Source organism: Myxine glutinosa, chromosome 4 (genome assembly GCF_964187855.1).
Source record: "Myxine glutinosa chromosome 4, kmMyxGlut1.1, whole genome shotgun sequence".
Lineage (NCBI taxonomy): Eukaryota > Metazoa > Chordata > Myxini > Myxiniformes > Myxinidae > Myxine > Myxine glutinosa.
In genome coordinates, this window is record NC_136264.1 from 15,808,539 (window position 1) to 15,880,627 (window position 72,089).

The following is a 72,089-nucleotide window of genomic DNA, read 5'->3' on the forward strand; positions in this document are numbered from 1 at the left end:
CATGTTTCATTTTATTCAATGGAGCGGTTTGGGAGATATAGAGGCGTAACGTTTTTCCAAGATGGCGTCAGTACCACGTGACACATGACGTCATAATTATGAATAATAAAAATTCTCCAGGCGGAGGCGCTTCTATGGTAAAAATTTCGTGTCAATCGGACCAACGGTTGCCAAGAAAATGAATTTTTAAAATGCAGACACGTACGGCACACGGCACACGTACGCAACTGAATGCTTAACCCCGCTTTTCGCTTCGCGAGCGCAGGGTAATTACAAAATTTTGCATGAAGTTGAGGGTCGGGTAACTCGCTATATCAGAGTGTGGTCGCAACGTGTGGGCACCATCTCATACACTATAAACAAATAAATGTGCCCAGGTGACCACATAAAAATATGAATGGCAACCATTATTGTTAACAGTTTTTGTTTCATGATCTGTCAGATACCTAGATGACTTATGGAGCTCAAACACCTTTAATAACATATATTTTACCATTCATATGTAATGACACAAGTGTCGAGGATATCTGTTATTCAAGATATTTTATTATTTTGCTTTACAAATAAAATTGGCGTTTGTGGATTTCAGGGTGTTAACGGACCTCAGACATACATCGCCACACAAGGACCCTTACCTCACACCATCTCCGACTTCTGGCAAATGATTTGGGATTACAACGTTCAGGTGATACAACAGAACTCTGGGATTAGGTGCAACGCTTTTGGTTAGGATAATGAGGGGGGGGGGGGGGGGGGAGCAGTCCATGGAATTTGTCGAGGGATTGGATGGTGAGTTATAATGAATTGTATAAAGCATTGTTGTAAAGCCACTCCGCATCTTCGTTCAATACGTGCTGGTACTTACCTACACATGTAAGAATTATTTGTTTTACCTTGTGTCATGAGTGCTTTATTGTTGCAGATGGTTATCATGGCCTGCAAGAGATTGAGCTTGGAAAGGTATAGCTTTTTCATTTATTCATCACCAACAGCTACCTTCCTTGGCATGTGGTGTTAATGCGTCATGTTGAAGACTTTGGCACTGTGCTTCATATTTGCATTTTTTAATCTTTGCAGAGGAAATGTGAAAAGTATTGGGCAGAAATGGAAGAGACGAAAACTTTTGGAAAGTTTATTATCACATGTGTAAGTATGCTATTCTCTCTTCTTTTCAATTCATGGCAAATCTCCCTTTAAGAGGATGTTACACAAATTGTGAATAATTTAAATTTTGCATTGAAGAACACGCTTTCACAAGAGGGATTCTCAAACCAACTATCATCAGCACAAGCAATGACAAATAAATCATTATTTCATTAAATCCCCCAAATCCAAATGAATCCCCTAAGCCCTCTCCCTCCCACAGATCTCCCGATGTTCCTGCTCTCCATATTGTTCTCCCGCTCCCTTTATCATATGTTTAATGTTTTATGTGTCATTTTGTTTTTTTGTGATAAATGTTAGCTCTTACATGAGCCTCGATCTTGTATACAAAAAACAAACAAACAAAAAAATGTATAATATCCATGATAATTGGAAATGGCACCTCTGTGGTGACTGAATGGATCATCGAATAATATTTTACCATAAGTAGTTATAAAAGTAACAAGCAGAGCTATATCTAAAGTACACCGCCCCTATGCCAAATAAATAAATAACATCCTCCAGCGCGCGGCATTGCCAGGGAGCCTTCGGCGCCTGGCGATGCCACCGTGCGGCACGTAGAGACGGTATTGGGAGGGAGAGGTGTGCAATAATTGATTGATTAATTGTGTAATTTGAAATAAATAAATAATAGCAAGATAATTAATTTCTTAATCAATTGGCTGATAGCATATCTAAATCACCAGTTTTTTTTTTTTTTTTTTTGTTTTTTTTTTTGTATACAAGATCGAGGCTCGTGAAAGAGCGAACATTAATCACACAAAAAGACAAACCGACACATAAAACATATAACATCGGGAGCGGTAGACAAGATGGGGAGAGAGGGGGAAGGACACAAACACAACATTTGAGAGCAGGGACCGAGAGACATGGAGACATCGAGAGATCTGAGAGAGGGTGAGGGCTTTGGGGGGGGGGGGGGGAGGGGTGTTTCATTTAAAGCTGTAACTTTTTGAAGAATAATTATATAATTAATTAATTTAAAAAAATGAAATAATTAATTGATTAATTGATTAATCAATAAATCAAAAATATACTTTATAGGCAAAGCACTTGGTCACTATTGTGTCCAAATATCAGCTTCCTCGCTCAAAAGGTGCCTGAGATATTGCCCAGATGAGAAAGAAAATAAATAAGAACTTAAATAATCGATAATAATTTAATTAATCAAAAGAAAAAATACGATTTTTGCCAAAGCACGTGGTCACTATTGTGCCCAAATTTCAACTTCCTAGCTCAAAGGATGGCTGAGATATTGCCTGGACAAACAAACAAGAAAGAAACCAGAGTGAAAACTGAGTACTCCCTTTCAGCGTGCGTCATGTAGCGCCTGGAGATGGAATAGGAAAGGAGCGGTGTACAAAAATGCCAGGAATAAACATTTAGGAAAACTGAACGAGGACTTTAGAGTAGTTTGAGATGTCAGGAAAACCAACTTACTCACAAATATTTTGAAGATCAGAACATTGTTCAGAAGATCAGAACATTTTGAAGATCGACGGTGGGAGGGATTTTCGAAGCTCCACACGGTCTCCACGTTTTTCGAAGTTAAGTCTGTTCACAATTGTATTTTGTCGAAACTGTATTTATCTTTCGGTGTGTGAAGTTATTGTGTGCAACTTTGGTTGTTTCTCGGTGTTTATCTTTCATAAATTGATCGTCTGTTTGCCGTGTCGTGTCTTGAGGCCTTGTACAGTGTGCACTGTACAACCTTGAGGCTTTGTTTTTCTCTCAGCGGTCCGTCTTTTGTGATCCAATAACTTTCGTTCTCTGTATTCCCAGGCTTTTCACCCATAGCCTACTTCCTTGTGTAAATCTCAACTCGGAAAAAAAAAAAAAAAAAAAAAAAAAAAACATTTCCTTCTCTGTTCTCATTCGTTTATTCATTCTTATTCGTTCGTTCGTTCTTCGACCACGTGTTTCTCCCCCATTTCCCCAGATAGTTTTCACTCATTAACCTTCAATGTTTACACTTTCCCCTCAAGTTATGTATTCCGTCATATTTTATAACACCTTTTTCTTCTTCTTCTTTAAAAGGCTGCTTTCGACTTGCTCACCAAATCAATTCATCCCCAAAAAAATATCCATCTCCTATAGTGCCTTTTTTCTACATTCCCTAAACTCTCCTGCACTCCATCCTCCATCCAGCGTCCTTAAACGTATTTTTAACTCGAAGGTCACAAGAAACTCATTTTGCAATAAATGTTCGTTTCCCATAAATCGTACACTTTCAAAAATCCAATCTCACCCCTCCCCTCCAAATCTTCCCCATAACCCCTCCCCACCAAATCTTCCCCATCACCCCTCCCCTCCAAATCTTCCCCATCACCCATCCCTTTCAAATCTCCCCCCTTGCCCCCTCCCTCCTAAACTACCCCCTCACCCCTCCCCGCCAAGACGCCCCCTCGCCCCTCCCCTCCTAGACTCCTGCCTCACCCCTCCCCTCCAAATCTCCCCCATATCCCATCCCTTTCAAATCCCTCCCCTTGTCCCTTCCCTCCCAAACTCCCCCCTCACCCCTCCCCTTCAAATCTCCCCACCCTCATTGCTTCTCAATTTCCCCCCTCTCACTCCCCCTCCTCAAAGCGTCCTCCCCGCTTCTTCCCCCTTCAAACTCTCACCTCCATCTCCCCCAACCTTCTGCCTCGCTCTTCCCCCTCCTCAAATAACACCTCATTGTGGCTCACCCAATCACCATCAAACCTTTTGTCCACCCCATCCTTCCCTTTCTCCGAGCTATTCTGAAATCTCTGACACACCTTCAACAGCTCTCCCTATCTCTTCCACCTCTTCCACATCTTACCCTACCCCTCCTCCCCCCTGTTCTGTATCTGATGCTCCCCCTTCCTCTTCATTAACGGTATGGACCTCAAACATCCGGGGCCTTCGTTCAAACTTAACTGATCTCTCCATACAGGTTGCTTCTGTCAAACCAGACGTGATCTGCTTAACAGAAACTTTCCTCCTTTATGATGTCTCTGATTCCATAGTATCTCTCCCGGGCTACTCCCTCCTCCGGTATGATAGACCTGAGCCTCGTCCTGGAGGCGGGGTTGCTATCTTTATCAAAAACTCTCTTCCTCACTCGCCCTGCACTGCACTCTCTCCACCTCACCCCCAGGAATACCTCTGGCTACGGCTTCCCCTTCGCTCCCACCTCTTGTTCATATGTGTGTTGTACCGTCCACCAAACAGTGATGACTGCATCTACATCTCGCTGTCTGATGATATGGACCAACTTCTATCTACTCATCCCAACTCTCTCTTCCTCATATGTGGTGATTTCAATTGTCACCATGCCAGTTGGCTGGGTGTGGGTACCTCTCTCACCAGCCATGGCTCTTCAGCAAAGGACTTCTGCGACTCACTGGGACTGACACAATCTGTCAATTTCCCGACCCGGATCTCAGTCAACGGAACATCTTCTCTTCTGGACTTGGTTATGACTAACTTCCCTGAAAATGTCTGCTGCTCTTCTTCTGCTCCGATCGGATCATCTGATCATGTCCTTGTTAAAGTGGACATCTCTCTGACCATCCTCAGGGAGCCTGCTCAGCGTCGACGAGTCTGGCATTTCACTCAGGCCAACTGGCACGGTCTTCAAGCAGCCATCAATCATCTGGACTGGTCTCCCATCTCTACCACCTCTGACATCAACTCATCCTGGGAATTCTTCCAAAGTAAATTGCTCTCTCTCATGCACAGATTTATCCCATCTCGTCTTCAGTTGTCATACCCTTCCTCCCGTCCATGGTACACGGAATCTTGTGGTGAGGCTGTTGCCCAGAAACAACTTGCCTTCGTCTCCTGGAAAGCAAATCCAACGGAAGGAAATCTCATTTCCTTTCACAAAGCCCGAAACAAGTGTGTGTCCACCCTCAGGAGAGCCAGGGAAACAATATCTCTCCGTTCTCAAGACCGAACTCTCTTATCTGTCTCCCTCTTCCAAATCCTGGTGGCGTCTGGTCAAATCCGTTTCTGGTGTTTGTTCCCCCTCCATCCCCTCCCTTACCTCAAACGGCTACACAGCTGACTCCGCACGTGAAAAAGCTGAATGCCTCAACTCTGTGTTTGCCTCTAAATCTTGTGTCCCAAACCCATCCCTCTCTGTACCCACCATACCCAGTCATACCCTGCTGCTCCTGGACTCCGTGTCCTTTCCTTCTGACAAGGTGGAAAAGTTTCTGTCAACCCTCGACTCTGATTCTGCAACTGGACCCGACGGCATCAGCCCACGGGTCCTAAAATCCTGCTCTGCTGCTTTATCTCACCCTCTCTCTGTTCTCTTCACCCTCTCTTTTGCTCAAGGTCAACTGCCATCTGCTTGGAAATCAGCCAACATCACCGCTTTGCACAAAAAAGGTGCAAAAACAGATCCTAGCAACTACAGACCAATCAGCCTTCTCCCAATTATCAGCAAAGTCATGGAATCCATCATTGCTTCGGATATGAAATCTTTCCTCTTCTCCAATGGCTTGATCTCTGATCATCAATTTGGTTTCAGACCAGGTCACTCTACTCTGGACATGCTGCTTCTGCTGTCTCAACAATGCATGGAGGTCCTCAATGCCAAACAGGAAATTAGAGCTGTCTCCCTCGACATATCACGTGCCTTCGACACGGTCTGGCACCCCGCTCTGCTCACCAAACTCTCCTCCTTTGGTATCCATGGAAATCTCCACGCATGGCTGGCGGACTTCCTCTCTAGTCGTCGTCAACGTGTGGCCCTGAATGGGTTTCTCTCATCTCCTCTTCCTGTTCAGGCTGGAGTTCCCCAAGGCAGTGTTCTGGGCCCCGTGCTTTTTCTGGTCTTCATCAATGATCTCTCTGACTCTCTCGAAAATCCTCTCTATCTCTTTGCTGATGACTCCACTCTCTGCCGCTCCATTCCTCTTCCCTCAGATCGGCAGTCTGCTGCCTCCTCACTCTCTGAAGACCTGGACAAAATCACAGACTGGTCAAACAAGTGGAACATGTCTTTCAATCCTGACAAATCTCACACTCTTACTATGTCTCTCCGAAAAGATCGACTGGACAACCCTCCCATCTATTTTCTCAACAATCCTCTCCAAGAAGTTCTGTCGCTCAAGATTTTGGGTCTCACTATCTGCCATGATCTTTCTTGGGAAAACCACATTTCCAAGCTGGCCTCCAAAGCCAGTCGGCGACTGGGCATCCTCCGTCGTGCGAAGTCCTTCCTCGGCACACCTGAGCTCCTCACCACATACAAGGCTTTCATCCGCAGCTCAATGGAATACTGTTCTCCCCTATGGGCCGGTGCTCCTGCCTCACACCTAGCTCGGCTTCACGCTGTTGAAACCAAAGCTTTCAGAATTATTGGAATCTCCCGCGATGAAGCTATCTCTGAGGGCCTTTCACTCACTCACCGCAGGCAGGTAGGTGGTCTTTCTGTCTTCTACCGACTCCTCTCCGGCCTTGCACCCCCAGCTCTCTCTGTGCTCTGTCCCCCAAATATTCCTACAGGTCGCACAAGATCTGCCAGCAACCCTCTGATGGTTAAACTGCCGAAATCTCGGCTCTCTGCTCACCTTCACTCTTTCATTCCTCTTTTCTCCCGCCTCTGGAACAAACTCCCTCACTCCCTTCAATCCCACTCCTCCCTCCAGGTCTTTAAAACAGCTGTTCACCACCATCTCTTATCTTCCCCCATCCAAAACCTTGATCTTTTCTACCCCCGCTAATTCACCCCAGATCCACCTTGTTTGAAATTCCAACTTCTTTCCTGGAAGTCCTGGCAGTGTCCATATGTTTTATACCTCTCCCACCGCCCCCTTCCCATGCCCCCCCCCCCCCCAAAGCCCTCGCCCTCTCTCAGATCTCTCGATGTCTCCATGTCTCTCGGTCCCTGCTCTCAAATGTTGTGTTTGTGTCCTTCCCCCTCTCTCCCCATCTTGTCTACCGCTCCCGATGTTATATGTTTTATGTGTCGGTTTGTCTTTCTGTGTGATTAATGTTCGCTCTTTCACGAGCCTCGATCTTGTATACAAAAAAAAATAATAATAATAAAAAAAAAAAAATTGTAAATTTGGAATAATTTTCTCCCCCAGTAGTCCTTGAGCCAGACCAAAAGTAATGCTCCGGTGGGGGGAGTAATTCTCATTATGATTTTCCATTAGACCAATGTCTCAAGTGTCAGAAAAGGTGTGATGGACATCTGAGAACGGTAGCTTAGTGCCCGGATGGACGCCATCTTTGAAACCACCCAGCTCGAAAATGCCCATTTGGTGGGGTACATTGTTGCACGTGTATCTGGACTTCTATACTAGCTATCGATGTGCGGTTGACGACTAAATATACGTCCGATGTGTACCGTCTAAATAAAAAATAATATGAAGCATTTTGTTTTAGATTAATTATTATAAAAATCAATTATCGAAAAAAAATCATATATTTTTCAATATTTTATTATTAGACTTGTACTTTTTTTAGTGAAACAACACTGGTATGATTTTCCAAATTATGCATTGTGCTACACCGTTTATCTGTCTATAAAAATAACTCAAAAACTAAAACATATCATCCACCACGAGTTTACAACAAATAAATGTAAAGAGGCATAAAATGACTTAGGCCGCCGCTGGCATTATCTATTCTGACGATAACGCAAGTTAGGAATGTCGTACGGAGAGGATTTTAACACCATACGATATCTAATAAGCAGGCGGAAATTGTTACATAGGAAATCTGCACTTTGGTGGCCATCTTGGATTTCAAAATGGCCGCCAATTATATTAATTATTCATTACTAGAGTTTGGAAAGACGTATGGAGCTGATTTTAACACCATACGATGTATATTCCTAATAAGCAAGCGGAGGTATCATTGAACATGTCATGTTTTAGTCAAATAACACCGGTATGATCTTCCAAATTATACATTTTGCTAAACCGTTTATCTGTCTATAAAGATTTTCAGGCAATTTGGCCTGCATTATAATAGAGAACAACATATGCTATACAATATACAGTGCACACAAAGTTAATCATCAGAGTCGCCATCAGAGTCATTGGCATCCTGAGCCACGATAGCATCATCCTGCACCATGTTGGAGCATCCCTGCAGCTTACACACAACAGTGCACTTCAACCCATTCAGTATGCAGGAGCAATCTGACGGTCGACACGTCCTTCTGCATGTGCATGAGATGAGATTCAAGACGACATCTGGAGCTGGTAGACCCGCCATCCATCGGATTGTGAGCGAACCGCCATCATCGAGTTCCCAACCATGTCCTGCTGATGGTGTTGGGACGTCTGGTAGGTTTTCAAGGCTGCGTCGCCAGATAGCCGCCTGATAGTTGGCCCTAAGCGTATGCTGCATCAAGGAGTCTTCACAAGGCGGCAATTGTCCAGATTCGATCTGGCCCTTCTTTGCACAGAACATGTGATAACGGAGCGAATTAACACCGACGATCTTCGTGTTCTTGGCGTACAGCTGACACGTGAAGGCCTGAATGCTATTGAAGACGTCTGTTGGTACATTCCACGAAGATCCCAGATCTGTGAATGCTTGAAGATACAGCTCATTCGCTTGCACAAGCTTCAAAGCCTTTATCTTTCCTTGGCTAGCCAGAGCACTCACAGTGTCACACCCACTCCATGCATGAAGCCCTGGCAATGCACTGCAAACTCCAGACCCCAATACCGCAGCCAACTTTCCAACGTCGATCATTCTGACTCGAACCTTTGTTCCTCGTCTGATGAAGAGCTGACTATCGATGGTTCTGCTGAGATGAAGACTGATGATCAGAACGTCGGTGTCATCTGCCACTAAGATGATCGTCTTGTAGTGGGTAGCGGCGTGCTTTGCGTGGAGAAACATACGCGTGTCTGCTTCCTCGTGGCTACATTCGAGTGCTTGCACCAACTTCCACCTATCGCGGGTCAGTACCAGACATTTTTCACCACAGGTGACATACAGTGTTCTGTTGCCTAGCTTTTCGCGATTTGTTTCATGTTTCCACGACTCCGCCAGAAACACAACCAGTTTCTCCTTTGTCTGGCTGCAAGCAAGGAGACGCCGCCAGTTCATGATTTTGTGTGCGGGTCTGATCTCGCTGAAACTGATGCCTTCATTTGAACCGCGGTTCACACGCTCAGCTGCTTTGATGGATTCTTCTGTGTATGTGTCAAAGACAACATCGATGCGCTCACTGCCTTGACCAGCGTGAAGCGCTGCAGCAAGGATGCGGTCAGATAGTTCTTCGAACGTGTCGTTCTCGCCATGCATCTTTTGTATGAGAGCCATCGCATCAATTATTGTTGCACTTCGCTTGTCAACGTTCTCGGCTGGTTCCACAAGACCTTCCATGTGTTTCGCAAGTGCAGCTTTGTTCGTTTTTTTCATTGACCCATCAACGTTTGCCAAAGACCATGGTAACGGCCCTAGTGGGTGACAAAGGACAAGTTGCATGTCGAGGTTCCTTGTCTTGGCGATGAGTATCATGGTGGCAAACAGTTGTCTGTCAGCTCTCAGGACGATCTCCTTGTTTGTGCCCTTCACAACTTTCTGCTTGATCTTACCAAAGGTCTTCAAGTTTAGCTTGTTCAATGTGTCATGAAAGCCTGTTCCCTCTTCAAGACGTTTCTGGAAGCTTTGATACGCCGCTTCCCCCTTTTGCAGGGTGTTGAGTAGGTCATTAGAAACGTCCTCCCTCGCAGCCGCTCCGGTAGATATACTGAGAAGACATGACGGATCATCGGCGAATGGATTGGTCCAGTCATTTTCCAGTAGATCACAGATAGCTGTGACGCCAGACTCATCACGTTTGATGCGAGAAGTAGACAAGTCAGGGTGCTTGGCGTGAGATGTGTCGCTGCCATTCACAAGGATAGTTTCTCGTAGTTGCCTCAGTGCAGTAGCCCGATTTTCTGCAGTTAGATAGTATCGTGACACAGCCCCTTGTCGAAGACTTAAACCTCGTGTTCCTCCAGCTGTTTGCGTATCTTTGTTTACTGTTTCTTCTGTTGTCTGATCAACAGCGATTCTGGCAAATGGATTCCCTGGTCTAAGCTGTACGGAGAAGTAGCCTTGATTGAAATGCCTGTACAACTCGGGGCATGTTTCGTGGAGTTGCGTCATCTGTGCATAGTACACTGGTAGATATCTAGCATAGTTCACCTTGTTCATTGCGAAACACCAAGGGATCACTCTTCTGACACAAGCCAAGTGAAGCATCCAGTCGCCTTCTCTATCCGCACGAATCAACCCCAGCAGGGTCTCTACCATATCAATATACATCATCCAGAAGCGAGCCAGGTCTCCATGTTTGGTTCGCAGAAAATGTAGGTATTTCGCGAACATGTCAAAGCTCTGTACACATGAATCATCATCGAGAGCAGCAGCGAGAGTCTCGTGGCAAACATCCTCCTTGATGCTGCGAATTTTGAGGTCAGTGCTTCGAATCTGGGGTTCCTTGTCAGGATGATTGCTTTCTATCCACACCTGGAAGCCCTTCCAAATGATGCGCATTAGTGCCTCGTACATCAACTTGTGGAGTCGCACAGCACGGTTGTATTGCTTGCCTTCCAGAACCCTGTTGATGGAACCTTCAGCGATTACTCCTGACTCAACAGCTACATCCCGAAGGCCTGCATCTCCAAACATTTTCCCAATGCTCGACATGAAGTTACAGATGGTATGGAAGTTCCCCATCATGAGCACGATTCTTCCATATCGATCGACATCTTTCCATGCTATTTCGGTCGCCTTAGCAAATAGTGCCTGGTCTAGCACCACCGGTATACGCTCAAGCTGAAGTGATGACATGATGTTCAGAGCTTCTCTGAGGATTTCTTGCACTGTTGCCATATCTGTGGCAGGCGCGTTTATAGTCGGCAGGTAGCCAACTACATCTTCCGTCACCTGAACACGATCTCTAGTCATGATGTTGAAACCAGTCCACGAACTGATTGTCTGGTCGCATGGTTCCAGCATGCGAGTCATAATCCATACGTGATTTCGGCGCTGCGCAAGGGATGTTGCGCCTGCAAGAGTGTCAGAAAGATCTGCAGGCTTGATTGCAGGTGGGCCCTCTCGTTTCCCACCGCTGTATATTGGAACTAAATCGCTGGATGACGGGATAGATCGCTTCTTATTTGCTTTGGATACTGCCGATGGAGGTTGGGGCGGCAAACACGACTGCGACTTCGGTTGGACGATGATACCGTTGACGCGATGCGATGTTCCGCCACCACTCAGCGATTCCTCTAGCCTGTCGATGTTATCGAATGCTAATACAGTCGGGACCGAAGGGTGCACATGTGACGGAAGTGGTACTGTATCTTTCTCCACACTTGCTAATTTGTCTATGCATAGCGCTGTCTCGATTTCTTCCAGAACTGTGTACGAACATCCGTGCCCGAGTCGATTCAATATTCTGATGACCTCTGTATTACCGGTGAGCGTTTTCATGACCCACGGAAGTAGGACATGCTTCGATGTTCTGATGGTACCCCGGTGTACAGCATTGATGATATCTTGAGCCATCGACCATACCAGTGTGTCGGCACGCGCAGAGCTACCCCCACTCCCGCAAATCAAAGTATGCAGAAATACACGAAGAGAATCTGGTATCTTCACGTAATCTGAAGTGAGTTCTGCTGGCTGAGGCGGCCAACGTTCATTGTAATGAGCATCTTTGATCTGGTGTCGCAGTGAAGTAGCTGCACGCACAATGTTACTTTCACCGTCCGTTCGTTCAAATGCTTTCACTTCTGCTTTCAGGTTTACTCACTCTGCAGCAATCTCTCGCTTTGTCAGATTATCGGGCATCAAGTATACACGGTGTTTCACATTGAAGAAGATGAGCGATTCTCCAAACTCTCTTTGTAATGTGCGCTGCAGATTCTTCTTGATGGAGTCACGAACATCAACTGAAAATGTATCTGAAGACAGGATATCTGTTGCAACATCAACTATTGGAACAATCCTCGGGTTCAAGAACAAGTCAGTGCGAATGAAATTGAATATACATCGTATCATTTCTTTTTTCTCGATATTATCTTCAATGTCAGTTTCTACTTGAGGTTTTTGGGGCCGTGTGTAGTTTCTATAGCAGGAGAAGTGGTAGTGAGCCTCAGCTGCAACCATATCTCGTGTAGTCAATGCCAAAACTCTCTCATCATTGCGAGCTGTCGCAGCATCTCTTATTGTCTTATCTGCTCGAAGTTCAACAGCCAAGACAACTGTTTCACGGGTACGACTGCCTTTTATGAATTTTGAAGCACGCTGGCAAAAAATGCATTTATCATCGTAGACCGTTGAAGTTGATCCTGTCTCTTCCCGTGATGATCGCCGTCGCACCGCATCGCCAGTATCAACTGAAGAACTTCTAGCTGCATTGGTCAAAGTAGCTAGGTGGTTTTTGTGAGTGAAGTCTGATCTACAAGCCCTATGGTATAATATTGGAATATTAGGAAGTTCAACTGCGCCTTCTTGGACTAGCTTTAGAATTGGATAAAAGTTTCTAACTGCGGCTGCGTCACACAATGTCTTCCAAGAACTGTTGCCCGCTGCCTTGCTTAGTTCAGAGAGTGGCGACTTCTTGCTGCACAGGATGCACGTTCCGGACTCAGGTTCAATCTTCGCCCGTTTCGCCTCGACACCGGCCATCTCAGCTGAAAGAACAAAAAGACTGACGTTAGATTACTCCGATATCCGAAAAGCTCGCCAGCTTACATAGACATACTCATCCAAGTCAGTGAACATGTTAGATGGCGCCACAATACAACTCTATAATAGAGTTGTATGTGGCGCCATCTAACATGTTCACTTTTAGTTCTTAAGCCACCCACCCCCCCCCCCCCCCTCAGAAATTAATCAGGTCACCGCAACAAATCTCAGACTGAGATATAGAATATAGAATATAGATATAGAATAGACTGACGTCACTTTCGGCACTGGGTTCTGTGGGTTGATTATCGGCGGGAAATTCCAACTGACATAGTTTCGGTTTGTGGAAAGTGCATGCCTTTTCATATATTTTTTGTGTACACTCGTGGTGGATGATATGTTTTAGTTTTTGAGTTATTTTTATAGACAGATAAACGGTGTAGCACAATGCATAATTTGGAAAATCATACCAGTGTTGTTTCACTAAAAAAAGTACAAGTCTAATAATAAAATATTGAAAAATATATGATTTTTTTTCGATAATTGATTTTTATAATAATTAATCTAAAACAAAATGCTTCATATTATTTTTTATTTAGACGGTACACATCGGACGTATATTTAGTCGTCAACCGCACATCGATAGCTAGTTTTGAAGTCCAGATACACGTGCAACAATGTACCCCACCAAATGGGCATTTTCGAGCTGGGTGGTTTCAAAGATGGCGTCCATCCGGGCACTAAGCTACCGTTCTCAGATGTCCATCACACCTTTTCTGACACTTGAGACATTGGTCTAATGGAAAATCATAATGAGAATTACTCCCCCCCCCCCCCCCCCCCGGAGCATTCACTTCAAAAAATGGCCGGTTGGCTCAAGGACTACAGGCCTAGAAAAGAGGATCTACAGGTTGTGAAAATCTACCCCCATTTAATCAGCCACTGGATCCACATTTTTTTGACATATTTACGGATATATTTGTTACAGGAAGCTGTACATGAAGAAACCCCGGAGTACTGTGTTCGAAAGCTCAACCTCACATGGGAAAAGGTATGCTACGCTACATCTTCTGTAGATAATAAGATCATAAGGTACTAATAACAATTAATGGAATAAGCGGGAGATGCATACCTTACATCGCCACTTCAGGTATTACATTTTGCATTTTACCTCCAATATTATCCTTTTTACAGCGTAGTTCGTAGGGCCCATCTAGAACAGCGATGTCTGTCTGTCCATATGTCTCCACAAACGTCCACCAATCAGAGCTGTGGATCTGGTCACATGACAGGGGACAGCATTTAGTAACCATTACAGTTGCATATTTTACTGAAAGGAAATATAATAACTTTCTGGGGAACGTTTTGGGGTCCCAGCGGGTGTGGTAAGGTAGGTAGGAGGTTTCAGAAATTCCTCAATGCAAGTCTGATTTTCAAATGCAATCGACCCGGACCTTGCTCCCGAATCCGGAAGTGAACAGATGATGACGTTTCGCTGGTTTGATAATATCTCAATACAATCATGATTTAACATTATATTTTGATATATTAACACCATAGTATTGATTTGTGATTGGAATGATGAATAATGCTGTTTGGAATGAAAATATAGAGATATTGAGTTTAAAGCAGAATGAGGAAATGAAGTAAGGGTTTTCATCCGTGACATTTGCGGATTCCCATTTGCAGTTTCACCATTGACTTGATATCGCAAAATTCAGACTGGGTACGCTTTTTGTGCAAATCCTTCATGAACCTGCTGTCAAGGCCTGACGTTCGATTGAAGTTGGCACAGGAATGTGGAATTTATTGAATAAAAATTCATACTTACATTATTTGTTAACTGCTAACAGGTAACCCCACTGAGGTCATACTATCCTCCAATTAAAGTATCAAACAAGCTCGGCTATGCCACTGTTAGGCTATCTTAGTTTTTAATAAAACTTATATTGGTCACTGTCATGTCCAAATATCAGTTTCCCAGCTTAAAAGGTGCCTGAGATATTGTCCAGATGAGAAAGAAAATATATATATGATTAATAATGAAAATAAATAAATAATCATAAAATAATTAAATAATTAATCAATTGGCAAATAGAATACGTAAACCACCACCATTTCATCCGAATCTGTAACTTAAAAAAAATTGAGTCATTAATCGAATAATAAAATAATTAATCAATTAATTGATTAATCAATAAATCGAAAAATCCAAATTAGCCTTTACAGCCAAATCACTTGGTCATTGTCATGTCCAAATATCAGCTTCCTAACTCAAAAGGTGCCTGAGATAATGCCCAGAAGAGAAAGGAAATAAATAGGTACTTAATGAATCGATAATAATTAAATAACTAATCAATTAATGAATCAATTCAAAAACAAAAAATACGGTTTTTGCCAAAGCACTTGGTCACTATTGTACCGAAATTTCAGCTTCCTTGCTCAAAGGATGGCCGAGATATCACCCTGACAAACAAACAACCGGAGTGAAAACTGAGTACTCCCTTTCAGTGTGTGTCATTGCCGAGCCCCTTCCGGTGCCCGGCAATGACGTCATGCAGCGCCTGGAGATGGCATAGGAAAGGAGCGGTGTACAACAATTACCAGACATATTGAAATGAAATAAAAACAACACCTGACAAAGAGCAGATGAGCCCCCGTAAGGAGCCAACAGCCATGCAGTAAGGAGATGGTGTCTCCTAAAAAAACAACCATCCGGTTTGGACCAGTTAATGTCATACCAAAGACTTTAAAAATGGGGTACGTGCTGCTTCCTTGTTTGAAAAGGAGAGAGCATGGACAATCCCCATCGGTTGGCATCTATGAGGAGGAGGAAATTCCTCTTGAGGAAATGCCCCGCTGAGTACCGTGAGAAAAGCGGCGCCATTGGTGTGACATCACTGGTACCCAGAGTATCCCAGGAAGTGACGACACTTCTCCCAAGCTCAATGTCTGTGTTAAGTGTTTGTCTCATCAGTATGTGTGTGTGCGTGTGTGTGTGTGTGGGTGTGTGTGTGTGTGTGTGTGTGTGTGTGTGTGTGTGTGTGTGTGTGTGTGAGAGTGTGTGCGTGCGTCAGCTCTACTATGAGCCTAGCCTGAGTATTAAAGAAACAAGTGGTATTAATAACGTGACGACGTATTTGTGAAACGACATTAAAATGGGCGACGTAAACCGAGGTGTTACTGTAGAGATTTAGTTTGTTTTTGCTGTCGATGAACAATTTGTTTAAGCTGTAAATGTTTAGTTTGTTCAAACTGTATATGCGTTTAGTTTTTTTTTTTTATCTTTGACCATTTGCAGGAAATGCGCTGTGTACTACAATATCACTACAATGGTTGGCCCGACCATGGTGTGCCCGAATCTCCTGGACCAATACTAGATCTCATCGATAGCCTCCCTGAGCTGTCCCCAGATAATCCGTTATGCATCCATTGCAGGTAGGTTTACACGAGCTTAAAAAAACATTTACCTGCATTTCGTTTTCCACAGAGAAACTTGTATGTATAATACTTCTATAATATCTATAAGTAGAAACTTGATACAAAATAATGGAGGACATGAGAATGGAACCAGAGTCTGCGTGGACACAATTCATCGATCTGAGATTTTCAGAATCAGTCCATGACTAGAATGGTACTCGGTAGTGCGCATACCTCTGCCAGGCTGTACAGTTTGTTTTGTATCCCACTGATAGACTGGATCTGGATTCGGACCTGAACCAAAATCTAATCTGCTTGTTCTTGTCACTTAACCAACTCATCCACCAAGTTTGGTCATAACTCGTCCACAACTTTTTAAAATATCATGTAATCGCTTTTCGCCCGATCTCACAATGTTGAAGAATCACTTCAAAAATTAAATAATTCTCATATCGGAATCCATATTCAGATCTTCACCAAAATCGAATCGATTCGGTCTTGTCACACATACAACCTCTCCACCAACCTTCGTCCAAATCCATATATAACTTTTTGAGATATCCTTCTATGTATCGTTTTTGACCCGATCTCCCAATGGTGAAGAATCTCTTTAAAATTTCTAGTAGCCGGTTCCGGATCTTCACCAAAATCTAATCATTTCGTCATTGTCACATACGCACCAAATTTCATCCGAATCCGTCGACAACTTTTTGAGATAACGTGTTCACAGACAGACAAATAGACAAACAGACAGGGTGAAAACATAACTTCCATCCACCTTCAATGGTGGAGGTAAAAATGGCAGCCGCAAATAGTTTAAAGAAGGATAGCCTTTCTTCTTTATTTTACGAATAGAATAAAGGTTCCAGTGCCCCTCTGACATTGTTAAAACAGTAAGATCATCATGGTTACTCATACTGCCAACTGTCTTTTGCTGTAAATGGCATCTTTGTTTTCATGAGGGCACGTGACCTTGTGTCCTTATTCGATTCGTACTTTTGGAGCATTATCGATAAACAAATTCCTTATAGTTTCGACATTTTTATTTAGATGTTGTTTCTTTTTTTTAATGCAGATAAATATCAATTATATATAATGATTTATGATTTTAATATGCCCTCCCCTCTTTTGATCACTGTTCCCTGAGTTTCAACATTCGGGGAAACTTCGCTTGAATTTGAGGACACATCAAAATGATATTCAGGTCATTTCAAGAATCATCTGCTGGCCAATGCCGACAGGCTTCAATTCATCTCGTCTTCCAATATCTTACCCTTCTTCTTTTCCATGGTACCCTGGATCCTGTGGTGAGGCAGTTGCTCTGAAACAACTTGCCTTCTATTCGTGGAATGCTAATCTGACCGAAGGCAATCTCAGCCCATTCCAAAAATTCCGCAACAAGTGTGTGTCCTCTCTCAGGAGAACCAGAAAACAATATTTGTCCAGCCTCAAGAATGAACTTTCAAAGTTGTCTCCCTCCTCTAAAACCAGGTGGCACCTTCTTAAGTCTGGAGCATGCTCCTCCTCCATCCCTTCCCTCTCTTCAAATGGCACCACAGCTGACTCTGCTCGTGAGAAGGCCGAATGGCTCAATTCTGTGTTTGCTTCAAGAACTTGTGTCCCCAACACCTCGCTCTCGGTACCCATCCTTCCCTGTCGTTCCCAACTGCTCCTGGACTGTTTATTTTGCACCTGAGGTGGAGAAGGTTTTTTTTCAACCCTAGACTCGGATTAATTCAACTGGACTGGACCATATCAGCTGGTGTGTCCTAGAAAACTGCTCGGCTCTTGCACATCCTCTCTCTGTCCTTCTGACCGTTATTTAGCCCTTTGACCCTTTTTAACCCTTTTGTTTGACCCTTTGACCCTTTTGACATTTGACTCGGATTTGTGCTCGGTCATCTTGCATCTGCTTGGAAATCCGACATCACCGCATTACATAAAAAGGTGCAAAAACGGATCTCCTTAACTACAGACCAATTAGCTTACTTCCAATCATCAGCAAGGTCATGGAATCCATCTTCACAGTTGATATAAAATTCTTCCTTTTCTCCAACAACCTCATCTCAGATCACCAACTTGGTTTCAGACCAGGTCACTCCACCTTGGACATGGAGGCCCTCAATGTCAGACATGAGATCAGTGCCGTCTCTCTGGTCGTACAGTATCTTGTGCTTTCGATACAGTCTGACATCCTGCCTTGCTCTCCAAACTCTCTGCCTATGGCATCCAAAACCAACTCCACATATGGCTTCCTGACTGCCTCTACTCTTGTAGTCGACATGTGGTACCCAATGGAATCCTTCCATCTCCTCTCCCTGTCAAGGCTGGAGTAACCTCAAGGCAGTGCTGTGGGCCCAGTCCTATTCCTGACCTTCATCAAAGACCTCTCTGACTTTCTGGAAAATCCCCATAAACAACTATTTGCTGATGACTCCATCCCCTGCTGTGATATCCTCGACCATTCAGACAAGCAGGCTGCAGACTCTTCCCTCTCTTCATACCTTTACAAAATCACAAGGTGGTCAAACACTTGGAATATGTCCTTCAATCCTAAGAAATCTCACACTCAGAATCTCTATCCGAAAGGACAGTCTGGCAACCTCCACCAAATTAGTACCCCCCACCCCCTCACCCTCCACCGCTATCTCCTTTCTTAATTATCCTCTTGAGGAAGTTCAGTCATTTAAACTCCTGGGTCTCACTATCAGCCATGATCTTTCTTGGGCAAACCACATTTCAAAGATGGCCTCTAAAGCCAGCCATTGACTGAGCATCCTCTGTCGTACAAATTGCGTTCTTGAACTTATATCCACCTGCAAGACCTTCACCTGCAGCTTTATGGAGTACTGCTCTCCCCTCTGAGCCCCCCCCCCCCGCCTCACATCTTGCTCATCTGGATGCCATGGCAACCAAGGCCTTCAAGATTATTGGAATTTCCTGCAATCAAGGTGAGTCTATGGGCTTATCACTCAGCCATTGCAGACAGGTCGGTGGTCCCTCTGTCTTCCACCACCCCCTTTCTGGTCTTGCATCATGTGCTCTTTCTGTTATTTGTCCCACCAGGTTTTTCCCATCAACCCCTTATAGTGAAACGATCTAAATCCAGAATCACTGCTCACATCCACTCATGTGTTCCCTATTTTTTCCTTCCTGTAGAACTAACTTCCCCATTTTCTTCAATCTCATTCTTCCTTCCAATTCTTCAAGACAACCATTCACCATCTCAGATCGTCCTCGATCCCAAATGATGATCTTTTCTACCCTCGTTAACTCCCACGCTTCAACCCCCCACCCAGTCCTTCCTCCTTTCAAATTTCCACTTCTCCCTCCTGAGAGTTTCCTTCTGTATCCATCTTGTCCACACCATGCATCCTCTCCTGTCCCCCATTCCTCCCCACACCTGCATTGTTTGTCCATGTCTGCCTCTATCTTGGCCTTGGACTCTGCTCTTGGTGTCCCCCTCCCCCCCCTCTCGCTACTGTTCCTTTTGTCCTGTTGATCAATCACTCACAGGGCAATGAATATTAGTGTTACCTTTGCAGTACGGATACATGGATACATGGTACGGATTAACATTGCCCGTGAGATTTCCTAGATTGTGGAGCAATTGAACTCCTCAGATGACAATGCTAAGCAGCCAACTCCAAACAGGTGTGTTATTGGACATACCTGCCGATGTGTGCGAAAGGCACAACTTACAATTGAGTTAATTTAGGTGCGTGTAATCAACAGTGCTGGGTGTGGAAGGACCGGAGCAATATGTGCCATCCATCACACCTGGAGTCTTCTTCAGAGACAGGTAAGGACACTTGGCATCTATTCAATTTCCGGTCGCACTTCCTCGAATCTGTGCTGTCCTCACCACAACAAACACTCAATGACTCTTGTGCTGGTGAAATAGAACAGACAGGAAAGTGTGGCATGATGATGATGGCGGGAGACTTCCATATGGACAACCTGACATATCGATGCGCTTTGAGATACATGGAGAGACAAGCAGAAGTACCCGGCGTTGCCGGGCTGGGGAAGGGAGGGAAACGGGGGAGGGGGAGGGGAGGGGAACGGGGGGGGGGGGGGTAAAGAGGGGGAGGGGGGAGGAGAGGAAAGGAGGGGAAGAGGAGGGGAGGGGGGGGGGGAAGGGGAGCAGTCAGAAGTGGAGGCTCTTTTATGGAGAATTTATATCTTAAAGGGGAGGGGAGGGGGGGAATGGGAGGGGTAGGGGAGGGGGGAAGGGGGTGAAGGGTGGGGAGAGGAGGGTGGGGAGCAGTCAGAAGTGGGAGCTCTTTTACAGAGAATTTATATCTTAAAGGGGAGGGGGGGTAAGGGAGGGGAGGAGGGGGAGGGGGTAGGGGAAGGGGAGGGAAGGGAGGAGGGGGAAGGGGAGGGGGAAGGGTGTGGAGAGGGGGGCAGGAGAGGAAGGGGAGTGGCTCACGTTTCTGAGTGAATGTGGCTCACGTTTCTGAGTGAATGTGGCTCACGTTTCTGAGTGAATGTCGCTCACGTTTCTGAGTTAAGTGTGATGCCGATCAGGAAGAAGAAGAAGCCATACTACCAAATTCGTACACTTCTGGAATTGTTTGATTTATTTGTATTCAAATGTCTGGTGATTGTTTTGTATTTATTTATGCGAATGTGTACTTGTATATAACTGTCATTAATTTAAAAAGGCTTCGGCACTATCGAGCGAATGTTTTTATAATTATTTTTTATTATTATTTTTAACTCCAAAAAAACCGAACTATTTTTTTTAATTTTTTTTTTTTGGCCTGAAACACTCCCAGGCACTCACTGATGAACCTCTGAAAGTTTGATGAAGATCCATTCACCCATCTCTGAATAAAATCCGGACACACACACAGACAACTCGCGTTTATTTATATATATATTGTTGCGGATATGGGATTTGCATCCATCCATATCCGCTTGTAAATATTCCCCTATTTCCTCAATACTTCCCAACTATCCCCAATTCCCCATTCCCTAGTCCCATTTTCTGTAAACAACACTCTGTAGACCCGACCTCCCCCTATTTCCCCCATTAAATGTCGCACCCAGGTTCACCGCATCTCATGTAAGACAACTATAGGACATCTTGCTAGTTATTCTTAGTCTATGTCAGTTAAGGACTCGTTTCCATTAATTCTGACTCTTCGTTGCACCAGAATGTGATTGTATGGCACCGTTAGGAAGTTTAGGACCTCCCAATACCTCCCCGCAGCTCTTCCTCACGGTTCAGCAACAACAACAACAACAACAATGGCGGCGGCGCGGGGAGTGCGCGTCCTCACTCCGGCTTGGTTGGTAGGGGGTGTTGGGAGGGCACCAGGCCTTTCCAACGAGCCGCCATCAAACATGTGCTCGACGGGGTTACCAAGTAGGGGCTCGCTGTCAGCTCCTCGTCAAGGGCGGAGCCCGGTAACCCCCGCACCCAATGGAAGCGGCGGACCGGTCCCATCTGGGGCGGAGCCAACCAGCCGAGGGCGTGTGACTCCCCGCTGAGCATGCGCAGGAAGAGGGAGGTGACGTCAGATGCGCGCTGAGCTTGAAGCAAGAGAGACGCCACCTCCGAGCGCTGTGAGGCCTCCCTGCATCTATTGGACCGTGCTTGATCCTGTCCCCGAGCCAAGGTGCACCTTGTGCTATCGAACTACCTGTCCTTCCCTGCCATCAATCCCTGTGTAAGTCAGCCTTGTCCCGTTTGTCTGTGGTCTGTCGGGGATAAAATAAGACTGTAACTAAGTGCCCATCTCTTCTGTGTCTTTTACCTCACTCTACCTTGTAATCTACCCCTTTTCTCCACCACTAATTATATCCTCCTCCAGAGGTCTTGAGAACTGTACCCCTTGCGTCGTTTCATCTATCCCAGTCGTTGTGTCCTTTCCATCATTGATTTAGCGTAGCGCGATTTGGCCAACGTTCGAGTGGAATCGGGTGAGTTGGGGAAGAATCGGGGGAACTGTTAGGTCGCGGTGGACCACCCGCTCGGCCCATCATAACATCTAATCCGCGATCCGTAACAATATATATATATATATATATATATATATATATATATATATATATATATATATATATATATATATATATATATATATATATATATATATAAATCGGGATTTAAATTTAATTCAAAAATTGATCCAGACGTCTATTCTCTTTCAAACATTCAAACCGACAGAGGTAGTTATTTATCACAGCATCTGTAGAATTTTCACCCTTTTACTCAACTCTGTTTCGCTGTTATTTGGTGGAGCAAAAAGTCAACTGAGCTTTGCAGATACTTAGATTATTAGGTGTACGGTACAAGTTGTCCTTCCTTTTCACCACAGTGCATCATGGGAGACTTCAGCATTTCCGGTGTGATCAAAGAAATGCGGAAACAACGGATATACATGGTTCAGACCAAGGTGAGGCTTCAGATAAGTCATGATTTCTAGATTTGTGGGACAATTCAACTGCTCAACAATTCAACTGCGGAAGTAAATCAAGTAAACAAGTGTGTCTGCAGAACCAGTACGAGTTTGTGTACACTACAATTGTGTACATGTTTGAGAAACACCTCGCCTCCCTTCAAGCTGTCGCCGACTCTTCACCGACTACTTCCGAGCACTTCTCGGGTCACCCAACTACCAATGAGGTAATTTCACGGCAGCACTTCCGAAAAGACTGTGTGATGCAGGAAGTGGTTTTGGTGTCCCAAATGTAAGGTCCTGGAGGCAAATTAACTGAACATGGTTTCAGCAGACTCGGCTAACCCACTGACCTTTCGGAGTCTTGTCCGGTTTTGGTTCTTGAAGCGAACTAGGAGTTGAGTTTTTCAGACGAGGATTTGCATCACTAACCGTTCCGTCCCTCCGAAGAATGTTAAGCTGAAGATCTGTGTGCTCGCATAGTTTGTAAGTGGATGTTAAACATCTCGCGAGATCACGGCGAGGTCACGTCTTTTCGAAGCTGTCCCATGCGCTCACGCTTTCGAAGCTAAGTGATTTTTCTCAATTGTGTTTTTGTCGAGACTGTATCTATCTTTCGGTGTATGTACCTATAGCGTATCTTTTGGAAAATTTTCGGTGCTAATTTTTCGTACATGTATACACAATCGTCGGTGAATGCGTATCGAGTATTCTGCGGCCTAGTTCTCGTAGGCTTGGCTACCGTACCGTCTCCGACCTTGTGGTTTTGTTTTTCTCTTAGCGATTCGTCGAATCCGCTGCAATTATTTTCGTTCTCTGTTTCGTCCCAGTCGTTCACCCCGAACCTCCTTGTTTAATATCTCTGCTCACAAAAAAAAAAAAAAAAAACCCCAAAAAAACATTTCCTTCCCAGGTCTTATTCGTTTATTTGTTGTTCTTATATGTTCGTTCGTTCTTCGTACGCGATCACGTGGTTATAAATGTATAATCTCTCCCCTGAACAACTATTTTCTCTCATATATTATAACACCCTTTTCTTCTTTTCCTACAAAAGGATGCTTTCGTCTTGCTCACCAAATCTATTCATTCCAAAAAATATATATAATACCATCTCTTACAGTTCCTCCTTTCTACATTCCCTAAACTATCCAGAACTCCACCCCTCCTTCAGTGTCCTCAAACGTATTTTTGACTCGAAGGTCTCAAACTCATTTTGCAAAAAATGTTCGTTTCCCATGAATCGTACACTTTCTAAAATCCAATCTCACCCCTCCCCTCCAAATCTTCCCCATCACCCCTTCCCTCAAAAACTTCCCCATCATCCCTCCCCTTCAAAACTTGCCCATCACCCCTCCCCTCCAAATCCACCCCCTTGCCCCTCCCCTCCAAATCTTCCCCATCACCCATCTCTTTCAAATATTCCCCCTTGCCCCTCCGCTCCAAATCCTCCCCATCACCCATCTCTTTCAAATCTTCCCCCTTGCCCCTTCCCTCCCCTCCCTCCTAAACTCCCCCCACACCCCTCCCCTCCGAGACTCTCCCTCGCTCCTCCCCTCCTAGACTCCCCTCTCACCCCTCCTCAAAGCATCCTCCCTGCTTCTTCCCCCTTCCAACTTTCACCTTCATCTCCCCCAACCTTCTGCCTCGCTCTTCCCCCTCCTCAAATAACACCTCACTGTGCCTCACCCAATCTCCATCAAACCTTTTGTCCGCCCCATTCTTCCCTTTCTCCAAGCTATTCTGAAATCTCTGAAATCTCTGACACACCTTCAACAGCTCTCCCTACCTCTTCCTCCTCTTCCACATCTTACCCTACCCCTCCCCCCCCCCCCCTGTTCTGGACCCGATGCTCCCCCTTCCTCTTCATTAACGGTATGGACCTCAAACATCCGGGGCCTCCGCTCAAACTTGACTGATCTCTCCATACAGGTTACTTCTGACAAACCAGATGTGATCTGCTTAACAGAAACTTTCCTCCTTCATGATGTCTCTGATGCCTTGGTATCTCTCCCAGGTTACTCCCTCCTCCGGTATGATAGACCTGAGCCTCGTCCTGGAGGTGGGTTTGCTATCTTTATAAAAAACTCTCTTCCTCACTCGCCCTCCACTGCCCTCTCTCCACCTCACCCCCAGGAATACCTTTGGCTACGGCTTCCCCCTTCGCTCCCACCTTTTGTTCATATGTGTGTTGTACCGTCCACCAAACAGCGATGACTCCATCTACATCTCGCTGTCTGATAATATGGACCAACTTCTATCTCCCCATCCCAACTCTCTCTTCCTCATATGTGGTGATTTCAATTGTCACCATGCCAGTTGGCTGTGTGTGGGTACCTCTCTCACCAGCCACGGCTCTTCAGCAAAGGTCTTCTGCGACTCACTGGGACTGACACAATCTGTCAATTTCCCGACCCGGATCTCAGTCAACGGAGCATCTTCTCTTCTGGATTTGGTTATGACAAACTTCCCTGAAAATGTCTGCTGCTCTTCTTCTGCTCCAATCGGCTCATCTGATCATGTGCTTGTCAAAGTGGACATCTCTCTGACCATTCTCAGAGAGCCTCCTCAGCGTCGACGAGTCTGCCATTTCACTCAGGCCAACTGGCACGGTCTTCAAGCAGCCATCAATCATCTGGACTGGTCTCCCATCTCTACCGCCTCTGACATCAACTCATCCTGGGAATTCTTTCAAAGTAAATTGCTCTCTCTCATGCACAGATTTATCCCATCTCGTCTTCAGTTGTCATACCCTTCCTCCCGTCCATGGTACACGGAATCTTGTGGTGAGGCTGTTGCCCTGAAACAACTTGCTTTCGTCTCCTGGAAAGCAAATCCAACGGAAGGAAATCTCATTTCCTTTCACAAAGCCCGAAACAAGTATGTGTCCACCCTCAGGAGAGCCAGGAAACAATATCTCACCGTTCTCAAGACCGAACTCTCTTGTCTGTCTCCCTCTTCCAAATCCTGGTGGCGTCTGGTCAAATCTGTTTCTGGTGTTTGTTCCCCCTCCATCCCCTCCCTCACCTCAAACGGCTTAACGGCTGACTCCGCACGTGAAAAAGCTGAATGCCTCAACTCTGTGTTTGCCTCTAAATCTTGTGTCCCAAACCCATCCCTCTCTGTACCCACCATACCCAGTCGTACCCAGCTGCTCCTGGACTCTGTGTCCTTTCCTCCTGACAAGGTGGAAAAGTTTCTGTCAACCCTCGACTCTGATTCTGCAACTGGTCTTGACGGCATCAGCCCACGGGTCCTAAAATCATGTGCTTCCGCTCTTTCACTCCCTCTTTCTGTTCTCTTCACCCTCTCTTTTGCTCAAGGTCATCTGCCATCTGCTTGGAAATCAGCCAACATCACCGCTTTGCACAAAAAAGGTGCAAAAACAGATCCCAGCAACTACAGACCAATCAGCCTTCTCCCAATTATCAGCAAAGTCATGGAATCCATCATTGCTTCAGATATGAAATCTTTCCTCTTCTCCAATGGCTTGATCTCTGATCATCAATTTGGTTTCAGACCTGGTCACTCTACTCTGGACATGCTGCTTCTGCTTTCTCAACAATGGATGGAGGTCCTCAACGCCAAACAGGAAATTAGAGCTGTCTCCCTTGACATTTCACGTGCCTTCGATACGGTCTGGCACCCTGCTCTGCTCACCAAACTCTCCTCCTTTGGTATCCATGGAAATCTCCACGCATGGCTGGCGGACTTCCTCTCTGGTCGTAGTCAACGTGTGGCCCTGAATGGGTTTCTCTCATCTCCTCTTCCTGTTCAGGCTGGAGTTCCCCAAGGTAGTGTTCTGGGCCCTGTGCTTTTCCTGGTCTTCATCAATGATCTCTCTGACTCTCTTGAAAATCCTCTCTATCTCTTTGCTGACGACTCTACTCTCTGCCGCTCCATTCCTCTTCCCTCAGATCGGCAGTCTGCAGCCTCCTCACTCTCTGAAGACCTGGACAAAATCACAGACTGGTCAAACATGTGGAACATGTCTTTCAATCCTGACAAATCTCACACTCTTACTATGTCTCTCCGAAAAGACCGACTGGAAAACCCTCCCATCCACTTTCTGAATAATCCTCTCCAAGAAGTTCTGTCACTCAGGCTTTTGGGTCTCACTATTTGCCATGATCTTTCCTGGGAAAACCACATTTCTGGTGTTTGTTTTTGTCTGGCCTCCAAATCTGGCCTCCAAAGCCAGTCGCCGACTGGGCATCCTCCGTCGTGCGAAGTCCTTCCTAGGCACACCTGAGCTCCTCACCACATACAAGGCTTTCATCCGCAGCTCAATGGAATACTGTTCTCCCCTATGGGCTGGTGCTCCTGCCTCATACCTGGCTCGGCTTCACGCTGTTGAATCCAAAGCTTTCAGAATCATTGGAATCTCCCGCGATGAAGCTATCTCTGAGGGCCTTTCACTCACTCACCGCAGGCAGGTAGGTGGTCTTTCCATCTTCTACCGACTCCTCTCTGGCCTTGCCCCCCCAGCCCTCTCTGGGCTCTGTCCCCCAAATATTCCTGCAGGTCGCACAAGATCTGCCTGCAACCCTCTTATGGTTAAACTGCCAAAATCTCGGCTCTCTGCTCACCTTCACTCTTTCATTCCTCTTTTCTCCCGCCTCTGGAACAAACTCCCACACTCACTTCAATCACACTCCTCCCTCCAGGTCTTCAAAACAGCTGTTCACCACCATCTCTTATCTTCCCCCATCCAAAACCTTGATCTTTTCTACCCCCACTAATTCACCCCAGATCCACCTTGTTTGAAATTCCAACTTCTTTCCTGGAAGTCTTGGCAGTGTCCATATGTTTTATACCTCTCCCACCCCCCCCCCTTCCCATGCCTCCCCCCCAAAGCCCTCTCCCTCCCACAGTTCTCTCGATGTCTCCATGTCTCCATGTCTCTCGGTCCCTGCTCTCAAATGTTGTGTTTGTGTCCTTCCCCCTCTCTCCCCATCTTGTCTACCGCTCCCGATGTTATTTGTTTTGTGTGTCTGTTTGTCTTTCTGTGTGATTAATGTTCGCTCTTTCACGAGCCTCGATCTTGTATACAAAAAAAAACAAAAAAAACAAACAAACAAACAAACAAAAAAAACTCTAAAGCGACCGAATGCAAAGAGGAAGAAGAAGAAGACGTACAGAGGAATAACAGGTTTTATTAATTATTTTCACAAGCCAAAGCAAAGAGAGCAGTTGGTTATATACAGAAAATGGAAGGAGCAGGCACACAGTGAAATCTTTAGCTTACCTATACAAGCTTAATTAATAAACCCCAGGACAACGTTAAAGACAGACGGACGATCACACTTACACGGGGAAATGCAGGCAGGAATGAATGGCTTGGAGATGGGTGGCTTTTAGAGGCAAGGAAGGTTCAGCGGGTACTGGGCACGGTCGGGCCAGAAGGCACCGCCGTCAATAAGCCAAGCTTTGGTCCCAAACTGCGCGGGCGAAGTTCCTTTCTCTGTACTGCTGCCTCGTACGCTCCTTGCGTTGCCCCGGTCCGCTTTTCCTGCAGCGCGGCACGTCTCACGGCGGAAGGTCACACCTGCTCGTCTCCAGCGCATCTCCTGGACCCATCTCCGTCAAAGCTCATCTCCTTTGGGAGCGTCCCGCGGCGGGTTATATAGGCCCCGCCCTTCACCCTTTGCGAACCTCCCCCAAATGTTCTCTCTCCGCCCTCTCAAGCCAAACCCCTCGTTCTGGGTTGGATGAGCGGGGCCGACTTACTCCTCCCCTCTGTGACGAGGTGGAGACCCGCCTTTCTTCTTCGGCGTTACCTCGTGCGTAATGGAGTCAAATGCAGCAAAGTGGACGGCAGATGGAAATGCAGCAAAGTGCCTAAAGAGGCAATTGCAGCAAAGTGGCGAACCTGGCACTTGGAAGCTGCCATGGGGCGTCGGAGGGCCTACTCTTATTTAATTCGGTGCAATGAAGAGTCAAACTAGTGGGAAACACATCCTTAGCCTACACAGAGAATAAGGGACTAACTATTTAAAAGGATATATCGTGTCCTGTGTGTAGGTTTATGGAATTAACTAAGAGGACGAGCTGCGACCATTCTTTACATTACGAGGGTCAGTTACACACAACAAAACCATACTTTTCACATTCGTTACGCTTTCTCAAAATTGTTACACTTCTCAAATTCGTTACACTTCTCATATCCGTTACACTGCACCCTCCTTCCTTCAGGTCCGTGCTCGGGCCTATAAAACTTTAACTTAGTGTGACACGTAGGTGTAATTCCCTCTACAATTAACCTGACCCTGAGTGTGACAATTTTTAAAACACAAATAAATATGTCCCCCTGCTGCATTGCACCCTGCCTAACAGATTTGCGCCCACAGGATAACCGAATTACGGAATTGTTTTCAAGCTATACATTTATGGTGGGGAGCATTATTTACAGTGATGTTCTTTCTTATTTACAACGCAACCCAGGACCTGTGTTTTTTTTTTCTTTTCTTTTTAGGGAAACAAAGAAAAGGAAATTCCTGTTGGGAGGGAGGAGACAGCACGCATTGCATCGATGCACCAGTACCAATAACACCAAAGCACCCAAAAGCACCCAAAAGCACCAACCAGTGCACAGTCATTACTGTTTGTAATAAATACACAAAAAAAACAACTGGTGGTGGTCTTCTTCTTCTCTGCTGGGCCGATGTTCTTCCCGATGTCTTCTTGCTTCATGCGGCCTACTTGGAAATATAAAAAGCACAAACCGTGTCCATTTTTATTTAGGGCCACAGGGGCCAACTAAGGGTGGTCCACCTGTTTGGCATAGGTGCCACCTTACCGAGGTCCGCAAGCAAGATTCCCTGGCCACTATGGCCGGTCTCAAACAGAGGTGCCCTGCCCCAGAACCTGGGGTCCATCAAGTGGTACTCGGCTGCAGAACAGCGGTCCATAAAGTGGTACATCAATGCAATGCATGCTGGTTGAGAGGGTCCTGGCACACAAGACGACCTCCGCACGCTCCCCTCAACACCCAGTGGCGCACAGTCCTCAGGTGGGAGACAAAAGGGGGGGAAAGACAGATGAGCGAGGGGTAAGGTCACAAGGGTACACATCAAACAAGGCAATGCAAGGCGAAGTGCGTATGGAGAGCGAAGTGAGAAAGCTCGTCCCTACCGAGGGGTAAGGTCACAAGGGTACACATCAAACAAGGCAATGCAAGGCGAAGTGTACTATCCTTTCAACTGTGCACATTGCATGTTGTCCTACAGAGCAAACATTAAGCCAGCTTCACTATCTGCAATCATATGGACATAAAATATTGCCTTTAAAAACGAGAACGGCACTCGGTATGTGGAGCGCATACCTCCGCCAGGCTGAACAGTTTATGTTTTGTATCCCACCGATAGGTCGGATCTGGATTCGGAACTAAACCAAAATCGAATCTGCTTGTTCTTGTCACCTAACCAACTCATCCACCTAGTTTTGGCAAATGTCGTCCACACTTTTTTTGAAATATCATGCTATGTATCGTTTTTGGCCATATGACTCAATGGTGACTTACTTTAAAAATCCATTTCCGTATTCGGATCCGGATCTTCACCAAAATCGAATCGTATCGTCCTTGTCACACACCCAACCCGTCCAATAAGTTTCGTCCAAATCCGTCCGCACCTTTTTGAGATATCGTGCAATATATCATTTTTTGTTCAATCTCTCAATGGTGAAGAATCACTTAAAAAATTCTCGGATCTGGATCCAGATTCGAATCTTCACCAAAATTGAATCAATTTTGATTTTGATCCTGACAATTTCATCCTGACAAATCTCACACTCTTACGATGTCTCTCCGAAAAGACCGACTGGACAACCCTCCCATCCACTTTCTGAATAATCCTCTCCAAGAACTTCTGTCACTCAAGCTTTTGGGTCTCACTATCTGCCATGATCTTTCCTGGGAAAACCACATTTCAAATCTGGCCTCCAAAGCCAGTCGCCGACTGGGCATCCTCCATCGTGCGAAGTCCTTCCTCGGCAAACCTGAGCTCCTCACTACATACAAGGCTTTCGTCCGCAGCTCAATGGAATACTGCTCTCCCCTCTGGGCTGGTGCTCCTGCCTCACACCTAGCTCGTCTTCACGCTGTTGAAACCAAAGCGTTCAGATCATTGGAATCTCCCGCGATGAAGCTAACTCCAAGGGCCTCTCACTCACTCACCGCAGGCAGGTTGGTGGTCTTTCCGTCTTCTACCGACTCCTCTCTGGCCTTACCCCCCCAGCTCTCTCTGGGCTCTGTCCCGCAAATATTCCTACAGGTCGCACAAGATCTGCCAGCAACCCTCTTATGGTGAAACTGCCAAAATCAAGACTCTCTGCTCACCTTCACTCCTTCATTCCTCTTTTCTCCCACCTCTGGAACAAACTCCCTCACTCTCTTCAATCCCCCTCCACCCTCCAGGTCTTTAAAACAGCTGTTCACCACCATCTCTTATCTTCCCCCATCCAAAACCTTGATCTTTTCTACCCCCGCTAATTTCACCCCAATTCCACTTTTTTGAAATATAAATTTCTGTCCTGGAAGTCCTTGGTGTCCTTGTGTTTTTTGTGGTACTCAAGGTACAGAAGAAGATTTGAATGAGCCAACAGTGCCTAAATTGATTGTTGAACCCATTCAAAATGATTTGCCCCCTGTAAGCGATGGGTCAAAGCTTTTCCAGTCCATGGACAGCAAGGGCATCTATAAGATGTGCCTTAAATTATTGTTACATGGGAACCCTTCGTTTAATGGGGTTACCCGATGGAAAGGATTGTTACCCGGAGGACCCCCCTCCGAACCTATCTGGGAAGCCATGTATAGTGAGCCCATATCAAAAAGAACAGGTGATCTCCAGTGGCGTTTGGCCCACTGGATTGTTCCCTCCAACACGTTTATAAGACATTTTTCTCCTGTATCTGTTTGTTGTCCCTTTTGTACAGTCAATGAAGACTTGTTTCATGCATTCATAGACTGTGTACGATTATTTCCTTTGTTTCATTGGTTGAATTATATTGCACACAAAATGCATATGACTTTTTCTTTGAGAAATTTCATCTTTTGTTTTGCTCCTAAACAAGATCCTGCATCTAAACTGTTTAGTTTACTAATAGCAACTGCAAAACTTGCTGTTTATTTAACAAGAAAAGATAAACTATCTGACAAACCGACAGAGCACTGCAATATCATGGTGTCTTTTAATACATTGGTCTCAGCAAGATTGAAACTTGAGTTTACCTTTTCCAACGAGGCCGGAAATCTTCAAAACTTTATTGATACTTGGTGTGTCGGTGGTTTTTGTGAGGTTGAAGAAAACGAATTGAAAATACTGTTATGAGATGCTGATTATGTTTCTTTTATTTGATGATCATTGGGTGGTTCTTCGTTTTGTTGGCATTATTGATTTGATTGTAAAACATGTGTATTTTTACTTTTTGTATTTTTGTAATAAAAGGACGCAAAAGTCAAAAAGTCTCTCTTTTTCTCTTTTTTTTTTTTCTCTCTCTCTCTCTCTCTCTCTCTCTCTCTCTCTCTCTCTCTCTCTGTCTCTGTCTCTGTCTCTGTCTCTGTCTCTCTCTCTCTGTCTCTGTCTCTCTCTCTCTCTCTCTCTCTCTCTCTCTCTCTCTCTCTCTCTCTCTCTCCATGGTGGCTGTGCATGTTGAGCTGTGAGTTCTCTGTCGTGTTGGTTGGTTTTCCTATCCCCCATTTCGCTCCCTTGTGTCCTTGTTTATGCTTGTAAAGTTTCCCCTGTGTGTCCTTTCATTGTTGAGACAAGAGAGAGGGAGAGAGCGCACACGGTAGGTGGTGTTCGGTTGCCTCTTTTCGAACCTCCGGGTTTGAGGCCTGGCCTTCATTTTGCCGTGTTTTTCCTAGTCCAGGCAGCGGTGTTTCGCTGCTCTAAACGGTTCTTGGACCTAGTCCATTAGTTTTTGGTTTTTACCTCCACTTGCCGGTGTTGCTTGTGGTTGGTATCTTTTTTTTTTGATTTCTCACCCTTTATTTATTTAATTTACATTCGCTATGGCAAACGATTGTTTGAGGAATAGCATGTACGAGTCGCTCACTCGCAAGCATGGGCTGGTGTGCGACCCTCCGAGTGAGGTAAAGATGGAGCAAGTGCTTCTAGCAATTGGAAAAAGCGTCGGCTCACATAATATCCGTGCAGCCTCTCGAATGAACAAGAAAGTTGTTGTGTTTGTATCGGAGGTGCACATGGTGAACTCCGTTGTGGAGCAAGGCCTTCTCATAGAACCCGACATATTTCTAGTGGTTTCCCCATTAGATACACCTGCGGTGAGGGTCAATGTGTCTAATGCCCCTCCCTTTGTTAAAGGTGAGGACTTGTGTGCTCAATTGAGCAAGTTCGGTACGATCGTATCAAAAGTGACAATGGTGCCGATACACTCGGCAAGGGGTGAATTTCGACACGTGATGACTTTTAAAAGGGTCGTTTACATGATATTGCCCAAAAATGTGCAAAAGCTCAATGTAGTTTTGCATGCAAAGATTAATGGCCATACTTATAGAATGTATGCCTCCACGGACGTCATGGCGTGCTATGGGTGTGGAGCTTACGGACACGTAAAGAGTTCCTGTCCCGGTTTGGTGAGACCATTAGAAAATCGAGACCAGGTGATTGCAGATTCTCCTCCCTCCCCACCTAATGGGGCGGATGATATGGTAGACTCCTCCCCACGACCTAATTGTGATCGGGAAACAGTTGACTCCTCCCCCTCACCTACTGAGATACGTGGAATGGTAGACCCCTCCCCACAACCAATGGGTGAACAGGAAACAGTAGACCACTCCTCCCTACCTGCTGGTGTGACAAACGTGGTTGATCCCTCTCCTACTGTACAGGACTGTACGGATGACAATATGGAAGGGTTCGTAAAAAAGGACATAAACGTTCATGTCCCGTCGTGAAGGATGCAAGCACAGTGCAAAGTAAGGTACTTGTTGTGTCAAACGTGTCGCCGAGCTTGCAAGATGGAGCTTGTGTAGAGAATCCCTGTGTGGGATTGCAAACTGAACCGGCACCGGGTTTAAATCTAAGCAATTCGTTTGCACCACTTGCCGAACTGTTTGAGGGTTCTGAGTGTGATATAGACATCGAGAATCCTCGCGCATCTCAGGAGGACACAAGTGGGGATATTGATAACCCTGATGTCTTACATGACATTAATATAATGGTCACAGAGGCGCAGGGATGGCCAGGTGTAATGATAAAACAGATAAGTTGGACAGCCCCTCAGAGGAAACCTGTAAGCCTACACGTTTCGAACAAAATAAAAGGGATGATAAGAAGGAAGCTGCATATGACGATGAGCAGCTAAACATGAATGAAAACGATATCCATGTTTCTGATCCTGGGGAGATTTGTGCCTCAGAAATAAGTTTGCATCAGGAAGAGAATGACAAAGATGATGCATTTGATTTTGATGAACCCTACTCTACCTCGTCAGGTAGTGGGTTTTGTGCCCAAGAGGATGGGGATGGGGACACTGTAGTTACAGAAGATGAAGTTAAAAAATTCCTTGATGAATCCTTCAGGAAAAGGAATGTCAGAATTCAGGATTATTTCCCAAACCTACATGCTTTTCTAAAAACTACTAGAAACATGATTCGTGAACCCCAGCAAGTTGGGATATCAGAACCTCAATTTCAGCGGTTGAGAAAGTGTGCCACTAAGGCAGGAAAAGAACTCCAAGAGGAGGAAAATTAATAAAGAATAAATGAAGGTAACGTCTCTCAACATAAACGGAGGCCGCAGCTGTATGCGGCGTCTGGAGGTGTTACAACTATTTGAGAAAGAAAAGATTGATATTTTCATGTTACAAGAGACACACATTAACGAATCTTGTGAAGACGAGTGGCGCAGAATGTTTAAAGGGTGCCATGTTTTCTCCAGTGCGGTTGAAGAAGCTAAAGCGGGGGTGGCAATAATCTTGCATCCTCGCCTTCAACCATCCGAGATTCCAAAGGTGGGCGGTCCGCTTCGAAAGTCCGCTTATCCGCTTATCCGCTGCAGCGGACTAACGTTTTCGAAGCGGATAAGCGAATCGGAACAACCCCCGGAAACCGAAGCGGATAAGCGTAAGCGGACTACCGAAAAATTAAAGCGCATCGCGATTCGCCAAATCAGCTGTTAGCCTGAGCCGTTACTCTAGAATTGTGAATATTTATTTAAGTGAATAATAAGTGAAAACTGAATATTTTATTGGACGCTAGAGCGGCAATAACGTCAAGATGGAGAGATTTCTGACTCTCCAGCCCAGCGGCAGTGCCAGGGACAGGCACACGAGCGACGCAAACCAGCAGTCCCAGCACAGCGACATCCACAACCCGGCGGTCAACATGATGGGGGACGTGGAGGACAGTCAGGAGATCTGCGCCCTGACCCCTCAGCTCGCGCGCAGCGAGAGCAGGATGTCGCTGGACTCAATTGAGTCGGCTGAGATCAACGTGACAATGGACACAGACAATTCCAGCCTCAGCCAGAAGTGGAGGCACATCGCCCCCTTCTTCAAGGTCGTGGACAGCAAGGCCACGTGCACCAAGTGCTCAAAGACACTCAAAGCCCAGCCCGGATCAAGTTCAAACTTGAAGGTGCACTACCAGAGGTACCACGATGCCCAGCACAACGACCTCAAGGCGGCCCTCGACGGCGGCAGCAGACGCGGCCGCCACGAGTCCTTCCAGGACATGGCCGGCGCCAGGAGGCAGGCCAGCATCGAGGAGACCTTCAAGGAGAAGTTCAGCCAGAAGAAGTGTCTCGACCTTTACTATAGGTAGGTAATTTTATATTTTAATTAAACTCATTTTCATTTGTCATCTTAAAGTAAGAATATATTAATAACTTCGGAATAAATCGGTCCGTTCTATTCCGATTTTATCGGAATTTATCGGATTCAATCGGAGGCACGTTAATAATTATAAATTCAATGTTAAAGTTTTTTTGACTGTTCAAAAATATCTTTCAACAATTTATATGTCTCATATAAATAATTTATATGAGACATATAAATTGTTAAGAGTTTTCATTCATTATATCAATTTATAATAAATTGATATAATATATAATTCAGGTCCTTCATTGGCTGCATGAAGCCCGCCTCGGAGACAGACAACGAGCACAACAGGGCCCTGTGGGCGTACGCCTGCCCACAGTTCAAGGTCCCCTCCCGGCGGAAGCTCACTCGGGACATCAGGGCGATGGGGGACCAGGCCAAGGCCGACCTGACGGACCTCCTCGCCAAACAGGAGTTCGTCGCCACCACGGCCGACAGCTGGTCGGCAAACAACAGGGCCTTCCTGGGGATGACGGTGACCTGGCTGGAGAGGGTCACCTTCGAGAGGCAGTCCGCCATCCTCGGGATCAAGGAGGTCACCGTCAGCCAGACGGGCCAGTACCTGACAGAGGCGATCTCCAAGCTGCACGATGACTTCGGCATCAAAAGAAAGGTGTGTAAACTCTGTAGTTTTAGAATTTAAAATTGTTTACAAAATTTATTTTCAATAGATTACAATTAACAATAAAAGTATGCGTTTTTTATGACAGTGTTTAAATATAATAGTCAAGATTAATTAGATTATTCAGGCAACTTAAAATGAATTGTTTTAGCAAAATATAATGTGTATTAAGTGACGTATTACAGTAATACGTCACCTAATACACATTATATTTTGCTAAAACAATTCATTTTAAGTTTTAAAACTTTTAATATTAACTGTAAGTGAAAAATGAAAATAAACTTTGTTTTAAAACAGTATTTTGCTTTTCAGGTTGTCAGCACCACCACTGACAACGGCGCCAACTACATCAGCACCTTGAATCACTACGGGGCCCTCGGGCGCGATGACGAGCAGCTACACGTGGTGGAGGTGGACCCAGAGGTGGTGCAGACCAACACCATCCTCGTGGTGGACGCCCTGGAGGAGGTGGACCAGCAGGAAGAGGTGGTGCACGTCCCCAAGCATCGCCGCTGTGCGGCACACACAGTGAACCTGCTGGCCTCCAGGGACGTCGAGAAGGTGCCCGGCTGGAGCGCCCAGCCCAGGCCGGCCTTCACCAAGCCGGCCGCCAAGGCCCAGGGCCTGTGGAACGCCCAGAACAGGAAGACAGTGACCGCCAATGACATTAAGACGGCCCTGGGCAAGAAGCTTGTGACCCCCGGCGTCACCAGGTGGAACTCTAGCCACGACGCCTACAAGTGCCTGCTGACCGAGGTGCTTGACATGGACAAGAGGAACAACCTGAACCAGATCTGTCAGCGGCAGCACCCCCACCCCCTGCCGCACATCACGGAGGACGACGTGCAGATCTGGTCGGAGTACGTCAAGGTGACCGCCCCCCTCGCCGCCTGCCTAGACGTACTCCAGGGCGAGGAGAAGGCCTACATGGGGTGCCTTCTCCCCCACCTCCAGGTGCTCAAGGACTCCCTGGAGGCGCTGTCCATCGACGGCAGCATCGTCCACGCCCAGAACCTGGTGGCCAGCCTCCTCCAGCAGCCGTCCTGCGCCAGGAAGGGAACAAAGGGCTTTGACGGCAGGTTAGTTCTTATATTATTATTATATTTTATCGCAACGAGTTGAAAATTAATAAGTGCTTCTTTCTTCTTATATTATATTATTATTAAATGATTAAAAAATCCTTGCCGGTCTAATGATTCATTTGAAATGAATTAAAATCAGTTGAATGACATTTAATTTTTCAATTTACAAATCTGAAATTATTTGACATTTGTTTTATAACTTTTCTTTTACTTCAGGTTCAGCCACCTCTTCGTGGACATGGACCTTTTGATGGCCACGGCGCTGCACCCCCAGCACAAGCTCGCCACGGTCAGGGCCATCTGCAGGAGGCAGAACAACGACGCCATCTGCGACCTGGTGAGGGACAAGCTCATCAGGGACCTGCTCGCCCTCGTCCTGCCTGACGAGCACCTGGACCCTGCCCCCCAGCAGGGACCCCAGCCTGGCTCGAGCAGTACGGACTACCTGTTCGCCATGGAGGAGGGGCAGCAGGAGGAGAACCTCGAGGAGAAGATCAGGGAAGAGGTCAACAACTGGTCGAGGAAGCCGCTGAGGGGGAACCCGGGGCTCTCGCCCAATCTCTTCCCGCTCGAGTTCCGTGATGCTTGGGTAACTCTATTTCTCAGGCATAACACGCCGCTCCCGAGCTCTGCCTCGGTCGAGCGCGTGTTCAGCTACGGGTCGGACATCCTCAGGCCTAAGAGGTCGGCCCTGGCTGCACCGAACTTCGAGGCCCTCGTCTTCATGAAGGGCAACCTCCAAATCCTCAAGAAGGCCCACGAGGTGGAGGAGGAAGACGAGGACTAGTCAACAGACTGCTAGTCTGTTGACTAGTAGACTCTCTTGTCAAAGAAAGGACGGGCAAATTGATTTTTCCTTTATGTAACTTGCATATATTAAAATTATATTTAAATTAACTGTAGAGTAGAGTAGAGTCGAGTGGAAAACTTTATTTCAATAAATTTTGAATAAATTTTATTTAAATAAAAATGTATATTTTTGATCTTAAAAGCTTTGTTTGTCTTTGTAGTAGTTAGAAATGGCTATGTAGGCTTAAAAAGCATTAAATTCCCTTTAGAATCGTCAAAAATCGCTTTAAAAACGTCGAAGCGCTTTTAAAAAATCGAATCGAAGCGGATAAGCGGATAACCGGTAAGCGGACTAAGATTTTCGGCCGCTGAAGCGGATAAGCGAATCGGACTACACGGGCTGGCGGAGCGGATAAGCGGTAAGCGGACTTAAAATTTTCCGAATCGCGCCCACCTTTACGAGATTCACTATAGAGAGATTTGTAAGGGTTTCTTGATGGTGGTGGATTTTATTAGCAGCAATCAAAAGGTTAGCATTATTAATGTGTATTGCCCCAGTGACAGCGCTGAAAGGGCTCTATTTCTTACAAAATTAGCGGATTGTTTAAGCACTGTTGATTTGACTTGTTTAATTTGTATGGGGGGAGACTATAATTGCACACTCAACCCTCGACTGGACAGGAACACTCCTGAGCCACATCCACCCAGTGCAAAGTCCTTGGCACAACTTGTGAAAAAATACAAACTTAGAGATGTATGGCGATTACAAAATCCAAACACCCGTCAATATACATGGGTGTGCTGTGCAAAAAACCAGTTAACCATGGGTCGACTGGACAGATTGTACGTGAACCAAGGAATGGTGAATCTGGTTAAGAGAACATGTATAACTCCATCTGGCTTTTCTGATCACCATATGATTGCAATGGATTGTATGTTACCTGGTCATTGCTGTAAGAGTGCACACTGGAATTTCAATGTGAAATTGTTACAAGATGAACATTTTAAAAATGCCTTCAGACTGGTATGGGAAGGATTAGAAAATAAAAAGTGTTCCTATGTCAATATGCGACAGTGGTGGGACTGTACCAAGTCACAAATTCGGATTTTCTGCCAACAATATTGCTCGTATGCCACTAGTAATACGTCTGGGTTGATAAGTGCTCTAAAAGCAGATGTACTTAAATATGAACAAGAAGCTGGAACATCTTGGGGAAGTGACCAATATCAGCAGCTGATAGAAAAAAAGACCCTGCTGGCCGAACTGGTCAAAGAGCGTGCGGTAGGAGCAATGATTCACCTGCGGATGAGCATAATACACCTCGAGACTCCAAACAAAGATTTCTTCAAAATGCAGAAGGCTGCCAACACTTCTCGGCAGATTCAGAGTCTACGCTCTCCCGACGGTGTTCTGACTCGCCAAAGTGACATTAAACATTCACTGCAAGAGTTTTACTCAAACTTGTTTACTCCAAGAACGGTGGATAAAACGATGGCAAATGAGATAATTGAACTTCTCCCATCTCTTTCTGAAGAGCAGCAACTCCAACTGGAATGTGACATTTCTCTGGAGGAGCTCACAACAGCAGTGAAACAACTCGAAGACGGCAAGGCCCCCGGAATTGACAGACTTCCTACTGAATTTTACAAAGTTTTTTGGAATGTTCTGGGTCCTGCTTTAATTGAGATTTTTCACGAGAGCCTAAATCAGGGGGAATTGCCCTTGAGCTGCAGAAGAGCTGTCTTATGTCTTCTTCCCAAGAAAGGGGATTTGCAGCAGATTACAAACTGGCGGCCTGTGTCATTGTTAAATACTGATTATAAGATTGTGTCAAAAATGCTTGCAATGTGTCTTAAAAAGGTCATCTCGTTCTTAGTTGGGAATGACCAAACGTATTGCATACCTGAACGATCCATGTATGACAGTATTTTCTTGGTTCGAGACTTGATTACTATCGGTCAAACTGCGTCGCATGCTTTTGGGTTATTACTCCTTGATCAGGAGAAAGCTTTTGACAGTGTGGATCACTCTTTTCTGTTTGCAGTTCTTACGAAAGCAGGATTTGGAGAAAAATTCATTTCTTGCATAAAACTTTTATACAACAATGTATCATGCCTGCTAAAAGTAAATAATAGTCTGTGTCGTCCTTTTGCCCTTTCAGCGTGGCATCCGTCAGGGCTGTCCACTATCAGGCATGTTGTACACACTGTCCATCGAACCCTTACTGGCTCTCCTTCGTACCACCTTATCTGGTTTGTCCTTGTCAAACAATTCCAAAATTGTTACGTCAGCATATGCAGACGACCTGTGTGTTGTGGTTAAAAACCAGGAAGATGTTTTTGAGCTATCCCGGTGTTTTGCCAAATTTGAACTTGCTTCATCAGCAAGAGTAAATTGGAACAAAAGTGTAGCTCTTTCTCTGTACCCAGATACCCTATCTGGGTCACAGGCTTCACATATGGTTCCCCCAACTCTTCCAGGAGGAATGTTATGGAAAACGGATGGGTTTAAATACTTAGGCATCCATTTGGGAACTGCAAGCTATATGAAGAAAAACTGGGATGGTTTCTTAGATAACATTAAGCAGAAACTATCAAAGTGGAAAGGGATGCTCCATATCTTGTCACTTAAGGCACGGGTAACGATAATAAACAACCTGGTGCTTCCAATCGTATGGCATAAGATCATAGCACTCCAGCCTCCTCAAGCTCTGATCACCAACATTCAGAAGGGTCTAGTTGACTTCTTCTGGGGAGGCCACCACTGGCTTCAGCCAGATGTGTTGTGTAGACCACCTAATTCAGGTGGTCAAAACCTGGTGCACATCCCTAGTCGAATAATGGCTTTTCGGCTAATGACAATAAAACGTCTGCTGTACAGCGAGGTTGTGCCCTGGCGTCCTCTCACGAATACGTTGCTCAGGCAAGTAGGTGGAATGGACTATGACCGGGAACTTTTCCTTATGGACTTGAAGCAGGTCGACAGAGCTCGGCTCCCTGCATTTCATCGGTCTCTCCTGAACGCCTGGCAAGCTCTAGGAGTGCAGCGGTTGGAGATCTCTTATGATCCCAGGAGGTTTGTGCATGAGCCATTGTTCCAAAACTCACTATTCGCTGAAGTATCTACCAGCCGAGCTTTTATGGAACATTTTACGAACAATGGGATTAATAAAGTGCGAGATCTTATGGAGCTATCCTTAAAGCAATGGTTGTCTGCCAGCACTGTTTCTGGAAAAATTGGCTTGCGTTCAATTAGAATAGTGAGCAGGGTCATAAAGATTGTATCCCAGACTTTTTTTAGATTTAAACATTGGGTGGAATGGGGTAAATGAAGAAGTAGACTTTCGTTTAACCTTCCCTGAACTCTCAGTCACTGCCCAGGAACAACATGGTGTGTTTTCCTCTCACAGCGAAGAATCCGGTGTGTTCCACATCATGGGAAAAAGGGCAATGTATAGAATTTGTCTAGAGGTGTACTTACCGGGCTGTGCAGCACCCTTAAGGAACAAGTGGAAAGAGTCTTTACCTGCAGGAGCATTTCTCACTCCAAATTGGGATGAAATGTACAGGAGTCCTACTGTTGGACGTACAGGAGACCTAAATTGGAGACTGGTCCATCACGCCCTGGCCACACAGGTGTTAGTTCAGAAGTTTAACCCTGCTGTGTCTAATCTATGTCCCTTTTGTGGTAATGTTGAACACTTGTATCATGCGTTTATTGAGTGCAAGAGATTGTCATCTCTGTTTCTGTATCTGAGCCGAATCTTTTGTAAATTCAAAATTGTTTTTTCTGTTACAATCTTTGTTTATGGACTTGCATGTAATACTAGGAAAAACTCTGTGATTTTTCTTTTGAATTTTTTGCTTGGAATTGCTAAGCTTGCAACTTATAAAACCAGAAAAGCCAGATTAGGTAGTGGAAAAAATGAAAATGCACTTTTTTGTTTCATCGGGATGGTGTCAGCACGTATAAAGCTCAAACATGCTTATCATGTAAACATGGGGAACCTTCTTGTGTTTGAAGAGTTATGGGGCATGGGGGGTGTTTTGTGCAAATGCATTGGAAATGAGGTTGTGATTTGTATGTAAAGTGGAGTTGGAATACTTTGGTTTTATACTTTCATAATAAAAGGACACAAAAGTCAAAGTCTCTCTCTCTCTCTCTCTCTCTCTCTCTCTCTCTCTCTCTCTCTGTCTGTCTCTCTGTCTGTCTGTTTCTCTGTTTCTCTCTCTCTCTCTCCTCTCTCTCCTCTCTCCTCTCTCCTCTCTCCTCTCTCCTCTCTCCTCTCTCCTCTCTCTCCTCTCTCCTCTCTCTCACTCTTTTGCGGCCCTGACTTCGTAAAGGCGGGGGTACACCATCCTGGATGTGGGAGATCTCTGGGTTTCTCCTGGGAGATCGATCGGCTGTTTTCGTGCCGCGGGCTTGTTCAAGAGAACTGTCTGGGGCGATATAATAATAACAACAACAACAACAACAACAACAACAAGCATGGGAATATGCTTTGCTGCTGCTTTTGTCAAATGACCTGACGGTCGTTCCTAGCACAAGAATGTGTTTGGAATGATTCATATCCAAGTCCAATTATGCATTCGCAACTCCTGAAAACAAATGCACAATAAATCACATTTTTGCTTGTGTCCCGTGGAATTTTGGGCAACATGGTCCAAAAGGTCTCTAGTCTCCACAATCTTCCTCTTCAGTCCTTTCAAATCATTTTGCATAACACTCCAGTGTGTTTAATTAAAGGGAAGGTAAATTACTTTCCAATTGGGAAGAGGGGTCAGGGTGGGGGTGAAGGTGGGAACAGTTGAAGTCTTCACAATTGAAGGCAAATGTTTACAATCCTTGCAGCACTTTCTCCAACAATTTAAATGAAACTTTGCATCAGCATATTTCTCCGAATGAGATGCTGTGCGTCCAGCATGATTCACCATTTAAAATACGAAAATGTAAAACACCCACCAAGCACAGATATCGGGGACGCCTCTTCGTGGTGGTTGTACCCCCTAAACGGAAGTCTGGGGCCAAATCTTCTGCATTCTTCCCTTCTGCTCGGATTTGTCATGGCACGATGGACCATTCCCCTCTTGTCTTTCTCTTTCTCTCTCCCTCCCTCACTCTCTCTCTCTCTCTCTCTCTCTCTCTCTCTCTCTCTCTCTCTCTCTCTCTCTCTCTCTCTCTCTCTAACTCTGTCATGGTCCTGCATTTGTGAAGGTGGGGGTACCCCATCTTGGATGTGGGGGATCTCTGGGTCGCTTCTGTGAGGTCGATTGGCTGTCTCCGTGCCACGGGCTTGTTCAAGAGAACTGTCCGGGGCTATACAACAACAACAACAACAACAACAAAAACAACACCCAGCAAGCAATATACACAAGGTAGGACACGTGAAAATGAGGAAATGTTTATTTGTAACCACTTGGGTGAATATAAGTATGAAAACAAAAACAAAACAAAGCAGACAAAACTCATGTACTGAGCTTACAAAGGGTCAGAATCCAATAGTCGGAAGGTCATGCCAGTTCTTCTAGAGCCCTTATCATCATGCTGCCGGGTATCGTGCATGTAGATGTAGAGAAGCGAAGAACTAGAGCAACATGCCGGACAGCCAGGCTGGTACGGTATGGGAAGTCTCATCGTGCAAAAGCTTCCTCAATGTGCAAAAATTATGCAACTCTGAGCTTTCCAACTGGGAATCGGGTTTTTTTCCGATGCAGTGGAAGTAGCATTTTCAGTTCCATGATCATAATGATTCCCTTATGGCTATGATATTTGCAAAACCCTAACCCCACCTCACCCTTCCCCAACTGCAATGCCAAGAAATTCTATTTGTAAGCATGCAGGCAAGCAGAGAGCTTGAGGGGGGAGCAGGAATACCCCGTTGCAAGTCATTAGCATCATTGCTTGGAGAGATGGAAAGGGTGCGGTGGAGAGAGGGTAAAGGGTGTAGCTAGGGTGAGGAAATCAATTCATCCCATCAACCTGTGGGTGAAACACATCAAGTATTTCTCACATTTCCCCATTTACCATGACTCGCAGCACATCATCTTCAAAACACACATATTTTTACAATTGTGCATATACCTTGTTGATGCAAGAAAGTGTGTCCAACCAGTTTTGACTAATCCAGGGTCAGAAAAATGGTTTGAATGAACTGATTGATCCACTTTCCCATTTACACCACAAAGCCATCTATACTATAAGAGAGCCGTTTGTCTGCTTATATCTGTGTGTGTCTATGTGTCGCTATTTTATCAGAGATGGCTGAACGGATCTTTGTCAAATTTCAGAGGTTCATCAATGAGTGCCGGGGATTGCTGTAAGCTAAAAAAGAAAATAATTACATTTTGAAAAACAATTCTTTTTTGTATATACCTGTATTTTTTTTTCTTTTCAAAAATCGCTTAATAGTGCCTGAACCTTTGTAGCTATACGTCAGGTAATATTAAATTATTATAAAATAGTGTGTGTGTGTGTAATCTCATATTAAATATAATTTTTTTCTTATTGGGTAGGTGAGTGTTTTAGGCACCAACAAAATACGAAAAAAACTAGAGCAAGGCGACTGTGTCGCCAATATGCCTCCACGTAGTCCCTGCCTGTGATAATGGGTAGATGCCCTCGTTGACTGTCCAATAAAGAAACAAGTTTGATTAAAATCCCTTCAGCGGTTTGGATAGCAAACAAGCAGTGTCGTTTTTGGATAGCGAACAAGCAATGTCGTTTTTGCATAGTGAACAAACAAAGTCGTTTTTGGATAGCAAACAAGCAATGTCGTTTTTGGATAGCGAACAAGCAATGTCGTTTTTGGATAGTGAACAAACAAAGTCGTTTTTGGATAGCAAACAAGCAGTGTCGTTTTTCGATAGCGAACAAGCAATGCCGTTTTTCGATAGCGAACAAGCAATGCCGTTTTTGGATAGCAAACAAGCAGTGTCGTTTTTGGATAGCGAACAAGCAATGTCGTTTTTCGATAGCAAACAAGCAATGTCGTTTTTCGATAGCGAACAAACAATGCCGTTTTTGGATAGCGAACAAACAAAGTCGTTTTTGGATAGCGAACAAGCAATGTCGTTTTTGGATAGTGAACAAACAAAGTCGTTTTTGGATAGCAAACAAACAATGTCGTTTTTGGATAGCAAACAAGCAATGTCGTTTTTCGATAGCGAACAAGCAATGCCGTTTTTGGATAGCAAACAAGCAAAGCCGTTTTTGGATAGTGAACAAACAAAGTCGTTTTTCGATAGCAAACAAGCAATGTCGTTTTTGGATAGTGAACAAACAAAGTCGTTTTTGGATAGCAAACAAACAATGTCGTTTTTGGATAGCAAACAAGCAATGCCGTTTTTCGATAGCAAACAAGCAATGCCGTTTTTGGATAGTGAACAAACAAAGTCGTTGTTGGATAGCGAACAAGCAATGCCGTTTTTCGATAGCGAACAAACAAAGTCGTTTTTGGATAGTGAACAAACAAAGTCGTTTTTGGATAGCAAACAAGCAATGTCGTTTTTGGATAGCGAACAAACAATGCCGTTTTTGGATAGCAAACAAGCAATGTCGTTTTTGGATAGCGAACAAACAAAGTCGTTTTTGGATAGCAAACAAGCAAAGCCGTTTTTGGATAGTGAACAAACAAAGTCGTTTTTGGATAGCGAACAAACAAAGTCGTTTTTGGATAGCGAACAAACAAAGTCGTTTTTGGATAGCAAACAAGCAAAGCCGTTTTTGGATAGTGAACAAACAAAGTCGTTTTTGGATAGTGAACAAACAAAGTCGTTTTTGGATAGCAAACAAGCAAAGCCGTTTTTGGATAGCAAACAAGCAATGTCGTTTTTGGATAGCGAACAAACAAAGTTGTTTTTGGATAGCGAACAAGCAATGCCGTTTTTGGATAGCAAACAAGCAATGTCGTTTTTGGATAGCGAACAAACAAAGTCGTTTTTGGATAGCAAACAAGCAAAGCCGTTTTTGGATAGCGAACAAACAATGCCGTTTTTGGATAGCAAACAAGCAATGCCGTTTTTGGATAGCAAACAAACAATGTCGTTTTTGGATAGCGAACAAACAAAGTCGTTTTTGGATAGCAAACAAGCAAAGCCGTTTTTGGATAGCAAACAAGCAATGTCGTTTTTGGATAGCGAACAAACAAAGTCGTTTTTGGATAGCAAACAAGCAAAGTCGTTTTTGGATAGCAAACAAGCAAAGCCGTTTTTGGATAGCGAACAAACAAAGTCGTTTTTGGATAGCAAACAAGCAAAGCCGTTTTTGGATAGCAAACAAGCAATGTCGTTTTTGGATAGCGAACAAACAAAGTCGTTTTTGGATAGCGAACAAGCAATGCCGTTTTTGGATAGCAAACAAGCAATGTCGTTTTTGGATAGCGAACAAGCAATGTCGTTTTTGGATAGCAAACAAGCAATGTCGTTTTTGGATAGCAAACAAGCAATGTCGTTTTTGGATAGCGAACAAACAAAGTCGTTTTTGGATAGCAAACAAGCAATGCCGTTTTTGGATAGTGAACAAACAAAGTCGTTTTTGGATAGCAAACAAGCAAAGCCGTTTTTGGATAGCAAACAAGCAATGTCGTTTTTGGATAGCGAACAAACAAAGTCGTTTTTGGATAGCGAACAAGCAATGCCGTTTTTGGATAGCAAACAAGCAATGTCGTTTTTGGATAGCGAACAAACAAAGCCGTTTTTGGATAGCAAACAAACAAAGTCGTTTGTGGATAGCAAACAAGCAATGTCGTTTTTGGATAGCGAACAAACAAAGTCGTTTTTGGATAGCAAACAAGCAAAGCCGTTTTTGGATAGTGAACAAACAAAGTCGTTTTTGGATAGCAAACAAGCAAAGCCGTTTTTGGATAGCAAACAAGCAATGTCGTTTTTGGATAGCGAACAAACAAAGTCGTTTTTGGATAGCAAACAAGCAAAGCCGTTTTTGGATAGTGAACAAACAAAGTCGTTTTTGGATAGCAAACAAGCAAAGCCGTTTTTGGATAGCAAACAAGCAATGTCGTTTTTGGATAGCGAACAAACAAAGTCGTTTTTGGATAGCGAACAAGCAATGCCGTTTTTGGATAGCAAACAAGCAATGTCGTTTTTGGATAGCGAACAAACAAAGCCGTTTTTGGATAGCAAACAAACAAAGTCGTTTGTGGATAGCAAACAAGCAATGTCGTTTTTGGATAGCGAACAAACAAAGTCGTTTTTGGATAGCAAACAAGCAAAGCCGTTTTTGGATAGTGAACAAACAAAGTCGTTTTTGGATAGCAAACAAGCAAAGCCGTTTTTGGATGGCAAACAAGCAATGTCGTTTTTGGATAGCGAACAAACAAAGTCGTTTTTGGATAGCGAACAAGCAATGCCGTTTTTGGATAGCAAACAAGCAATGTCGTTTTTGGATAGCGAACAAGCAATGCCGTTTTTGGATAGCAAACAAGCAAAGCCGTTTTTGGATAGTGAACAAACAAAGTAGTTTTTGGATAGCGAACAAACAAAGCCGTTTTTGGATAGTGAAGAAACAAAGTAGTTTTTGGATAGCGAACAAACAAAGTCGTTTTTCGATAGCAAACAAGCAATGTCGTTTTTGGATAGCGAACAAGCAATGTCGTTTTTGGATAGTGAACAAACAAAGTCGTTTTTGGATAGCAAACAAACAATGTCGTTTTTGGATAGCAAACAAGCAATGTCGTTTTTGGATAGTGAACAAACAAAGTCGTTTTTGGATAGCAAACAAGCAATGTCGTTTTTGGATAGCAAACAAGCAATGTCGTTTTTCGATAGCGAACAAGCAATGCCGTTTTTGGATAGCAAACAAGCAAAGCCGTTTTTGGATAGTGAACAAACAAAGTCGTTTTTCGATAGCAAACAAGCAATGTCGTTTTTGGATAGTGAACAAACAAAGTCGTTTTTGGATAGCAAACAAACAATGTCGTTTTTGGATAGCGAACAAGCAATGTCGTTTTTGGATAGCGAACAAACAAAGTCGTTTTTGGATAGCAAACAAGCAATGTCGTTTTTGGATAGCAAACAAGCAATGTCGTTTTTGGATAGCAAACAAGCAATGCCGTTTTTCGATAGCAAACAAGCAATGCCGTTTTTGGATAGTGAACAAACAAAGTCGTTTTTGGATAGCAAACAAACAATGTCGTTTTTGGATAGCAAACAAGCAATGCCGTTTTTCGATAGCGAACAAACAATGCCCTTTTTGGATAGCAAATAAGCAAAGCCGTTTTTGGATAGCAAACAAGCAAAGCCGTTTTTGGATAGTGAACAAACAAAGTCGTTTTTCGATAGCAAACAAGCAATGTCGTTTTTGGATAGCAAACAAGCAATGTCGTTTTTGGATAGCGAACAAACAAAGTCGTTTTTGGATAGCAAACAAGCAAAGCCGTTTTTGGATAGTGAACAAACAAAGTCGTTTTTCGATAGCAAACAAGCAATGTCGTTTTTGGATAGCGAACAAACAAAGTCGTTTTTGGATAGCGAACAAACAAAGTCGTTTTTGGATAGCGAACAAACAAAGTCGTTTTTGGATAGTGAACAAACAAAGTCGTTTTTGGATAGCGAACAAGCAATGCCGTTTTTGGATAGTGAACAAACAAAGTAGTTTTTGGATAGCGAACAAGCAATGTCGTTTTTGGATAGTGAACAAACAAAGTCGTTTTTGGATAGCGAACAAGTAAAGCCGTTTTTGGATAGTGAACAAACAAAGTCGTTTTTCGATAGCAAACAAGCAATGCCGTTTTTGGATAGCAAACAAACAAAGTCGTTTTTGGATAGCAAACAAACAATGTCGTTTTTGGATAGCAAACAAGCAAAGCCGTTTTTGGATAGCGAACAAGCAATGCCGTTTTTGGATAGCAAACAAGCAATGCCGTTTTTGGATAGCGAACAAGCAATGCCGTTTTTGGATAGCGAACAAGCAATGCCGTTTTTGAATAGCGAACAAGCAATGCCGTTTTTGGATAGCGAACCAACAATGCCGTTTTTGGATAGCGAACAAACAATGTAGTTTTTGGATAGCGAACAAGCAATGCCGTTTTTGGATAGCAAACAAGCCATGTTGTTTTGGGATAGCGAACAAGCAATGTCGTTTTTGGATAGCGAACAAACAATGTCGTTTGTGGATAGCGAACAAGCAATGTCGTTTTGGATAGCGAACAAACAATGTCATTTGTGGATAGCGAACAAGCAATGTCGTTTCTAACATCGTTTAATTTGCTTTTCTGCACCACACATACACTACATGACCAAAAGTATGGACACCTGATTATCGAACATCTCATTCCAAAATCATGGGATTTAATATGGAGTTGGTCCATCCCTTTGCTGCTATAACAGCCTCCACTCTTCTGGGAAGGCTTTCCACTAGATGTTGGAACATTGCTGCAGGGATTTGCTTCCATTCAGCCACAAGAGCATTAGTGAGGTCCGGCACTGATGTTGGGTGATTAGGCCTGGCTTGCTGCCAGCGTTCCAACTCATCCCAAAGCTGTTCGATGAGGTTGAGGTCAGGGCTCTGTGCAGGCCAGTCAAGTTCTTCCACACCGATCTTGACAAACCATTTCTGTATAGACCGCTTTGTGCACAGGGGCATTGTCATGCTGAAACAGGAAAGGGCCTTCCTCAAACTGTTGCCACAAAGTTGGAAGCACTCAATCGTCTAGAATGTCGTTGTATGCTGTACCGTTAAGATTTCCCTTCACTGGAACTAAGGGGCCAAGCCTGAACCATGATAAACAGCCCCAGACAATTATTCCTCCTCCACCAAACTTTACAGTTGGCACTATGCATTCAGGCAGGTGGCGTTCTCCTGGCATCCGTCAAACCCAGATTCGTCCGTCGCACAGCCATATGGTGAAGCGTGATTCATCACTTCAGAGAACGCGTTTCCACTGCTCCAGAGTCCAATGGCGGCAACCTTTACGCCACTCTAACCGACGCTTGGCATTGCGCATGATGATCTTAGGCTTGTGTGCGGCTGCTTGGCCATGGAAACCCATTTCATGAAGCTCCCGATGAACAGTTGTTGTGCTGAAGTTGCTTCCAGAAGCAGTTTGGAACTCGGTAGTGAGTGTGGCAACTCAGGACAGACGATTTTTACGTGCTACGCGGTTCAACACTCAGCAGTCCCGTTCTGTGAGCTTGTGTGGCCTACCACTTTGCAGCTGAGCTGTTGTTGCTCCTAGACGTTTCCACCTCACAATAACAGAACTTACAGTTGACCGGGGCAGCTCTAGCAGGGCAGAAATTTGACAAACTGACTTGTTGGAAAGGTGGCATGCTGTGACGATGCTTCGTTGAAAGTCACTGAGCTCTTCAGTACGGCCCATTGTACTGCCAATGTTTGTCTCTGGAGATTGTATGGCTGTGTGCTTGGTTATATATACCTGTCAGCAATAGGTGTGCCTGAAACAGCCGAATCCACTAATTAGAACGGGTATCCACATACTTTTGGTCATGTAGTGTGTATGCCACTGGGATATTTAGGATTGATTTGTTGAGTTGCTTTAATCAAGCTTGTTAAACTCAATGCAAAATCGAAAAACAATAACAGATTTCATACAAGAAAAATATTTTGTTTGTAACGAGGAAAATTATCAAGCAATTCTATATTAGAGGCAACCCACGCGTTGGTAACATCTGGGTCTGCAGGTAGCATATGACGGGTGCAGAAACAAACGAGAACGGCACTCGGCAGAGTGCATACCTCCAGCAGGTGAACAGTTTACCTTTTATATCCCACCAATATGCCTGATCTGGATACGGACCTGAACCAAAATCTAATAGGCTTGTTCTTGTCACCGAACCAACTCATCCACCAAGTTTTCGCAAAAGCCGTTCACAACTTTTTACGATATTATGATATATATCGTTTTTGGCCCCATCTCTCAATGGTGAAGAATCACTCTTCAATCAATGGTGAAAATGATCGTATCAGGAGTTGGATTTTCACCAAAATCGATCGATTCAGCCTTGTCACACACCCAACCTATCCAGAAAATTTCGGCTGAATCTGTCTTTATCTTTTTGAAATACCGTGCTATATAATCGGTTTTAGTCGGATCACTCAATGCTGAAGAATCATTAAAAAAATTAGCGGATGCGGATTCGAATCTTCGCCAAAATTAAATTACCTGCTCTTTGTTATACACCCAACTCAACCACCGAGCTTTGTCCGAATCTGTCTGTAAAATTTTTCATATATCGTGGTGTACTGTATATCGTTGTTGGGCCTATTTCTCAATGGTGAAAAATCACTTTAAAAATTACAGTATCTAGATCCAGATCTTCACCAAAATGTAATCATTTCGTTCTTGTCCCACACCCAACACTTCCACGAAATTTCGATCTGAAGCTGTTCACAACAGTTTGAGATATCCTGTTCACAGAGAGACAGACAGACAAACGGCTGAAAACATAACCTCTGTCCACCTTCAGTGGCGGTGGGAAAAAGACCATGAACACACGATCGGTTGCGGTTACAAAGAGGGCAACTTGTTGACAAATGACAGCCGCTTAAGCCGATGCGATACAAACCTGAGTGAGTCTAACAGTTCATTAAATTTAGTTTTAGGCAAATTAGTTAAGCTGGTCAAACACACTTTATTTCATACCATCATTCCATATATAACTAGAATGTCTTAAGAATAGCTTGCGTCCATGTGCATTGTGCAATAACGTCCGTAAGTTACATTTACACCTGCGTTAGGGGTACATCAGAGGTAAGTCATATGTAATATGTCCACTTAGGAGGCAGTGACCGTCCATAATAGAACAGCTTAGGATACGGCTGTGTTGTGTATAACCTCCTGTCTACAGGCGAGAATAGGTAGAGGACTTGAGGCGAGTGAAAACGGGCATGTAAACATGCTACGGGCAATGATTGGGGAATCCATTACTGGCGGCTTATGGAGAACCATGCACTCAGCAGTATAGTAAGGTGCAGAGGGTGTGATGGAGTTGGGAAGTTTTAGCAGGTGGGTCATCCCATGTGGTGGGACAGCCAATTATAGGACCAGCCGTGTCCTGGAAGGTGGGCCCAAAAGGCTTAAAAAGGTACGTCCGCACATGCGCAAGACAAAGTCCACCTATCTCTCTCTTCTTCGTTGCCTGACATCTTTGACACTCCTTTGGTGCAGAATGCTTAAGAGATCATGGATCCCATCTCCCCACCATTGCCCATCTCATCTCCAGCCCTGTACCACACACCAGTCTGCATCGTGCCATTATTGTGGACAAACCAGCTCGTGCCTACCTCAAGCTCTTGTCTGCATTTCCCTTTGTTCTGCTTTGAGTCCGGTATTTTCGTGGCCTCGAAATGGGTTTCAGGTTTCTTCACTTTGTACAATAAGCTTGTGTGTTTCCTTTTTCTCCATTCGTGTGTTTTTTGACCACCAGGTCCGTTCCGTTATTTATAGTGTTTCGTCTTCCTCAACCCCCATATTCTTTCATAATAAACCTTATAAACCATAAAGAATAGTGTCCCCGCCATGTGCGTTCTCACATGCACAGCCGGCAAATTAGATTTGCATTTGAGCGATCCTTAGGGAAAATCATACAGTTATTGAATGCAATGTGAATTCAGCGATCTTCAGGGCTATAGACCCTTTGAGTGACGGTTGACGTTAGTAAGACCTGTCAACGCAGTCACACACACACACACACACACACACACACACACACACACACACACACACACACACACACACACACACACACACACACCTTTAAGCATGCATCCCCCCTCCCTTTCTTCACTAACTCGAAACTCACACTGCTTGTTTGTAGAATCACTCTTGGCAGGGCTGCCTGGGGGAGGACTCACCCCCGCACCATCTTGGCTGGACCCCAGTTGCAGTTTCTTCATGTGTCTAATCACAGCTGTGGCGTTGAATGCACGCTGTTTAAAAAGAAAGAAGCTCAAAGTTGCGTACATTTGTGCACACATCAAGAAGCAACTTGAGCACCGTATTGGCCTCAAATTTGCCATATTCATTTGTTGCATTTACAGGACAAGATTGCAGTGGAAATCTCACATGCAGTCGACTTTGGTTCGGCAAGAACATAAATGCACAAACAAGTTTATAATGTACAATCATGGTAACAAATATAATATAAAACTCGACTTGCTAACAACTTTCAAACCTTTCAGGCAGTAAAGCCAAATTGAAAGAAGAAACCAAGAGACACCTTCAAATTGATCATTTTTGAAACCAACAAAACTACAAAAATCTGTTTTTCTTTGTCGGAATAAGGATTAATGTTCCACATATGTGTCTCCATCATGTGACATCATGGCTGCAAAGGGTGGATTCAGGAAATATGACCACCAGTGTTAAAACCATAATCGTTACAGCCTGTAACTTATATTACTATATATACCAGCTGTCTCCATAGAGATCCATCAACCTCCTAACTTTTTATTTTTATTTTCTAAATAAGTCTTCACAAACTGGACGGGCATCGGTTCATCCAAGATGTATGTGAAGTTTTGAATTGATCTGCTCATCGGTTCTGAAGAACAAGGTCTTTGAGTACTTCTTGAAAATAGATTCAAATATCCAATATGACCACAAAGTCTTTGGACCAATCGTACTAATTGCAAGATTTCAATCAGATCTCATTACTTGTAGCAGCCCCATGAGGTTCTAGGTATATCGGTGTGATGGTATCCAAGAAGAACACATCACAAAATATGGTGCAATCATAATAATCATCTATCTATAATTCCAGCAATCTCTGTGTGTATGTTTGTATGTTTGTATGTTTGTATGTTTGTATGTTTGTATGTATGTTTGTCTGTGACCGCTGTTTCTCGACAACTACCGGTCCGATATACTTGAAACTTGCCAGGTATATTGCTGGGGACCCGAGGATGTGCCTTTTCAAGGTTTGAAATTAATCGGACAAGCAGTTACCGAGCTATGTCCAAAAAACGATTCAACCAATCAGAGAGCAGCGAGCTATCACGTGTGCCGAACGTGGCGAACAGACTCTGCCTCGGACGGCACATTTGAGAGCGTATTCATTTATTTCACGTCTGCAAACTATGTTGGCGCTATGTTGGCGTTAAACTATGTTTTAAAACTAATAAAAACTAATTTGCGATTCATCGTAACTGCGATATACGACCTTCCGGAGCTCCCGTGAGAGCGTGCGCCATTACGGATAGTAATTCAATTAAAAACATAAAAACATTGTCCCAATTCAGTCAGAGCGAAGGGCGTTGTTTTAAGCGAAGAGCGTTTTATTTTTCCCCTTAAATTCAGTCGCCGGACGGTGAAAGCTTTTTTTGGGGGGCAGCTACTGGCCGCCACGTACGGCCAATCACAGGACACGTTGTTGTGTCGACGTGCCGTGTTGTTTTCCCTCGCGGTTTGGAATGTTTTTCCTTTTCATTTTTTTTCTCTTCCTTACGGAAGTACGGGCATTTCCTTAAATTTGCGATTCTTTCGCTTTCCTGCGCGTTTGGGCACGCTATGGCGATTTCTTTACCAAACTCCGCAAGCCGTTCGCTTTGGACCAAACCATTTCATGTAAATAGAGGGGGGGGGGGGGGATTGTCACCGTACTCGCAAGCCGTTCGCTTTGGACCAAACCATTTCATGTAAATAGAGGGGGGGGGGATATAATTTTAGATATAGATATAGTACGGGCATGCCCTAGTACTAATAATAATCGTAATTAGAAAATGGAACATGAGAAAAATGCATCAATGGATGTCCGTGTTAGAAGTCAACCTACATTTGATCTCAATTATTAAAGGCCTGGGCCTCGATGAGGACAATATAATCCGTGACTGGAGCCTTCAACATACAAAACAAGAAAAAGAGCATTCAGAGATTGCAGACCCTCGCCAGGATGTATTTTCAGTGGTTTTAAAGGCTTTTGTGTTAAAACAAATATGGCGGCCGAACCACGTGACCGATGACGTCATCATTATTTATTTTTTCTATCCACCAATTTATGCTCGCTTTATGCTCGCATGACGCTCGAGAAATTTAATGTTGATAGGATGAAGTTTTGTACTTGTGGAATTATGACGTCATAATGGAGGCACCTATAACATCATTAATATATTTTATTCCCCATGGAGAGTTCTTTGCAATGAGACATGTTTCAATTTTTTCTATTCAGCGCTTTCGGAGATATAGAGGTGCAAAGTTTTTCGGTTTTTCCAATATGGCGGCCGAACCATGTGACCTATGACGTCATAATTGTCATTATAAAATTATACAGGTGGATTTGCACCCATGGTGAAAATTTCCTGTCAATCGGACTGGTTGCAGAGAAAATCATATTTATTCTGTGTGGACAAACAGACAAACAAACAAACAAACAAACAAACAAACGGACTCAAATGCAATACCCTCTCCTCAGGCGAGGGTTACAAGTTACATGAAGTAAATAAATAATGGTCACTTGAGTGGGAGTACGAGAGAGAGACAATAAAGATAAGTAGAAGAGAGAAAACATCCGATGCTTCCAACTCGAGTTGTGATCTGCAAAATGATTTTCAAATGCCATATGACCTTTGACCTATTGAACCCAAAACTTAATCAGTTGAACCCAAAACTTAATCAGTTCATCATTGCATCAGAAGTGCATACTTAAAGCAAGTTTGGTCAAAACCCATTCAGCAGTTCAAAAGTTATCACGGTAATGAAAATCTGCTACGCACGCATGCGCACACAGCTGAACGGACACCCCAAAAACATAACGGCTCATGTGCCTTCGGCTGCGGGAATATAGTAATAACAACAACAACAACAACAACAATAATCTCCAGCAAGAAAAATCGGCTTCTAGCGATATTTTCTTGGGAGCCAATCGATAGGACGGACAAAGCATATTGTGTTGCAACCATTTGTGAACAGGTGGTAAATAGACTGCGTTTATGGAATAACCTGGGGAACAGAAATGTATGGCGGTAATTCCAGGCAAAATCCCCGACAGACATCACAGCAAGTGAAAACTTCACCATGATCCAGCATCGCAGCCACCGCGTCGCCATATAAGGAAATCCCACCTCGAAAGTAACAGTGATCTGCTTATTCAGCGAAATCATAAAGGAGTGATTATCCATATACCTTTACACAGTGTAGTCCACAGGTTATTGTCTTGTGCTCTCACCTTCCACTTGGTCTTGGCAAAGTTCTTGCGAATTTGGGCACTCACAGACTCATGGATGTTCCTCTCCAATGCTGTGTCGCCTGCTATCCTGAACAGGGAAATAAATAAAGATAATTGCTCAGGAGAAATACTCGTTAAACGTAAAAAAAAATAATAATAAAAACCACACCACTATTAAGAGAGGTACACGTGGTAATGAAAAGGTTTTTAGAGTTCCACCCAGCTTCCCATGAGTGAATTAAAGGAGAAGATAGCAAATACTTACTTTGGGTGGCAACCCACCCCCTCCAAGGCCAGATTTGTACGGCGTAGCCCATCGGGCAGAGCCGTCTAAAACAGTGTTTGTCCGTCTGTATGTATATGTATGCATGTGTGTCCCCTCAAACATATACCAATCAGAGCTGAGAATCTGGTCACATGACAGGATGATGTGATTATGTCTGATGTCATTACGGCGGTGCGGCTGACTCTCCACGCACCGCCATTTTGATGTAGATGCCGTTCATGCCGAACATCTATCTATAATTCCAGTAATCTCTGTACGTTTGTACGTTTGTTTGTCTGTGACCGCTGTTTCTCGACAACCACGGGTCCGATATACTTGAAACTTGCCAGGTATATTGCTGGGGACCCGAGGATGTGCCTTTTCAAGGTTTTAAATTAATCGGACAAGTACTTACCGAGCTATGTCCAAAAAACGCTTCAACCAATCAGAGAGCAGCGAGCTATCACGTGTGCCGAACGTGGCGATCAGACTCTGCCTCGGACGGCACATTTGACAGCGTATTCATTTATTTCACGTTGGAAAACTATGTTGCCGTTAAACTATGTTTTAAAACGAATTCAAACTGCGATTAAATTAAAACGATTCATCGTAACTGCGATTTGCGAACTTCCGGACAGTGAAGACTTCACTTCCGGCAGCCAATCACAGAACGCTTTGTTGCGTAGGCGTGGCCGATGTGAGACGAGCGGAGCTGAGCGCGTTACGAGCTGACCGCCATTACGGTACGTAATTCGATTTCTTATGCGCATTATTTCTCCCAATTCAGTCAGAGCGAAGGGCGGAAGCGAAGAGCGTTGTTTTTTTTGTTTACGGGCGTACGGGCGGGGTAGAGCGTACGGGTAGCGTTTTTTTTTTTTTTTGGCAAGGAACGGGCACCCACGTACGGGCAATGCCCTAGTACCGTCAAACCTGTCATATATCACAATCGCCATGCTCTACCTTTACGATTTTTATTCAGTGTGAAACACAAACAAACCGATTGTTAAAATTATCATCAAATATCTAAATCATGGACGTTACGTCTCTTCCAATAAAACAGTACGTATCGGCCTTCGGCGTTATGACTCACCATCCGCTTCGGACAAATTAAACCCAGGTTTATTAATACAGTACCGTAGTGCATCGTTTCAGTCGTATCGTTTTCGTAATAATAATAATATTATAGTAAATATAACCATAACACTTTAATCCCAATGTCATGAATGGAAAGTTGATGGATTGAAGCGGTGTAAAAGCAGAAGTAAGGAATTCACTTTGGTTTTTAAAAAATAATATAATTTTCGTAATAATAACGTAACGTTATTGTTATAGTAAATTTGTAACACTAATCCCTTTGTAGTGACTGCAAACGTACTGGAAGTTAAATATATATCTTATATATATTAAAGTAGCGCAATTTTTGTGTCCGGCCGTCATGCTACGTCAATTACATATATGATGTCATTACGTCGTCAACATCTGCTCACTTCGAGACCGGCAGGAAAGGTCATTCCTCTTTGAAGTACATAGATTACATTCTCTCTATGATCGGGTCTCAAGAACATCGGGTGTGTGTTCATTTACCAAGTTTGTTGTGGAGAGATCACAAAGTGGTAAAAGCATTCAAGCAAGCACTCCATTCAAAACCGTTAAGGAATGGCTGGCTTAGCAAGCGCTAGCTAGCTGCTTAGTAACTGAACTTACCACGGGTTACCTCCTTTTCAGTTTAGTGTTAAACAGCATTAGCAACTGTTTAAAAAGGTAATCATACATGTTTGTGGTTTATCGTATTTTACCTCTGGTTGAGCCTGTTGCTCCCATGAAACGCTACGATAAGCTATTGTCATGTTGCCAGGGGATTAAGATCCCCCAAGGTGAAGGGAGGCTGATCGAGCTTACCTCCGAGGCATTCAGTCAACTATGGCGGACCTTCTTTAAACGCGGGAGGAGTGGAGGAGGGCAGCAAGGCTCGTACCTGCACGGATTCCACTGGAGCGTCCTCGAACCACAATAATCAAATCAAACCGACAGGGAATTGAAATGCAACAATACTGGGTTTAATGAAAGAAATGCCAGTAAAAAAATAATGCACAGTGAAATCTAATTCCTAATTGGAGCGCCCACATACGGACTCGTATACAACACAAGGGGAAAAATTACTGAAAGTAACAAATGTGTGTTTGGTTTGTTTACTCAGTACTCAGCTTTGAGCAGTCCGTGAACCCCGTCGGTCCTCGAACAGGTCCCTGGTCCATGCGCGGGGAAAAAACACGCCTTGGCATGAAGTTCGTTCACTTGCCAACCACCGAACATGAAGTGAGTAGGGCCTCGTTCCGTCCTCGCCCCACACTCTACAAAACACGGAGGTCTCTCAGGTGCACACAGCCGTCATGAAGCCGCGAGTTAAAGGTGTTAGAGTCTACGAGCTGCGACCGCCAATGTCAGGACCAAAAGCGAGGATAAAGCTGTGACCGCTCGTTGGCAAACCACGGACCAAGAAGATAAAACCGTGACTGCTCGTAATGACTGTCCCATTGACAAAATGGCAATGCGTCCGCTTGTCACGACATCCACCAAGCAAGTGCCAAGAGCACGAACTGCGACCGCCTTTCATCAGCTCGGGACCCCAAAAGAAAGAAAATGTCAGGACTCAGTCTTTTTGTTCCCCGGTCTCCCACGTCATCCGATGGCGTTCGTGCGTGCTCCAATCAAAGAGTCCATCTCATCGTTCCATCCGGACCAATCCTCACCCTCTGGGGCGGGGCCTCATGGCCCCTCCCACTGTCCCCGACGGTGCCTCGGCTGGTGGAATCAGCGGTAGTTGAATGTCCTGGTTCTGGTTACTTTATATGGGGTTATTAGTATATGTCCGGAGTGCATGGCTGGTGTGGTGTGTGTCATAAGGAACAAAGGAAAAATCACAGAGGTCATTTACAAACAGGGGATTTAATTGCCCTTATACCCTACCTAATTAACAAAGCCCCATCCCTCGCCATGGGGACAATTGTACACGAACGCGACATGTGGTCTAATGGATTCCCTACTTACTTAAATGTGTGTTTATTCTTCTTTACGACAGTCGGAGCACACTACCTATACAATCCTACCTGGCCCTAAGTTATTTCATTGCCTACCCCATCACAAACGTAACACTATTTTATACACATTAACACAGCATTTTGGCCAAGGTGGAAATACCCCTTCGGGAGGGTGGATATTATTAGTATTAATATTGTTTTGTAATAACATTAATATTATGCTATTATCATAAGCATTATTACTCTCGCCAGAGGAGAGAGTATTGCATTCGAGTCCGTTTGTCTGTTTGTCCGCACAGAATAAATATGATTTTCTCTGCAACCGTTGGTCCGATTGACAGGGAATTTTCACCATAGGTGCAACTCCACCTGTATAATTTTTTATGATAACTAGGACGTCATAGGTCACGTGGTTCGGCTGCCATCTTGGAAAAACCGAAAAACTTTGCACCTCAATATCTCCGTCATAGGTGCTGCAATTATGACGTTGTAGCGGTTACCGCTGGATGCACACAATCGCCTTGCACCGGCCAGAACACGGCCAGACGCGCCTCTCCCGGGCATGCCCGGACTCACTGTTCCCGGACACGCCCGAACCTCCCGAGCACGCCCGGTCTCGTCTTTCCCGGGCATGCCCGCTCTCGCCTTTCCAGGGCTCGCCCAGAGCGTCCGGGCATGCCCGCTATCGCCTTTCCAGGGCTCGCCCAGAGCGTCCGGGCATGCCCGCTATCGCCTTTCCAGGGCTCGCCCAGAGCGTCCGGGCATGCCCGCTATCGCCTTTCCAGGGCTCGCCCAGAGCGTCCGGGCATGCCCGCTATCGCCTTTCCAGGGCTCGCCCAGAGCGTCCGGGCATGCCCGCTCTCGCCTTTCCAGGGCTCTTCCAGAGCGCCCGGGCACGCCCAGCCTCGACTTGCCAGGCCACAGCCAAACACGCCCGGGCAGGTCCAGACTCGCCTTTCCAAGGCTCGCCCTTGACACCCGGGCATGTCCAGTATAGCTTTTGCCGGGCAAACTTCCCGACATAAATGTGTATATATATTGCTGCCCGATAAACGGGCTTTTGTCAGAATACCTGAGCTGTTTTGTTTCAATGAAGCAACTCGGACGAATTCCGTCTTTGGTCGCGTCAATTCTTTCGACTCGCGTTGGAGCGCAGCTTCTTCACTGGTGACCTACCGACATGGACACGGCAGTGACTCTTAAACTGCCTACCTTCTGGGAGGCTCACGCGGCTGTTTGGTTCGCCCAGGCGTACTCCCAGTTCGCCCTGCGAGGCATCACCGCGGACGACACCCGCTTCCACCACGTCATGGCAGCGCTCGGTTCCGCCACCGCGGCCCGCGCCCTGAGCCTCCTCGAGCACCCGCCGGCTGCCGACAAGTATGACGCGCTGAAGACGCTCCTCCTCGACACTTTCGCCCTCTCACCGGCGGCACGCGCACGGCGCCTGCTCGACCTGCCCGAGCTCGGCGACCTGCGCCCGTCCGAGCGCATGGACTATATGCTCTCGTTGCTCGGTGAGCACTCTCCGGATTTTCTGTTCCGCGAGTTGTTCCTTCGCCAGCTGCCTCACCCGGTACGCCTCGCCCTGACTGGCACGCCGATCACCGATCCCCGCGCCCTCGCCAGGGAAGCCGATAAGATCTCCTCGGTGGGCCAACACATCGGCGCGGCTACCTGGAGCCTGCCGCCGTCCAAGGCGACGCCCACGACGCCCGAGCGCCCTGCGCGGTTGGAGGCCGAACTGCCGGTGAAACTGGCGGCCGCCACACCGCACCGACCGCTTCCGACACGACGGCCGGGGCCTCCACCTGACCAGGCATGGTGTTATTACCAAGCCAGGTTCGGACACAAGGCTCGGACGTGCCGACCCCCGTGCACTTTCGACAAGTCGGTAAACGGCCGGGCCGGCATTCATTCCCAGCCATGAGCGCCGGCCACTCGGGCAACTTGCTTTTTATTCGGGACAAAGCGTCCGGGCGGCGTTTCCTTTGTGACACCGGCGCCCAACTGAGCGTCATACCCGCCTCCGAGCAGGACAGGCGGGACGCCGTTTGCGGCCCCTCTTTGGTCGCTGCTAATGGCTCGGCCATACGCACTTTCGGCCCACGCAACGTCACCCTCTGCTTCGGCAGCCAGCGCTTTCAGTGGACCTTTGTGACCGCCTGCGTCCCCATGGCTTTGCTGGGCGCCGACTTCCTCTGCGTGCACGGGCTGCTGGTCGACGTCAAACATCGTCGCCTTGTCAACGCCGAGACCTTCAGCTCCCTGGCGTGCACGATGAGCAGCTACGCGCCGACCGAACTGGCGTGCGCCCTCCCGACGGCGAACGAGTTCGCTCGCCTGCTCGCAGAATTCCCGGCCCTCACACGGCCGACGTTTTCAGCCGTCGCAGTACGGCATGGGATCGAGCACCACATACCCACTACGGGCCCGCCGGTCTACGCCAGGGCCCGCCGCCTCGACCCGGCCAAGCTCGCCGTGGCAAAGGCCGAGTTCGACGCGTTGGAGCACCTCAGCATCGTGCGGCGCTCCAATAGCGCGTGGGCCTCACCAATGCACATCGTGCCAAAGCCGGGGGGCAGATGGCGCCCGTGTGGCGACTACCGCCGCCTCAACGACGCTACCACCCCCGACAGGTACCCGATCCCGCACATCCAGGACTTTTCCACCCGTTTGGCGGGACGGGTCATATTTTCCAAAATTGACCTGATACGGGGATACCACCAGGTACCTGTCCGGGCGGCCAACGTCCCGAAGACGGCCGTCATCACGCCGTTCGGCCTGTTCGAATTTTTGAGGATGCCGTTTGGCCTCAAGAACGCGGCCCAGGCGTTCCAGCGCTTAATGGATGGCGTGCTGCGCGACCTGCCATTTCTTTTCGTCTATCTGGACGACATCCTCGTCGCCAGCACGTCCCACGCCGAGCACCTCCTCCACCTCCGAACACTGTTCGGTCGCCTCAGCGAGCACGGCTTAATTGTCAACCCGGCCAAATGCCACTTCGGCACGACGACCGTTGACTTTTTGGGCCACCGCATCACCAAGACCGGGGCGGTGCCGCTGCCGACCAAGGTCGAGGCCATCACCACGTTCCCGCGTCCCCGTTCCATCAAGGCCCTACAAGAGTTCCTCGGCATGGTGAATTTTTATCACCGATTCGTGCCCCGCGCTGCTCAGCTCATGCGGCCCCTTTACGAGGCCCTCCGGGGCAAGCCGGCCAAGCATGACATCGTTTGGTCCGTGGCCATGGACGCGGGCCTTCGCGAGCGCAAAACGGGCCCTCGCCGACGCAACGCTGCTGGCTCACCCGGTGCTCAACGCGCCCATCGCCGTCACTACGGACGCCTCCAACTACGCGGTGGGCGCCGTCCATGAACAATGGGTGGACAGGGTTTGGCAGCCACTCGCTTTTTTCAGCCGGCAGCTCGGCGTGGACTTCGCGCTCATGGCGGCCGACCAGACCACCGACACCTCGGTGCAGGCCCTCCGGGCGGCGGACACGGGCCTCCGCCTGGCCGACATCCCCTTCGCGGGCAGCGTCCTGCTCTGCGACGTCTCCCAGGGCCAGCCTCGCCCCATCGTGCCCGTTTCCTGGCAGCGCCGCATCTTCGCCTCCATCCACGGCCTTTCTCACCCGGGCCGGAAAGCTTCTCAGAAGCTGGTGTCGGCGCGTTTCGTCTGGCACGGCCTTCGACGGAACGTCCGCGACTGGGCCAACGCCTGCACGGCCTGCCAGCGGGCCAAGGTCCACCGCCACACCCAGGCCCTGCTGGCACCTTTCACCGTGCCTGCACGGCGTTTCGACCACGTCCACGTGGACCTGGTGGGTCGCCTGCCCCCATTGCGGGGGTTCACCCACCTGCTCACCATGGTGGACAGGACCACCAGGTGGCCGGAGGCCGTGCCCCTCACCTCCACCACCACCGCCGACGTGGCACAGGCGTTCATCGCCACCTGGGTCGCGCGCTTCGGCGCACCGGCGGACGTCTCGTCCGACCGCGGCCCACAGTTCACGTCCGAACTTTGGGGCACGGTCGCCCGCTCGTTGGGGGTCACGCTGCACCGCACCACGGCCTACCACCCCCAAGCCAACGGGTTGTGCGAGCGGTTTCTCCGCTCCATGAAGGCCGCACTCATGGCCGGCCTTCAGGACGACGGTTGGACCGACCGGCTGCCGTGGGTCCTTTTGGGCCTCCGCATGGCCCCCAAGGAGGACCTCCGGGCATCCGCCGCCGAGCTCGTCTACGGCCAGCTGCTCCACGTCCCGGGCGAGTTCGTGCCCGACGCTACCAGTCCCTGGTCCGCCGCACACCAGCGCTCGGACCTCCAGGAGGCCGCCCGCCGATTTGCCCCCGTGCCAACGTCCCGCCACGGTGGCCCCTAGTCCTACGTCCCCCCGGCGCTTCGCACAGCGGAGTACGTCTTTGTGCGTCATGACGCGCACCGGGGGCCACTCCGGCCGCCGTACGACGGGCCCTTCCGTGTCCTGCGACGGGGCGACAAGTCCTTTGTCGTCGACGTTGGCGGCCGGTCGGACCGGATCTCTGTGGACCGCCTCAAACCGGCGCACATGGACGTCGACCGACCACCACGGTTGGCCCTTCCTCCGCGGCGAGGCCGCCCCCCGTCCACAGTTCCCCCCGCTCGACCACCCACCACCACGTCGGACCCCTCCCCACGACCCTCCAGGGGTCGCTTCGGCCGGGTCATCCGGACCCCCCTTAAATTGACCCTGCCGGTGCAGGTCGATTCTGGAGGGGCGTGTGTAGCGGTTACCGCTGGATGCACACAATCGCCTTGCACCGGCCAGAACACGGCCAGACGCGCCTCTCCCGGGCATGCCCGGACTCACTGTTCCCGGGCACGCCCGAACCTCCCGGGCACGCCCGGTCTCGTCTTTCCCGGGCATGCCCGCTCTCGCCTTTCCAGGGCTCGCCCAGAGCGTCCGGGCATGCCCGCTATCGCCTTTCCAGGGCTCGCCCAGAGCGTCCGGGCACGCCCAGCCTCGAATTGCCAGGCCGCAGCCAAACACGCCCGGGCAGGTCCAGACTCGCCTTTCCAAGGCTAGCCCTTGACAACCGGGCATGCCCGGTATAGCTTTTGCCGGGCAAACTTCCCGGCATAAATGTGTATATATATTGCTGCCCGATAAACGGGCTTTTGTCAGAATACCTGAGCTGTTTTGTTTCAATAAAGCAACTCGGACGAATTCCGTCTTTGGTCGCGTCAATTCTTTCGACTCGCATTGGAGCGCAGCTTCTTCAACGTCATAATTCGACAAGTACAAAACGCCATCCGATCAAGATGAAATTTCTTGAGCATAATCTCGGGATAAATTGGTGCAGAAAAAAATGATGACGTCATCGGTCACGTGGTTCGGCCGCCATATTTGTTTTAACACAAAAGCATTAAAAACCACTGAAATCACATCCTGGCACGGTCTGCAATCTCTGATTGCTCTTTCTTGTTGCTTTTGTTCTTAGAAGCGGCTTTGAAAAACGCCATGATTAAGCTTTCTTAACACGGATATACACATTAACACGTAACCCCCTCGGCAGGGAAAATCCCCTTGGAGTGGAGGGAAAGTTAAATCGTTACAACCTTCATTGTGTGACCCTTAGTCCTCCTGTCAAGTGTGGTTGAGATTGGATAAGTAACGACCGCATGTATCGTGGTCAAAAATCGTTGTAAGACAGACAGACAGACACAGACAGACACTAAATTGTGTATTTTAGTATGATGTCAATCACCTACAGTTCACAATTTTAAACCAATCTTTAGGATACTTCACCAAATGATAGAGTTGGTCATAAGGAAGAAGACTATTGATTTTGAGGTAAAAAGTCAAAAGGTCAATGGAGGCCACCAAAGGTCAACAACTTTGTCAAATTTCTAAAATCCTCAATTGTCATCTGATTGATTTGAAATTTGAACGGGATTTGCATATCCGGTCACTCAATTCAACCACCAATTATTTTTGAGGTCTAAAGGTGAAAGGGACAACATAGGCCAAATTTCTAACACTAGGGCATGCCCGTACTATATATATATCTAAAAGTATATCCCCCCCCCCTCTATTTACATGCAATGGTTTGGTCCAAAGCTAACGGCTTGCGAGTACGGTGACAATCCCCCCCCCTCTATTTACATGAAATGGTTTGGTCCAAAGCTAACGGCTAGCGGAGTTTGGTAAAGAAATCGCCATAGCGTGCACAAATGCGCAGGAAAGCGAAAGAATCGCAAATTAGTTTTAATTAGTTTTAAAACATAGTTTAACGGCAACATAGCGGCAACATAGTTTGCCAACGTGAAATAAATGAATACGCTCTCAAATGTGCCAAAAAAAAAAATAAACGCTACCCGTACGCTCTACCCCGCCCGTACGCCCGTAAACAAAAAAAACAACGCTCTTCGCTTCCGACCTTCGCTCTGACTGAATTGGGAGAAATAATGTGCATAAGAAATCGAGAAATTATTATTTTCTCCGGAAGAAATCGAATTACGTACCGTAATGGCGCACGCGCTGGGCTCGGCTCGCTGCTCGCTCTCACATCGGCCACGCCTACGCAATAACGCGTTCTGTGATTGGATGCCGGAAGTGCAGTCCTCACTGTCCGGAAGTTCGCAAATCGCAGTTACGATGAATCGCAAATTAGTTTTAATTAGTTTTATAATTAGTTTTAAAACATAGTTTAACGGCAACATAGTTTGCCGACGGGAAATAAATGAATACGCTCTCAAATGTGCCATCCGAGGCAGAGTGTGTTCGCCACGTTCGGCACACGTGATAGCTCGCTGCTCTCTGATTGGTTGAATCGTTTTTTGGACATAGCTCGGTAACTACTTCTGCGATTAATTTAAAACCTTGAAAAGGCACATCCTCGGGTCCCCAGCAATATACCTGGCAAGTTTCAAGTATATCGGACCGGTAGTTGTCGAGAAACAGCGGTCACAGACATACAAACAAACAAACAAACAAACAAACAAACATACACACAGAGATTACTGGAATTATAGATAGATAGGTCGTTAATTTTCATCTGATTGACTTGCGATTTGAAGAGGATTTGCGTACTTGATCATTGAACAAATCATTACATTTTAGTGAAGATCCGGATCTGCATTCATCATTGAATGTGATTCTTCATCATTGAGAGATAGGGCTAAAAAGGATATATAGCAGGATATCACAAAAAGTTGTGAATAGATTCAGCAAAGACAGGTTGGGTGTGTGACAAGGACAAATCGATTCGATTTTGGTGAATATCCGAATCCGGATCCAGATACAATAATTCTTAAATTTTTGTAAGTGATTCTTCACCATTGAGTGATATGACCAAAAACAATGTACAGCATGATCTTTCAAGCTGTGGACGACTTTTGACAAAACTAGGTAGATGAGTTGGTTAGGTGACAACAATAAGCCAATGAGATTTTAGTTCAGGTCCAAATACAGATCCAGCAGAATACAAAACAAAACGTAAACTGTTCGTCTGGCAGAGGTGTGCTCCCTAACAAGTGCCGTTCTAGTCATTATGCTTGCCTGAGGAGAGGGTATTGCATTGGAGTCCGTTTGTTACTTGGCAAAAAAAGAATTATTTTTTTTACAAGTACAGTCACGTGAAAAAGTATGTACACCCCATGTAAAGTTTTGACTTTTTCAACATATTTCAACATACAGCTATTTGATCTGCATTTCAACAATATTGATAGATACGGGTGGTATAATATAACAAATATCATGAAACATTTACATTTTGTAGTCCATTGTATAATTTAAATAAACATAAATGCAAATTTCGCATGTGGAAAAAGTAAGTACACCCTTGGCTCTAATAGGTGGTGTTGCCCGCTTTGGCAGAAACGACCTCAAGTTGGCGTTCCTTATAACTGTCTACCAGCCTCTGACATCGTCTGGGGGAAATTTTTGCCCACTCCTCCATGCAGAATTCTTTCAGCTGTGCGATGTTTGAGGAGTTTCTTGCATGCACAGCTCGTTTCAAATCCCCCCACAACATCTCGATGGGATTTCGATCCGGGCTTTGACTTGGCCATTCCAGAACCCTCCATTTCTTTCTTTTCAGCCATTCCTTGGTGGATTTACTGGTATGTTTAGGGTCATTGTCATGTTGCAAGGTTCACCTTCGGTTGAGCTTCAACTTTCCGACAGATGGCCTCACATTATCCTCAAGCACCCTCTGGCACAATGAATAATTCATAGTGGATTCGATGATGGTGAGCTGCCCAGGCCCTGATGCAGCAAAGCTGCCCCAAACCATAATATTTCCACCACCATGCTTTACAGTTGGTATCAGGTTCTTGTGGTCAAATGCTGTCTTTGGTTTTCGCCAAACATGTCTTCTGGTACTGTGGCCAAATAACTCTACCTTTGACTCATCTGTCCAGAGCACATTGTTCCAGAAGTGCTGATCTTTGCCTAGGAGTTCATTGGCAAACTTTAGTCTTGCCCTGATGTTCTTTCTGGACAGCAAAGGTTTCCTCCTGGCACACCTCCCATGTAGATCAAATTTGTGCAGCCTCTTTCTAATGGTAGACTCGTACATTTTGACATCAACAGTGGCAAGAGCTACCTGTAGGTTCCGTGATGACATTCTCGGGTTCTTAGAGACTTCTTTCAGCATCTTGCGGTCTGCTCTCAGGCTGAACTTGCAGGGGCAGCCTGGCCTGAACAAGTTGGCAGTTGTTTGGAATCTTCTCCACTCGTAGATGATCTTCTGGATAGTCGAATGATTGATTTCAAATTGTTTGGAGATCTTTTTAAATCCCTTCCCAGACTCGTAGGCATCTATAACCTTTTTTCTGAAGGCCTCAGAGAGCTCTTTTGATCTGGGCATGGTGACGCCGTACACTTCAACAACAAAGAGCAAACAAAACTAAATGTCTGAGGTTTAAATAAGACAGGTTCCTCCAAGATCCTCTCTAACGATGTTCTAATCATTTGCACCTGAGCTGGTGCACCTGATTCTAATTTTAGGTATTTGAAGTAGTGATAAATGTCGGGGTGTACTTACTTTTTCCACATGCGAAATTTGCATTTCTGTTTATTTAAATTTTAAATTATACAATAGACTACAAAATGTAAATGCTTCATGATATTTGTTATATTATATCACCTTTATCTATCAATATTGTTGAAATGAAGATCAAATAGCTGGATGTTGAAATATGTTGAAAAAGTCAAAACTTTACATGGGGTGTACTTACCTTTTCACGTGACTGTATGTTGATCACTCCGGTTTGTGTGTTTATGTTTGTCTGTCCGCTCACTTATACTTGCATACAGGTCACAATTTGAAACCGATCTTCACGAAACTGCACCAAATGAGTTTGAGGTCTGACAAAATCCTACATATTGTTACGGACACGACTTTGATGTTATGCTGGGCCGAGTGGAATGGCCGCCGTGTTCGCACAAGTTACCCGATTATACTCGAACGTTGACTAAGTCGCGCTATGCTAAATCAATTGAGGAAAGGACACAACGGCTGGGTTAAAAATGACACGACACCAGGGGTACGGTTCTCAAGACCTCCGGAGGAGGTTATAATATTGCGGAAGGTTAGATTACAACGACAAGAGAGACAGCATAGAAAGGTGGGCACTTAAACACGGTCTTATCTTAGCCCCGACAGACGACAGATAAACGGGACAAGACTGACTCACATGGGGATTGATGGCAAGGAAAGGCGGGTAGTCGATGGCTCAAGGTGCACTCTTGGCTCAGGGACAGAATCGACCCGGTCCGGTCCAGAGATGCGGGAGGTCTCTCTCAGCGCTAGAGGGTGACGTTCTTTCTCCAAGCTGGGGGCGCATCTGACGTCACGTCCGGTAAGTGGCTGCGTATATCCGGCGGGGAGTGACACGCCCTCGGCTCGTTAGCTCCGCCCCAGATGGAATCGGCCCGTTGCTTCTCATTGGGTGCGGGGGGTTACCGGCTCCGCCCTTGACGAGGGGCCGACAGGCAGCCCCTTCGTGGTAACCCCGTCGGCGCACATGGGTAATGGCGGCTAACCGAGCCGGAGTGAGGACGCACACTCCCCGCGCGCTGTTGTGGTAGTTGTTGTTGTAGTTGTGGTTGTTGTGGTTTCATGAGGAAGATGGAAGGAGGTATGGGGAGGTCCTAAACTCACTACTGGTGCCATACAATCACATTCTGGTGCAACGAAGAGTCAGAATTAATGGAAACGAGTCCTTAACTAACATAGACTAAGAATAACTAGCAAGATGTCCGAAAGTTGTCTACGTGAGATGCGGTGGACCTGGGCACGACATTTAATGGGGGAAAAAGGGGAAGGTCGGTTCTACAGAGTGTTATTTACAGGCAATGGGACTAGGGAATGGGGGATTGGGGATAGTTGGGGAGTATTGGGGAAATAGGGGAATATTTACAAGCGGATATGGAGGCCAAATGCCATATCCGCAACAATATATTTGAGATCAAAAGGTCAAAGGGTCAACAAAGGCCATTGGACAACCACTTTTTTCGAATTTCTAAAATACTCAATTTTAATCCGATTGACTTGAAATCTGAATAGGATTTACATATCGGCTAACTGTATTCAACCACAAACTATTTTTGAGATCAGCATAGGCCAAAAGGTCAACATAGGCCAAAGGACAACCACTTTTTTCAAATTTCTAAAATCCTCAATATTAATCCGATTGACTTGATATTTGAATGGGATTTTCATTTCGGCTAACTGAATTCAACCACCAACTATTTTTGAGATCAGCATAGACCAAAGGGTCAACATAGGCCAAAGGTCAACAACAATTTCAAATTTCTAAAATCCTTAATTTTCATCTGATTCGCTTGAAATTTGAAAGGGATTTACATATCAGCTAACTCAATTCAACCACCAACTATTTTTGAGATCAGCATAGGCCAAAAGGTCAAAATAGGCCAAAGGTCAACCACGTTTTTCAAATTTCTAAACGCCTCAATTTTCATCCGATTGACTTGAAATTTGAATTGGATTTTCATATCAGCTAACGGAATTCAACCACCAATTATTTGTGAGGTCAAAAGGATGTTCTACTGAGTGCCATTCTGCTTTGTTCTCTTTTGCCAAGTGTCGCTCTATGAGTGATTTTTCATTTGTTACTTGCCGGAAAAGATTCCGGCAGGTATGTTGATCGGTTGGTTTGTTACTTGCCGGAAAAGATTCCGGCAGGTATGTTGATCGGTTGGTTTGTTACTTGCCGGAAAAGATTCCGGCAAGTATGTTGATCTGTTCGTTTGTTACTTGCCGGAAAAATTTTCCGGCAAGTATGTTGATCTGTTCGTTACTTGCCGGAAAAATTTTCCGGCAAGTATGTTGATCTGTTCGTTTGTTTGTCTGTTTGTCTGTCTGTTTCTTACTTGCCGGAAAAATTTTCCGGCAAGTATGTTGATCTGTTCGTTTGTTACTTGCCGGAAAAATTTTCCGGCAAGTATGTTGATCTGTTCGTTTGTTTGTTACTTGCCGGAAAAATTTTCCGGCAAGTATGTTGATCTGTTCGTTTGTTTGTCTGTCTGTCTGTCTGTCTGTCTGTCTGTTTGTCTGTCTGTTTGCAGCACTGCGTCTACACCGTTGCACGTAGAATCGCCAAACTTTGCACACATATTGGTCTTGCCCTGGAATAGACTGTGCCCAATTGATGACGTCATCGGTGGCGTGGTTCGGCCGCCATCTTGGAAAAACCGAAAAACTTTGCACTTCTATATCTCCGAAAGTACTGAACAGAAAAAATTCAGACATGGCTCATTGTAAAGAACTCTCCATGGGGAATAAAATATGTTAATGATGACATCATCAGTCACGTGGTCGGCCGCCATCTTGGAAAAACGGCAAAACTTTGCACCACGAAATCTCCAAAAGTGCTGAACAGAAAAAATTGAGACATGGCTCATTGTAAAGAACTCTCCATGGGGAATAGCAGATGTTAATGATGACGTCATCAGTCACGTGGTCGGCCGCCATCTTGGAAAAACGGCAAAACTTTGCACCTCCATATCTCTGAAAGTACTGAATAGAAAAAATTGAGACATGGCTCATTGTAAAGAACTCTCCATGGGGAATAAAATATGTGAATGATGACGTCATCAGTCACGTGGTCGGCCGCCATCTTGGAAAAACGGCAAAACTTTGCACCACGATATCTCCAAAAGTGCTGAACAGAAAAAATTGAGACATGGCTCATTGTAAAGAACTCTCCATGGGGAATAGAATATGTTAATGATGACGTCATATGTCATGTGGTCGGCCGCCATCTTGGAAAAACGGCAAAACTTTGCACCACTATATCTCCAAAAGTGCTGAACAGAAAAAATTGAAACATGGCTCATTGTAAAGAACTCTCCATGGGGAATAAAATATGTTAATGATGACGTCATATGTCACGTGGTTCGGCCGCCATCTTGGAAAAACCGAAAAATTTTGCACCTCCATATCTCTGAAAGTGCTGAATATAAAAAATTGAGACATGGCTCATTGTAAAGAACTCTCCATGGGGAATAAAATATGTAAATGATGACGTCATAGGTCACGTGGTTGGGCCGCCATCTTGGAAAAACCGAAAAACCTAGTACCTCCATATCTGCGGAAGTGCTGAACAGAAAAAATTGAGACATGGCTCATTGTAAAGAACTCTCCATGGGGAATAAAATGTGTTAATGAT

At 45.6% G+C, this 72,089-nt stretch overlaps 2 protein-coding genes across 2 annotated transcripts; both read left to right on the top strand.

Annotated features, from left to right (window-relative positions):
* The first annotated feature begins 583 nt into the window (after positions 1-583).
* Positions 584-29,248, top strand: LOC144891502 (tyrosine-protein phosphatase non-receptor type 22-like). The gene is made up of 9 exons (XM_078775123.1): positions 584-685; positions 923-960; positions 1,078-1,146; positions 13,787-13,849; positions 16,100-16,236; positions 19,954-20,020; positions 22,551-22,628; positions 22,730-22,858; positions 29,104-29,248. The coding sequence occupies exons 3-9, from the start codon at positions 1,105-1,107 to the stop codon at positions 29,176-29,178; spliced, it is 591 nt and encodes a 196-aa protein (XP_078631249.1). The 5' UTR covers positions 584-685; positions 923-960; positions 1,078-1,104; the 3' UTR covers positions 29,179-29,248.
* A 7,252-nt stretch (positions 29,249-36,500) lies between these two features.
* LOC137434776 (uncharacterized) lies at positions 36,501-38,089 on the top strand. Its single transcript, XM_078775124.1, has 2 exons — positions 36,501-37,172; positions 37,392-38,089. Exons 1-2 carry the CDS (start codon positions 36,859-36,861, stop codon positions 37,960-37,962), a joined length of 885 nt encoding a protein of 294 aa, XP_078631250.1. The 5' UTR covers positions 36,501-36,858; the 3' UTR covers positions 37,963-38,089.
* Positions 38,090-72,089: the final 34,000 nt, after the last annotated feature.

Bases quoted from the DNA above. Each gene is read 5' to 3' on its own strand.
- LOC144891502 (XM_078775123.1), top strand. From the start codon at position 1,105: ATGGAAGAGACGAAAACTTTTGGAAAGTTTATTATCACATGT. The intron at 16,237-19,953 runs GTAGGTTTACAC...TGTAATCAACAG, and splicing joins CCGTTATGCATCCATTGCAG to TGCTGGGTGTGGAAGGACCG. The intron at 22,859-29,103 runs GTAATTTCACGG...TTTTCTTTTTAG, and splicing joins GTCACCCAACTACCAATGAG to GGAAACAAAGAAAAGGAAAT.
- LOC137434776 (XM_078775124.1), top strand. From the start codon at position 36,859: ATGGACAAGAGGAACAACCTGAACCAGATCTGTCAGCGGCAGCACCCC. The intron at 37,173-37,391 runs GTTAGTTCTTAT...CTTTTACTTCAG, and splicing joins ACAAAGGGCTTTGACGGCAG to GTTCAGCCACCTCTTCGTGG.